At 44.2% G+C, this 71,745-nt stretch overlaps 1 protein-coding gene across 2 annotated transcripts; it reads right to left on the bottom strand.

Annotated features, from left to right (window-relative positions):
• Nucleotides 1–39,588: 39,588 nt before the first annotated feature.
• ETS2 (ETS proto-oncogene 2, transcription factor) lies at nt 39,589–54,184 on the bottom strand. Of its 2 annotated transcripts, none has more exons than XM_075712887.1 (10): nt 54,162–54,184; nt 50,644–50,715; nt 47,492–47,612; nt 45,505–45,624; nt 44,862–45,062; nt 43,932–44,015; nt 42,892–43,134; nt 42,480–42,743; nt 41,660–41,778; nt 39,589–40,697 (listed from the first exon to the last, which is right to left on the bottom strand). In XM_075712887.1, exons 2-10 carry the CDS (start codon nt 50,713–50,715, stop codon nt 40,482–40,484), a joined length of 1,440 nt encoding a protein of 479 aa, XP_075569002.1. In that variant the 5' UTR covers nt 54,162–54,184; the 3' UTR covers nt 39,589–40,481. The 2 variants fall into 2 exon arrangements, with proteins under 2 accessions (XP_075569002.1, XP_075569009.1); XM_075712894.1 differs by lacking the exon at nt 54,162–54,184 and adding an exon at nt 53,594–53,603.
• Nucleotides 54,185–71,745: the final 17,561 nt, after the last annotated feature.

Raw genomic sequence — 71,745 nt, 5'->3', positions numbered from 1 at the left:
ATAATGAGTTAATCCATATACTGCCAGTATCTATTTTGCTACAAAATCAAACACTGCCCTGCATTCAGGATATTTTTCCTGTGAGAGAAACAACAACAGAAGTGATATATTCAAGTCTCATGAAATGGACTGTAACACTTGGCAATGTGTGCAGGTCTTGGAGTATGAGTTTTACTAAGACTAAGCTGTGCTGAATATCATCCTTTGAATTCCCCATCTCACACACACTCAAAAAAAAATAAACAGCAGAGTGTTTATTGAGCAACTGTCTTTGCCCCTAGACTCAAAGGAGGCATTGTGCTGTCCACCTGCAGATCTTCTTAACTTTTCTCCTGCTTTCTCCTCTTTTGTAATGATGAAAGCGTTCCCACTTGAAAGGACAGAAAAGGCATTTGTTGTTTTTACACTTAATTGCAGACCTTCATATGTGGAATTTCCAGGCAATACAGTTACAATACAGAAGGCCTTCAATTTTAAAAATAAATAGGAGCCCCCTTTCTTTAACACAACAGAGTAACTTCAGAAAAGCTGAAGGAGGAAATCAGTCAGTGCCTCTACCCTACGGTGTCTAGTTCCTATGCAAATACAGGATACTGGTGGTAACACTGGGGTGTAACACTTCTTGCCCACACTACGTGGTTGTGTGCACCTCCTGCCATTGTAACATGTCGCTCACACACAGAACTTATTATCCGTATGCTCATCAAGTCTGAGATGCAGCAATGATGTATGGTACCCATATGGTTCTTGCTGCTTCGGTAAAGTAACTGGGGAATTACTCAGCTGTACTTTAGTGGCTGTGATGTTTTAATACAACTCTTTCATTTAAACTCTCCCTCTTTTGTTGCTCTGTTTGTAGTAGAAACAGTGACTACTTTGAAAGGCTTAGAATTAGTCTGTTAAAGGAATTTCTTGCAGAAATACAGGGCCCAAATGAGCTCATTGCTTTCCCCACATGATCTTGGGTTGCCACCGGCACTGAGGGATGCTGAGGGCTTGCCGCTGGCCCGTGGGTGGTATGTGTGCTTAGCCAGGCAATCGCTGGGGTAATGCAAAATTCAGTGAGTCATATAAGCTACTTCTTAAGAAGGTTTGAAGTTTTTCAAGTGTCTGTGGCTCATTAAAATCCAAACTGAATGGGAAGGACCCAGACTTGACAGCTCAATGAGTCGTATGAACTCTTACAACATTTATTTTGATACCATAAAAACTATGTCAAAAAAGTGATGCCGAATCTCAGTCTAGAGCTATTTGGGGATATTTTTCCTAATTTCATCTTGGTAACCACTAAAAAAAAAAATAAATGAAACTTGTCCTCCTGCTGTAGTACCGCCTGCATGTCCTTCTCTTGGCCAGCAGTCTGGACACAAACCACATATGTTATTTTAAGTCTTATCTACAGGATTGAAAAGTCTGCTGCTCCTATAACTTTTTTTTTTTTTTTTAATAGGTGTTAATGTTTCTGGATACACTTTAAAGGATACTTTACAGATGTGTATGGATAGTACTCACCAGTAATGTATTGAAACCAGGCATGCACTGCAAATTGCACAATACATCACTGCTATTACTAAGCCCTGATAAAATGACTACTTCTGTGATAAATGTGTTCTAGCCCTTTCATATGTTACTTGAGTAAATGATAAAAGCTGCAGTTAAATTTTAATAGGGTATGTTTACAAAGGCATTTTTTAACTAATGCCAAAATATACAATCTGTAGTCTGTATTTTTATACACCCCAAGGTGGAGTCTAGGTTATTTTTATGGTAAACATATGGAAACTTGTTTTACTTACTATTTTTTTCCAAATAATTTTTTTTTTCATTAGACTGGGCCTTTTTGTTGATGTATTCAGGCTGTTGGAAGAATTGGGAATGATGGATATATCATGATAAAGCTCCTCCCCCTTTTTGGGGAGGATAAAGGGCTGGCATGCACTCACGGCTTCGCTTCAGTTAAAAACAAACAAAGCGTACAAGAAAAAAAAGAAAATTTGAGCATATGGGCTAATGATCTGAATCTGATGGGCTTTTTTGTGGAAAAGTCATTGTTACCTGCTGGAGAACTTCTGAATCTTTGTCCCAAAATAAAAATGTCTAGGAGCATTTTAATGGGGGAATATCGTCTGTGGTGTGCTGTTCCTGGAACTCTTTTTTTGGGTCCTTGTACAAAAACAGTCCACAAAACTACCTTCTCCTGCGGCTTGATCCAATGCTTATTTCAGCCAAGGGAGGTCTTTCTTTGACTTCAACAGACTGGATCAGGACTGAACTCCTGCAAAAACAAAAACCTTTGAAATTTTTGGTAGCTGTTGAAATGAGAAGAGCCATTCTCTGGAAATGGGAAGAAGTGTTTACTGAGAAGTGAATGGTGGTGTTAGATGTTTTGGCTCTCACTTAAATCTCACTCAGCTGTCTCAGACCTCAGTGAGGCAGCAGCACCTGAAGTAGACACCTACATTAAGCAGTTTCTAACCCTGCATCAGGATCTTGACAGTCCTTATATAGTGCATGCAAACCTTTTGTTCCGTGCCTGATACTTAAACCCACTATAAGCAGAGTTTGTAGTAATAGTAACAGTAATAGTAATAGCAATGGTTTGTAGCTGAGTGAATGAGTTCACAGGAGATACTGTTAAGTCAGAAGAAAGTGTTGTCTGTCCTAAATGCCATAAAATGTTACAGCTCAGTCCTGGCTAATAACTGTGGTGATGGATGAATGTTAATACGCAGGTACAGGCACTGGGATTTATTTATAGCTTGATCCCGTGCCTTGTGTGGGCCACTTTTGCACCAGGATGAGACTGGGAGACATCTGGCTGCTGGGTTTTATAGCTGTGCTCTCCGTTCCTTTCTTGTTTTGAGGGTTGGTCCCCTGAGCCAGCCCTGTACGGAGGCTTTGGAGAGGCAGCCACAAGACCCTATGTATTTTCCTGTTTTTCCTGTTTGTGACAACAGAGCCTGCTGTGGGATGCAGCAGACCTCCAGACACAGCTGCAGTCGAAAGGAGTCTAATCAGCCCCTTCCCTTTCTGTGGCCATGAGCCTCTGGGCTTGTGGGCACGTGTATTCCTTCACACATGGGCAAAGTCCCAGTACAGGTAGCACCACAACTCATGCATACAATTAAACAAGTATGTGCGTGCTCGTAGGGTTGAGGCCAAAAATCAGATCATACTGGCTTAACAAGGGGCAAATTTGACCAGCGGTTTTACCAACCCTGTGACATCACATTTGCTTGACCTATCATGAGTAATGTAATTACAACCTGGGATGAGCAAGACATGAAAAATAGGATATGAGAAGAAAGAAATTACAAGGTAGCGACAGGACAGAAAAGTTAGCTTCAGAGGCAGGTCGAGGGTGACCGAAGTCCAGAGGTCTGGGGACATGATTTCAAGCATCAAGAGTTGAGGAGAAGAGGACTGAATTACCTGGGTGGGTTTCATTTCCCTTAACACCAGCAGTTACTGAGTGAGCTGCCCATATTAAGTTCCTCCTGCCAAGACATAGGGTGAAATGGATACCTCTGGGGGCCTGGGCATCCTACCAGTCCTAGATGACTATCTAGTGATTTTAGGGAGGGTCTGGGGGGCCTAGCTGAGACTAAACCCTTCTTCTATGGTGAAATGATTTAAATAAGATAAATTCCATAGAAAATCACGTAACATAGGAGGGAGGCAGTGGCTGGGACTAAGATCTGAATCTAAAATCACTGGAGCTCCATAGGTCCCTCAAACCAAAGTTGCTTGGGACTGACCTACAGAGGTGCGGAGGGAGAAGTGAAGGGGGAATGAAAAAGGCCATATTTGAGATATAAAGCAGTTAGTTACATTATGCCTTGGCTTGCTTTGTGCAGGGAGGAAGACCGTGGTCATCTGCCTGTGTGGGAGCCGGTCTCCTTGAGAAGGAGGTTGCAACAGCAGCGAGGAGAATTGGTGGCCTGGAAGGAGGGGGGTTTTGGACAAGGAGAGGTGGAGCAGAGGAAGCACCTTGCCTGGTTAAACTGTAGCAATGAGCAGGGAGGCAGATGTGTATCTCTGGGGAAGGATAATCCAAACTCGAGGCTCAGGGTCAGTGGTGATGATGGGGTCACATCAGCCTCAGGGGGTATGGGAGAACCTGAGCGAGAGCGAGGATGGAACAAAGTCCCAGCTGTGTTCTGTGGTGAGAGATAGCTGGAGGGAGACTGCTGGGGAGGGCTTATTCCTTCCCTAAGCAGGACAAGGGTGCTTACTTGTGTCCCATAATAAAGGTCCTCTCCAGCAGCTGGTGGTCTGGTAGCTCACAGTCACTATCTACATCCCAGAAACCACCTGGTTCCTGAAGGTGCATGAGAGGAATCCACTGAGAGGATTCACAACGATTTCCAGGACGTTAAAAATTTATCAGTTTGGGACCAAGAGTCTGGCATTGTTTGTTCTGCCCACAAGTGAAACAAAACTGACCAAATGCCCTCCCTCCTCATTATTGAGGGGAGTGAGCTGACACACACATTGCATCCTCCCTTCACTCATGCCACCATCATTTCAGCTAATTTCATGCTCACTGGGACTGGGCTAGGACTCCCCAAAGCTCCCTTTTGGGGTGGATATCAGTGGGGACTACTGGAGCCATTAGCAAGAAGGCAGGTGCCAAAAGGCAAGGGAAGCCCCCAAGCCACTCTCCTCTGCCCCACCATTTGAAAATACCTGGCCAATTACATTAACTTTACATGGGAGTGGGATGGCCCTGGTCAGAGAAGAGTTCTGCAGTTGTGAGAACAGTGGGGAAAGTGTGTAAAAGAAGATGAGGATTCAGCCACAAATCATTATTATTGCATTGATTGAATATGTGGCAGTATTTCAGAATATACATTACAGAGACAAAAACCACAGGTTTGTTATACACACTTGTGAATTAACCTTTTTTATGAATGTGTAAATAATGCTCTGGCAACAAAGGACCAGTCTGAAGTTGTGGAAACCGTAACTGAACCCATGGAAATACTACAACTTCAGAGGATCGTATTCCTAGGACAGGCCGCTTCACTCGTCCTGACAAACTGTAGTATCGAGTCCTGGAAGAACTGAGCTGAGGAGAGCTACCTGTCCTGGTATCTTGCTGAATGTATAAACAAAGCAATCTTGTCCCACAGAAACTGAAAGCCACAGGCTGAGAGTCGCTGTGAGTGAGTTTGGTTTAACTCCGGGATGCCTCCCTTTGCAAAGATGATATCATGCGAGTGGGATGGTTTGGTGCAACTCCCACTGGTTAGTTCTTCATTAGCAACCATTACACATCTGATAAAACTGCCTGTAGCAGGATGTGGCCTTAAGTGTCACTGAATGAGGCAGGTTACATGGACACCCCTATGTAGTGGAACTTCTGCAGGCACATGCCCTGGAAAAATGTTGCAATCTCTGTCTACCACCACTGGTAGGTAGCACTGATGGGATGTCAAACATGATGAAGCCACAGTACCGCTCAATATGCTGAACGGGATGTTGCGATGAGCGATACAGTCTTGTTTGCTATGTAAATGTAAGCATAGTTGTTAGATCTGGGGAGGAGGGTATGGCCAAACTGAAGATGTGTGCATGGTGTTGGGAAGTTGCTTGCCCTGGAAATAAGAGTAATGTGGAATTCAAACAGCTATAGGGCATGAGCCCTTCTTGGCATTTTGTCAGCCTCCAGGGGCCCAAGTGAAGGCTCAGGACATCACTGTGCTAGTGGCAGGGCAAGCATGGATGAGGATGGGATAGTTGGTGTAAGTTTTCCCAGCTAGTGTGAAAGATATTTGTACCTGGTTGCTGGTACCTGAACTCAGATGACCTGGCCAGAAATAAAAGACTTAAAGCAAAAGAATTTTTGTTAAATATTATCTATACTTTTGTTTGTGAGTTAGCAAATGGGCCTTGTGTTATTTTGAGGACTACTTCAGTGACACTGAATGATGACGATCCATCCACCTGTGAAATATACCTGTGGCACACCAGGCTCCTAACCACTGGTTAAGTAAGTCCCCAAAGCTCAAACTGTGTTAAACATAGTGCCAGACTCCTAGCAGGTGTCAGTCTCTCAGTGGACAGATTATGCATCAAAACAGTTTAGTGAAGATACTAGATGAAGCCACTGCTCTTCAGTACAGGACTTCCAGGACTAGATGTTACTGTTTGTTGAAGCAGCAGTTCCAGGGACGTGCCCTTCTGAAATTACAGAGTGGCCATCTTCTTAGTCAAGCTCGGGACTGGACTTTGCATATTCCTGTATTCCCACAGGCTGTGGTATGTGCGTGGCATCTCCAGTTAAAAATTGTTTCCACAGGTGCCAGCCACTCATGCTTTTTGCTCTGCAGGGTCTCAGGTTAGTCTTTGATGTGTTGACTGGGACACCAGGTACAACAAAACTCTTGCGACTTCTCTTGGATCTTGCAAAAATGTGTTTCTTTTTCTTATTTTTTCCCCTGTAGTGCTCAGCTCCCAGTAATAGGAAGAAATTTCATGTGTGTATGTGTCTAGGAGGGGTGGGGAGGGCTTATATATACAGTAAAATTTCTCGTCTTCATGAGATCAGAGAAAAATGGGAAGTGCACACCCAGAAGGCCAGGAAAAGAGAAGGCAAATAAAAGGAACTTTATGTTAACATGAAAATTAAAAGGTTCTTGAAAGAAAAAATGTTTTGATTTTGGAGCTTTCCAGTACATGTTTTTCTTGTAAGCTTGCAATTGACCTTAATGGTCTTGTCTAATGTAAAATTGAGTGATACAGGCCTTTTCCAGTTGTTTTTCCTTCTGAGTGACGAGAAGCAGTTTCCAGTAAATGAACAGTAATCAACTGCTGAATCATTGCTGTTGAGCAGAGGTTTCAAAACCTGAGCCAGATAATTGTGTGAGTGCTGTTGGCACTGTGTTCCTCGTCTCTGATTGACAGAGCCAACCTTGGGCTCACCTTACCCAGGCACGTGGTTTCCTTGGCTTCAGGATTGCTCTGGCGAGTGAAGGCTGCCAGAGCCGGCCCCAGGAGGCGAGGAATGAGCGACCTGTACGTATTTGTCAGCCCATTCAATGAGGCAGTTTAGCTAATGTTCCCCTCATTTGGCAGCCTTTCCTTCCATATGCTGAAAATATTTCCTCTAAAAAGAGAACTTCAGGCTGAGTTTGGTGCCTGCTGGCTCTGCAGTCAAAAAAACAGACCTTGATTTCAGTTGTGCATTCCTAAAATGTGCAAATATGTGACTAACAGAGAAATAATAATACCTAACACAAAAACATGTGCATTCAAGTCTTTTCCTTTTGGCTCACCTGGTTTTGGACAAGAGGGAGGATTCATCCTGCCTGACCTTAGACATTTACACTGCAAGTGTCTCCAGCTCAACTACTCACCCAGGCTCATTTTATAGGCAATAGAAGGAGACAATGTCCTCCTACAGCAAGATTCACCCCATCCTGTTGCAAGGACCTAAAACAGAGATGAGAGGGCTGCAGAGGGGATTTATCTCCACACTGAGTCACACCTGGTGGGCACCTAAAGTCTGGTGAGAGGAGTCCCACCATCAGCCACTGGGAAACAAGTCTGAAGACATCTTCCCACCCACCTTGCCTGAGTGGGAGCTGTGGAAGCCACAAACTTGTATGTGGTGGCCCCCTGAAGACCAAGAGTGAGAGCAGAGGCTCCTGAGCTGTATTCAGAGGACCTGTGTGTGCCCTTCTATGCCTTTGTCACCTGTGTATGACACCACGCACACTGCTGTGAAATGACCTCGTGCTGCCAATGCATGTTTCGTGCTGGCCCGCAGTGAGCAGGGGTTGATGCTGTGTGCTTGGTGTTGATGGATTGGTCACATAACTTGTACCAGCAGTGGTAAGAAATGCCTGGGAAATGGCATCAAAAAGCATCTACTAACGCTCTCTTGTCAGGCTTAGCTGGGTTGTTGTGCTGAATTCAGGATCTACCTCTTTCTGTTAAAAGATAATTTTACTATAGCAACACCGAAATGCATTTTTACGGGGATCCCTTTTCCAGCATTGTCAGTGGGGAGAATACTGAACCTGCTGTCAGGAGACCAAATTTCCTGCTTTTTATTTGTCTTCAAGGGCCGTAGTAGGGAGTTCAGAAATGTGACTCAGGAAAGGAATTTTCCCTTAGAAAGTCTCCTTAAGTGGAAAACCAAGGTGTATTTGTTTATGAATTACAATGACTTGGTACCTTTACTCAACCTCATTTAAAAGTTAGCTTTTGTGAGTTGTTATCCACCCACAGGACCAGCATGATTGGTTTAGATTCAAATTGTAGCATGCTGTACACACCTGTGACTAAGCAGCAGCTGGTTTTCATAACTAATTTTTCTGTGTGTCTCCTCTAGAAGACCAAAGGTAAAAGGAAGAGAATCAATAAAAGTGAGACAGACACTTTGCCACTTCCAATGCTTGCGATTTCTTGAAGTTTTGCCGGAAATGTAGGAACCTAAAAATACAGAAAGAAGTCGCAATAGCCCAAGTTTAAAATAATAAGATAGAATAGGGATTTCCAGTTGTGGAAAGCAAGCAAGCAAGCAAGCGAGAAATAATAATAGTTCCAACATAACACTATGCACAGATGGACCTAAAAAGGCAGGGTATGTGGAAAAATATCATTGTGAATTAGGGTGCCTACAAAACTTATGGCCTAAGCAGAAATGCTTGAAATGAGAGAAACACTTATGATACAAAGTGTGAGAGAAGTGCAATACAGTGACTTTGGCTACAGGGCAATGGGTCGGTCAGCACGTGAGGGTTGTGCAAGACATTAAATGTCTAAGAGATGGCAGTGATATGAGAAACACACCAGTACGAAACTTGCTGCTGTGACTGATGGAGGGAGGAGCTCAACTGAGCATGTCCTCTCCTGTCAGACAAAATTTGAGATTTTGATAACTTTTCCCTGGAAAATGTTTTCATGTTGTGAACCAGGGTGTTTTTCAAACCCACCTGTTTGACATATAGGAAAAATGGGCAAACTTCATATTGCCAAATTAGAAACTCCATTTACTCTCCAGCAGCTTCGTATGGCAGAGGTGGGACACAGATTAATGAATGAAGACATTTCTTCAGACTGGTGAAAATTCAGTGAGACTTATGTGCCAGAACAACATATCTAGACTTTTTACAGATTGCAGAAAGTTTGAATTCATTTACTATGAAAAAACCCTACCAAAACCCCCCAAAACAACAAAAAACCCCAGGGGTCGGCAATATTGTGGTAGAGGTTAGAGTTAGCGAGATGACAGATGTACTGGTGCTGGTGTCTTTTGTACATGGGAGGTGATGTCATTCAGAAAAAGAGGTGAAGCTATTGGACTACAGGAAGAATAGATGTTGGAGATAAGTGAGGATTTAAAGCATGCGCTGGAGATGACCTCTGCCTTCGGTAATGACTCACAAACCGAACGTGTGTGTTTAGACAGACGTGACACCATGTACATTGAGAGGGAAAAATACATATCTGTGAGGGGTGTTGTATGCAATTTCCATGAATTGCAATAGCAGCCTTACTCATGATCATTGACAAGGATGAATAAAGTAATCTCAATGAGCGAAAAAGCCAGCAGGCAGTTCACCGCGCCCTCAGAGGCATGTGGCCGCCTTGCTTCACAGGGGAGGAGCGTCCCGGGATTGCAGTTTCCAGTTCAGTGGCACGGGATCCATACTAAGTGGGAAAGGGTTGTGGGTTTGGCAAGAAACAACATGTGCTAATGTGGCAAGAAAGGCAGCTGGGTGTCTCTGGAGGGGTGTGTGGACCTCTCCCTTGCTGCAGCAGAGGGACGGTGAGTGCTGGGAGGTCTGGCATGCAGGGGTGTGTGATCAAGTAGACTGGACGGGACCTCTGGGTTCCTCTGGTCAACCTCCCCCCGCTCCACTCAGAGCAGGGCCCTGTGGTGTAACATCAGGGTCAAATAACATGCAGACACTCCTTGTAGCAGAACTAGGGATGAACCCTGTGGTGCTGACTGTATTCGGCTGACCCTTTTGCACTGCCATTTAGGAAACCTGAAATCCAGGTGGGAACCTCCTCGGCAGTATGTGTGGGGCATGGGATATCCCCTCCCAAAATGCTCCACCCCGTCCCCAGCCAACAGTGCCGGTTGCCCATCTCCTGCCATCGCCGCTAGCAGATTTGAGAGCAGCACTCACCTCTGGCTGGTTCACCTGGGATTGTGCCTGGCATTTGCCCTGTTGCCTGCCCTCCTCCATGGTTGTTGGCCTGTGGGAGGGGGCTGGGGTCCTCCTAACCATCGTCTCAGCCTCACCTAAAGAGCAGGCTGGGAGGCACAGGGTCTCCATGTGCTGTCTGGTTGCGTGACACTATGCTGGTCTCTCTGTGTGAGGTCCTCAGTACCCACCGCCACGGTGGTGATACCAGCCACAGGGACTGGTGCCATCGTCCTTGGCTGTTTGTGTAAGGCAGCCAGCACAGACATGCAGAATTCCCATCGGTCAGCCCCAGAAAGTTGTGACAGCTTGAAATTCGGGAGAGCTGCGGTCTCGTTCATGCATTTTTGTACCCTGAGCCTTTGGGTGAGTCCAGGCCACAACACCTCTGCAGCCACTGCAGAAACAAATTTCTTTTTCTTTTCCCTGTGCTCTCTTTTGGTTTTAAACAAAATCTTGCATTCTTCTGCTTCTCTGTAATTCTAGGACCCAGGGCTTTATGGTAGGTATTTTAAGTCTGGGAACTCATGATAAGATCAAGCTGTAAAAAATAAAGGCAGTTCCAGATAATTTTCCACTTCGAGCACTTCAGAGCCCTTTCTAAGTGGTGTTTGTTAAAATATGGTCTCCCTTGTCACCGCAGAAATTCAGATATATTTCCCCACTCATCTGGCAAACACTGTTTACATCTTCCAATGTTTCGAAAGGAATGGCAATTAACAAAGCTATTTATGCTCCTAAGTAAATTAAAAAAAAGCTATGTCATAACATATTTGTTGTATCAGCATCATCTGCTTAGCCCAGATTTTTGAATAGCATTTGCTGGGAGTTTATTTTGAAAGATCTCCAAAAGATGCGGCGGTGCCGTCCAGCGGCACAGAAGACCTTTCTTCCCCAGCGCCATGGCAGCATTCTTCTGCTCTCTTCTGCGTTAAATCACCTTTATCTGATCTGCCCACACTTGCAAATGGCTCAAGTGCCTTTTCAGCCCTATCTGGATGGAGATGAACTGCTCCTGGGTGGAGTGCTGGTAGGAAGAGCAAACTTCCACCCCCCCTATAGATGGATGTAATATATAATCTTTGAAAATTAAAGGCTCTAATTACTTCGCAGGAAACTGTGCATGCTGGAACACTCCCCGCTGTGGCACAGGGGTGGAGGAGAGCCAGCGGTGCCTCGTTGGGGACATCTCCTCCCTGCATTATGGTCCAGGTGCCCGCACAAAGGCCAAGACTCAAGAAAAAGGAGGGAATTGGCGGGTTTCATAGGAAAACAGTGGAAATCACCTGGAATAGGCAACACAATATCGCTTTGTAATTATTTTCAGCATGTCCCCTTGCTAGAAGTCCGCAGGGATGTGGTGGTTGCAGCATTACCGCTGCACCATCCAGGCTGATGGGAACAGTGTGGGTCTTCTGGTTTTCTCCATTTGCTCACCTGAGCTGTGAACAAGAACAATTCAGCAGCAAATACTGATCTCTGTCATGGCAAGCCAGCTGGACAGCTGACATCCCCACACTTGTTCCCATCTCTGCAGTTTCCTTAATGCCTTACAGGACAAGGTGGTGGCAGTCCCCATGCCACCAAGAGAGTCTTGTGGAAGCTTTTCCTCTCAGGTCCCTTCTCATGTGCATGTGTTTGGGAGGCAATGGAGGTTGTTGTTGGCTTATTTTTAATAGAAACTCTCATTTGTCATCATTTAGGATGTGTTACCAAAGGCAAACAGTGCTTGCAAGCTGCCCAGGGTGGGCAAATTGTGGTGAGCTTCATGGGAGCCCTGGAAGCCTTTGGCCTTCCATTGAACCTGAGGTGCAAACCCACACCCGTGCAGGCTGAGGGTGGATACAGAAAACAAACAAACCGAGCCCCAACAAACTGCAGCAGCATCCAGATAACATTAATCCTAGCATGGCTCTTATGCAAAAAATTAAAAAAAAGAAAGAAAAAACCCAGCCCACGCAGGGTATAGCACAATCATGTCTCCAGGGCTTTGGCCAGGACTGCGGGCATGCTGGTATGCTTATTCATTGAGCAGCTATTACTCAACAGCCGTCCTCCAGCTGACTGGCTCCAGCCCACCTGCTTCCCGCACCCCAGACCAGCTCCCTAGCACCCCGGCAATCTCGTGATCCAGCTTTTTACCTTCTCCATCTAAAAAAGCACCACCGCCAGTGACCCGAAGGCACAAGTTTGCTTTGAGTTCAGTGCTCCAGGTGCACGTGCCTGAGGAAAAGAAAGGGATCTCTGCTCAGAGAAATTAGCAGAGGGGAAAAATATCACACCACAAAGCAAGGCTGAAACAGAAGCATCATCCTGTGGGTTATAACTCACCCTCGCTGCCTGAAGGGGCAGGAGCAGCCAGGCCCGGGGTGCCCACGTGCTGCTCTTGGTAAAGGGAGATCCCCCAGTGCCTCCTGGAAGCACTAACATTTCTCCCCAATTTAGGTGGTGAATTTGAAACTGGCAACAAAAATGAGTGCTGGCTGCCTGGGTCTGGTGCAAGCATTGGCCAGTCAGCGCTGCTCAGATGAAAGCTCTTTTGCAGGAAGCTGAAAACGCCAAAAATAGCAGTGTTTGGGTGAATCTTTGTATTTGCTTACAGATTTTGTGGGTGTTTTTAAAGCCTCAAGGAGATGCATATGGTCATTTTTACCTTGGAGCCAAGCCTTACACCAGTCACTATAAGAGCTACCACAAGAAGACCTGGTTTTGTGTTCTGTTCTCCAACTTTAGTTAAGTCTGTGAAAAATGTAAACAAGCACCCAAAACATGAAACTCTTTGTGCACAGATATTTTCAACACTCACACTCTTTCCCATCTTCCTCCCAAGTGTCCCTTCAACCCTTCTGGTGGGTCTTTTCTGATTTCACCCAAGCTGATTTAAGGACAGGATATTTTTTCTTCTGGAGTAGCTGAAGCACAAAGGCCATTTGGTATTTTTTCTCTTAAAGGGACACAGCATCTGTTCTTAGAGTGCCAAGAGTACTCGTTAAGACACTTGTTGGTTATGGCTTTCCAAGAAAAAAAATCACTTACGAGCTAAAATTAATCCTGGGAAATTTCAAACCAACAGGAACATCCTTGAGAAAGCCAGAGAATAAACAGGGGGTAAGAAAACAAACATTGCTTTGAACGCTGCTGCTTGTGATGTTGCTCCGACAGAAGGAAACGGACTCAAGACTTTAATGGATCAAAGGAAACAAAGGACTGGCTCAGCTTCACTCACTGTACCCAGCAAGCTGTATATACTCAGTAACAGCTAGAAATAGATTTTTTTTTTTTTACCTCCTACAAGAAAAAAAGTATGTCTCAAGCAACTATCATTTGTAAACCACAGTATGTAATAGTTTCTGAATCAGGGGACAGGTTCTTTGTTGCAGATTAGGGTTAGCAGGTGGTTTCATTGCATGGCAGGTTTGGTAAAATACTGTGGGACAGTGGACTGAAACTAATGCCACTTCAGATGTGTGTTTTAACAGGGTGAAGAGCACAGCAAGTGCATTTAAGGTGTACTTTGAAGGAAAAAAAAAAAGTTTGTGCATGTTGAAGAGATTGTATTTGCCCAAAAGGGCATCAGGCTAAGTTTTGTGGGCTGTAGTGCTGGCATGTCTTCACAGATTTTTTTCTTTAAATGCAAAGACATAAATATATTGTAATAGTATGGCAAGTATATAATACAAGAGAAACATATATATCACCTAAGAAAAAAAATGATAGTTTAAAAATGTTACAGCTCCCTGTGCAGCATAAGTTTGAACGTCTTTTGTTCTGTAATTAAAGAGCATCACCATAAATACATTGGTTTTTTCCATATGTCTTAATCTAATTCAGTGTACTGCATGGCTGGTGGTCTTAGAAGATTCAAAGCTGATCTTTAAGAGTCAAGTCCAATTGTAACATTAATTTTACAACTAACACAAACAGTCAGAACACCAACTGCTGCTAAACATGGTTGCACAAGCTCAAATTAAAGTGCACTCTAATTTACCCAGAGCTGTGCTATATATCATGTTTTATACTGGTTATCATCAACTACCCAGTTTGTCCAACACTTTAGATGTTATTACTTCAAGGAGGGGTTGCAGCTGCTGTGTGCCAAAATTGCCAGTTGTACTGGGTTGAGACAACCATTAAACTCCTGCAGACTGAAGCCAATTTCATTATGAATCATGGATTTTGTGGATTACCACATGCTTACTTAAAAGAACAAATAGCTTTGCTACTACAGGAATAACAGTCTCGGTGAGATCAAAAGCAAGAAGGAAAAAAAATGCCTCCAGTCATGAAGAACACTCAAAGCAAGTGGTGGCACAAGGATTATATATTACCCATGCATGTAGAGCAAAGCAAACTGCCATTAAATGTTCCCAGGAAGGCAACTGAAGAGTGTTGGCAAACTCTTTTAGGCAGTGGAGATTTGGAGGCCAGGATTTTTTTTTTTTTTTTAATGGGTGCTTTTTGTTAAACCCTTTAGAGCAGCTAAAAGAAGATGTCAGGCTTGCCTTGGACTTTTATGAACACATTTGAAAGTCAGGGCTAGGGCTGATGATCTGGAGCTTAAGGATTTAGTAACTCAACATTGGATAGAAGTAGAAGAAGATGGTTGGATTTTTGCTCTGGTTGACACTTCTGAAAATCTCAATACTTACTGGTACTTACTTACCCTAGCTTACAGGTACAAGTCCTGTTTAGAACTGCAAATACTGAAATCCTGCATATAGCCCACCCCTGTGTATGTAGGAGAAGAAATCGAAGAAACAGCTATTTTGACCTAGTGGCAATATACCCTGAGTGAAGACCTATCATCTGATGTGTTTGTGGAGATCTGGCTCCCTTTAAAAAAACAGTATCTGTATAGTACGATGTCCCTTATGCACTACACGCCTGGCTGCAGGAATAATTCTTCCTGTCTGCAGAGTCTTCAGGAGCAATGCAGGAGTCTCAGGAAGCCGCTATTTTGCTTTCCAGGGCCTATTTTTAAAAGAAAAAAAAAAAAAAATTCAAAGAGCATGACAATTTAGCCACAGGTTACTTGAAGGCATCCATCAACTGCAGTAGGCTTCCCACCAGCCTCACAAGCTGCCCCATGACAGAGCTGGGGGGCTCATGCCGGCTTCGGCCACAGCCCTTGTGCCGCAGGGATTCAGGAACACAGCCAGCACAGCCCCGCAGGTGCCCGTGCAGCCACCCCTCTGTCATCACCACCACTTTCCCCAGGACCTCTCTTCATGTTCATCAGGGCAACAGCACTGCAGAGATCAAAAGCTACTGCTTAGACCAAGGATGTTTTCCTTCTGTGCTGTGGCAACACTTTCCAAGTATTTAAGAATAGTACAGGACAGAATAAGAGATTGGCAACTTCTCCTTTCTTTCTTTTCTGTCTTGAAACCAGAAGGGTTTGAGATGCTTCTGAGGGTCCCCCCGTCAAGTCCAAGTTTGACTGTGGCTGCAGGGAGGTGCATGACTACATGTACTGAAGGAGAACAAACCCCAATAAGTGAGAGGTGACTTCAGGCCATAGAGTGCCAGCTTTTTCATTTCTTCAGACCATATGTGTAAGCCATCTCCATAGGCTTCACCTAGCTCCTCTGAGGGCTTTGTTTCCCACCTTCATGAGCTGCCAGGCATGTAGCTGCCCATTGCTATCCACATATGTGGGGGGAGAGAGAGTCTTTCAGGAGTTTTGGGTGGTAGGCTGATGCTGCACTGTGATCTGGGGCAGCGGGAAGCAGGATGGTGCTTTGTGCTGCACTCGTGGGCTGTGGGATAAGTGTGTAGCACAACTATTCAGGATTTTTCGTTCTAGCTTTGTTTCATGGCAGATATATTTGTTTTCATTGACCCTGGCCATTACAAATGTGTGCTCAGCAAATGAAAATGCTGGGAGCTTTAAAGCATCTCTCACTTTCAGGATGAAGCAAAGAGAAAAATCTATGCATCTTTTACATGCGGGCTGGAGCTCCCCTCTGACAAAGACATGCAGAAGGAAACATGGGATGTTGTTGTTCAGAGTTGTGGGAAAAGAAAACCAAACTGTCCCCATGGCTGCGGCACGGACAGGAAGGCCCCACGCATGGCTGAATCATCAGTGCTAACTAGTCTCAGGTATGTGGCTGTGTCTGAGATACGCATCTATCAGGAGCTGCATGAGAAAGAGCTGCCCAGGTAACTGAGGAGTAATGGTGTGTGGTGTGGAGCCAGGCCACGCTTGGCCACCCCACGTCTCTGCGGTGAGTGACCTCAGCCAGCTGCAGGGACATTAACTCCTTCCCATTCCAGTGCCTTCCTACTTGTGGATAAGGGTTTTGATGATCCCATTATATCTGCTTTGCATAGCCCGGTCTTGGCTTTTGCACATGTAGATTGCTTGGTCAGCTGAAAACACTGCGTTGCATCTCATGGAGAACACTTTCCTTTGGCAATGTGTAAAGAGCAGTGAGCACTTACACAGGCCTCCTTAGGAGTGAATGAATCACAGGAGATTAGTGAATGAAATGACACAGCCCGTATGACTTAGTGCAGTCCCGTGACGCGCAGAGCATGTTAGCTCACAGTTTCACCTCCTTCAGATCCAGAAAAGGTGTAGACAGTACTTCTCCTGTATACCTTGGCATGGGCAGCAGGATCATAGTTCAGTTTTTCTTCACAACAGATGTGACAGGGCGTTTTTTCCTCAGGCAAACCCCGCTCTATGTGGCACTGGGGTGGTGCAATGTAACACTTTGTGATCTGTTTGTATTGCACCATCAATACGCACAGTACAAAATGCACCAAACGGAAGCTTTGAGGCCTGGCTAACAAGCATTTAGCTTGTCCTCCCTTGCTGCAGCAGACCACGTGAAGAGCAGCCACCCCGACTCGGGCTGCAGCATTGCTTCAAGCCAAATAAGCCTAGACCGAGAGCTGGGGGGCAGGTGCGTGAATCTGAGCAGCTGGACAGCCAAGCAGGGCTTGCAGCTGTGCTGGCTTATGTCCCACCAGCTCAGGGCATGGCTACGATTGCTTGTGTCTGGCCTTTGTATACACAGCACCGGTGAGCTTTGTGTTGCTAGGCTGGATGCAAACCCCTCTGGGCCTTGCTCCCAAAATGGCTATTGCACATCTGCCCACTTCTACAGTCACTTTCTGTTGCCTCTGGCCACCCCCTGAGCCTGCCCCAGCCCTCCCATGTGCCCTGGGGCACCTCTGTCCTCCACCCCGAATAGAGATTTACATCACTCCCTGTCAGGGCGAGCTGCACTGGCAGCTTCCTTTTTTTTTTTGCTTTATAAGGGCTCGGCCAGGACACCCCTGCTTGCGCGCGAGAGGCAAGTAGTTTGTGGCTGGAAGGACAAAGTTCCCTCTGTAGGTGATACGGCTCATCTGGCAGCCCTGAACTCTCGTACAGAGCACACCACCTACGCTGCTGGGCGGCCGGCCAGGAGCTGCGCCCACAAGGAGCCCACCCTGCCAGGATGAAAGAAATCAGCTTTCTGCTGGCATGAGGCTTCTCTGAGTTGTGGTTTGTTTTTTTTTTTTTTTTTTCTTTTTTCCCCCTCTCTTTCTCTTTCTCTTGAAAGCAATTCAATACTGCCGCCAGATCTCATTCTTACTCTTTTTCTCTCTGCCAGAAGTCTGTCCACATCCTTCCCAATTGCATTTAAAACCTTCTCCAACCTGTAAATAAACATCAAGAAACGCCAAAGCTCTAATGATAGCTGTTAATTCTTGATTATAAAGTATCCACCGTACAACACGCAGGTGCTGACAGCAGCTAAATGCCGGCCCGGGTGGCCTTTGCACTGCTTTTCTGCTCTCAACACCCCACTGGCCTTAGCAGTATGAACCTGTTGCTACGCTGCTGCCTGACCTGGAAGTCCCAGGACATGCAGCAGAAGGGGAGCGTGCAGCTCAGGGACCCCCCACCCCCTGCCCAGCCCCTCTTTTTGCCCAGCTCCTGCCTCCGAGGGGACGAGGGGACGGGGCAGGGCTGCGGGCAGGGTGGCCATCCCCAGCCTCTCTCTACACCTGCTCCCAGCCCGGGGCTTGGACCTCCCAGGTGTGTCCAGCCCGACAGTGAGGAAGGGAGTTCAAAGAGGCAGCGAGCAGGCTGTACGCGACTGGCTGGAGATAAGACCCCAGACAGTGATAGCATTATGATTCAGGCAATGAATGAGGGCTGCTCCCTATCAGACCACTGAAACCTTTGCTCCTTCAGACAGAGAAAAGGAAAGCCGACACGCTTTGTGCTCCCGACCGCCCTCGGCTGCTCTGAGGACAAGGCTGCTCCCTGTCCTGAATTTACTCACAGGTCAGGACCTCAGGTGCTAAGCCTCACTTCTGAGACAACTCATAAAATGGATTTATGAAAGCCAGGGAGTATTGTAAAAGTTGGCACACCCTTGCCTATACTTTATGTGTCTGCAAGTAGGTGCTGCTTCAGTAATTGCTGCCTCGTAAAGGGATCTGACTCTAGCCACCACCCCCCGCATGTCCCCTGCCACCCGTGGCAGGGGTGCTGCTGGTGTGGGCTCTTGGTCTCTCGTGGCAGCGGTGCTGCTGGTGTGGGCTCTTGGTCTCTCGCCCCGTGCGGTGGGAGAGAGCTAGTCCTGGCTGAGGGGAGCACAAATAGGCTCAGCTGGGTTTTAACATGAGGCTGGGTTTCAGCAGGTTGCAGAGTCCTGCAGCAAGGCAAACAGCTCTACGATGGACGGATAGTATCTAACTGTACTCCTCAAACCAAAACAGACTTAGTCACCTTCTCTTGGTTGTTTTGGAAAATGCGCTGTGAGGGGGCAGCTCAGCTGGAGTGACCTCGCAGTGCGAAGCCTCCTCGCAAACCCTGGCTGGTGCCAGCCATTGCCGAGGAGGGCTCAGCCGCTGCCAGCATGAGGTCAGCCTCCGAAACTGGAGGCGAAGGCCAGGTTTATTAGGCTGCCCGGGTGCCTTCATTCTTGCTGGCATCTTTTCAGTGCATGATCTGTGGGTGTTACCAAGGGAGGCACTCAGAGGGCAGAAATCCCAGTCTGGGGACTGGACTGGCAAAGAGGGATACCAGCGGGCAACTGAAGTCTTCTCCAGCTTTGTACCCCTCCATCCCATTTGCTGGCACCGGCAGGATGGGAAGAGACTAACTGCAGACTGCAGCAGCTGGGGCCGATGCTGACACCGAGCATGCCAGATCGGCCCCTGGGGCATGGGTGCAGCAGAGGAGGGGAATGCACCTCTGGTGCCCAGGGGGTCGGTCTTTGGCCATGCTGGCTCCCAGCAGTGGGTCACTGCAGGAGGTTAGCGCTGGACATCTTCCTTGCAGGGCTCCTGCCTCCCCTCCCTCACTGCAAATTAAAAAATGCTTCTGGACATTATAAACAGCTTGTAACAAGTTTTGTCAGGTTTTAACGGTCTTCCGGAGCTTAGCTGAGCAGATAGGCTGGCAGAGATGCAGCACCTCTCCTTACACACACACACACACACAGAGCCTCTGCAGGGCTCTTTTGGTTATGTTTCTAGTCTCTGGGGAATGCTGACTAGGAGGGATGCTATTCTTAGAGGGCAAGAAACAGTCTCTGCACGCTCCAGAAAGGCTTTAGCTTGCAAAGGCTTGTTCCTCCATCGCCACTTTCAAGTAAGTTAAGGGATGATTTAACTGTCAAAGATAATTACTGGATTGGGCTTGCTTTTCCCGGAAAGATTATATTCATTCAAAATCAGCTTTTTCTGAAAACCCTTTGCAGACAATAAAAGGTTATTGGCAGCTATTAAGTCCTAAACATTGATTATTTGCAGCAGCACAGGGACACAGGAGCAACAGGGGTTCAAATTCCATGGCAGGGGCGTGGGCTGCACCTCTTATGCCTCCCCTGGGCTTGCACAGTGGTTTCGGCCAGGGGCACCCTCACCTGGCCCAGACTCCGCTCAAAGCGGGGCTGACTTCAGCCCTGCACCAGGCTGCCCTCTGCTCCCCCATGGCATGGCAGCTGCTAGACCCCAGGTGCCCTCCTTTGCGACCACTTTCCAAAGGAGCCTGGTTGGATCCATTGTTTCCTCCTTGTCCTTTTTTGAAGGATAGGAACAAAATCATCAAATTGTGGCAGAACTGGGGTCCAGTTCTTTTTTTTTTTTTTTTTTTTTGAACAATTTTGAAGATCTTGAGGCTTTGATTGTAATTAGGATGAGACCAAGATTTCCAAGACTGAAATCCTACACAGTACGGGATAATCTTTTCTTAGCTGTAAGCCTACATATTGTTGTAGAGGTGTACACGTTTTATTTCCTTCACCAACTTTTTAGGTCCTAATAGGCTAGACTAGACTAGAATAGTTCAGTGGAAGGGACCTACAGTGATCATCTAGCCAACTCCCTGACCACTTCAGGGCTGACCAAAAATTAAAGCATGTAAAGCAATGCCCTTAATAAGGGCATTGTCCAAATGCCTCTTAAACACTGACAGGCTTATGGCAATCATCGACCCTGTTCCTGTGTTGGACCACCCTCTCGATAAAGAAATGCTTCCTAATGTCCAGTCTGAACCTCCACTGGTGCAGCTTTGAATAGGAGACGTTCACAGGTAGGTTTACATCTCTTCCACCAAGACCTCAGCAGATTTCTTCTCCCAAATTACTTGGGGCTGATCTCTTTCATATACATTTTTGTGTGTGCTTCTAGTCCTGATATGTGGGGTTCTTAGGGTACATCCTGATTTTCAGGGGATCCTCTCAGGGGTATGAATGCTAGCTTTGTCCAAACATAGTGGTGTATGGGACTGGTATCCCTTGGAGACTTTGTGCCATCACTTCAGAAATGTAGCAGTCCTCTGTTCAAAGTCCTCCCAGCTGTTAACCTAGAGAATTCACTGAAGTTAATAAATAAAGTTGTTTCTAGCAATTCTTGTGTAAGGCTACATTTGCATCACATGCTTTTCCTACTGACGTCTTCAATTTATGATAGAGGAGCATGGTCTAAGAATCTTCATTTGGCATCCTGATTTAATTTAAAATGGCCATATAACAGCTTATTTTAAATAAAAATATTTGTATATATAATATAGTCATACCTAAATGCAAAAGGTGTGCATATATGTATGTACATACATACTATATATCTTTTTTTTGTTATCAAGACTATTAGGCATACTTTTTTTTTTGTTAAAGATTCAGTCCTTGTGTTTAGTCACTCCTACACCCTTCTGCAATGGCTAAATGAAAACAGTCTGATTTCAATTAAAAAAAAAGTGTGGGGGGGAAGAAGTTATCCCATTTACTGTAGGACCTTGTAGGCTGGTTGGATTTCAGTGCCAAATTACATTTTTTAGCTAACATGGAAACATTTTCTTTTTGGCAGTAGGTTGACTGAGACTTTGGCTTTGCTTGGGGAATTAACTGTGCAAACTCAGTTGCCATAAACATTAATCTCAACTATTCTTCTCCCTACAAGACAACAGGGTACTCCGTGTTTGACACTAGCACCAAATGGATGGAAGAATTGAACATGCTTCTAAACCTGTTTTAACAAAGGAGCAACGTAGACTGAATCTATACTGGTAAATTAAATGTGACCAGGAATATTGCCAAGCACTGACACCAGAAGGCACAGACCAGCCTATGTCTGTGCTGGTAAACTGGTTCACTGTCCGAAACAAGGTGGTTCTGTGCAAGCCACCTTTTGGGAATCGTCTCTGAAATGCTCCACCTACCAAATCATTCCCCGAAGTTATTTAGGGATAGTGCTAGCAGCAACACCAAATTTAGGTCAGGAAGTATTCTATAGCTTACCAGCATAAATGATCGCATTACAGGGCCTGATAATGCTTAAGGGCATTGACTTTGTCATTATGTTGTATCTTCTGACCAGTACATGGCTTAAATCTTCAGCTGATGGGCAGCGTATGGAGAATTTCAATCCATTTTCTAAGGCCATTTACCCAGACTTCTTGCAGTGCATTGCACAATTATTTGCAGAGAATTGGTGCTGCCTGGACTGCTGCCAACATGGGAATACCATCAAATCCCAAAATCTATTCATAGTTAGATGGTGCATTTCACTCATCCATCTGAAAAGCTGAAACACGGAGAGTTCACAAAGTTTGTGTGAAAGACAAGTTGTTGCTAATGTGTATCTTCATGAGCTGTGTTGAGTGTGATGTTGCTTGCCATGTGCTTGTTGCAATACGAATACTTGGCATTACTGGAGTCCCCTTACAAAACAACACATTTCCCCTGGCCTCTGCAAAAAGTTGCTGTTCTGGGTTAGCCACTTCCCTACAGTTAGTATATTCCCAGAAGCTTATCTCCATGATGTATTTGTTGAGTGTAAAAAAGACTCTAAAAATTAAAAAAAATATGCTTCTGATTCACTCCATCATACTGCTGCATATTCATAAACCCAGAGGTCAAAAAAAAGGACCCATTTGGCTCTATGTATGTCTAATATAGAAGAATTTAGTGCAGACAGCAGCATGTACCCTATTCATCCCTGTGGGGAATAAGCGACTGAAGATAACATGGGCACAGGAACAAATGCATACAAACTTGCCTTTATTGTATTTAGGCAGGAGACAATGTACTTCTGCTGCATCAAAACAGTGAGGTCTAAAGACAGTTTTCAGCAGGAGTACTGGGACAACTTCTTTCCAACCCTGAATAGTTTCTAAGTAGAGGTTATTATTATTTCTAAATTATATTATTTGAAATGGTAGCAAGAGATCACATACTAAGCAGTCCACGGACCTCCAGTCATATGTTCCTACTGGCAGCCCAGAGATGAAAGGCTTGGAAATCTGTCCCTGAACTGTTTTCTGGATTGCTTGGCACCAAAAGAATTCAACTGGGAAAGTCACGAGTTGTACTAAACAGTTTTATGGCAAGCTGCTGGAAGGACTCGGTAGACGAAAACCCTGCTTCAGTCAGCAAACCGTACGGCTTAATGGGCATTATTTGAAAAGCACAACAGAAGTTAACCAAAAGCAAAATAGGATGCCCTGATTGGGAATTCAACTCTGTCCCATAATAGTTTGGTATCATATCTACAGCTAACTTCTGCAGCAAAACTGCACCCACATTTTACCTTTAACTCCTATGTCAACACAATTCACTAAGCACTAAATGTAGGAACATTACTCCTCACTTCTGCATGGGTCTGTGAAAGTACAATGAAATGAAGTTTGCAAAAGAAAGAAGTCTGCCTCTTGTTCTTTAGAATTCATTGTTTTTATGGATTTTTTTGGAGCTGTGTAAGATTCTTTTACTTCTAAATTAACCACTTGGTAAAAAAAACCCCTAACATTTGCTTTCCAAAATCACACATTTCTAACTGTAAGGCCACATCACGCTATATGGAAGCAACTCCTAGTAACATCAATTCATGCAGATTGCATGCAGCAAATATAAAAAAAGCATTAGCTCTTATTGTTGCTCTCCCCCTTGCCTGCACTCCCCACAGCTTGACATTTGTTAATGATTTTTCTTGACTGAGTAGTTCTTCTCTTAGGCAGTCTTGGAAAAGTTTCAGCTTTGTCCTCCACTGTGCCCACGCAATGCCTCTTGGAGGTGCTTGGAGGAGCTCTTCCAAGGGCAGAGGAGCCGATTCAGCTGGGCTGGACTCTGTAGCCTTTAGCTAGCTAAAGCAAGATTTGTTTGTTCCAGGAACCCTTTCAGGAAGCAGCCGCACACAAGTAATTGTTTTTGAAACGTTTGGGAGACTTTTAGTTTCATTTCAACGACAAAAGTGTTTGTGGTATTTTTATGACCCTAGTTTCTGATCACTGGTTGACACCTCAGATGTCCTTGGCTTCCACCTAAGCTGGCTAACTGAGTGGTGACCCACAGCCTAGTTAACCTGAGATTTCAAAAAAATGTCCCTTGTGTGGGGTGGGGTTTTTTTTTCATTCTCAGTTATGACATGAGAAAGGAGTTCTCGCTGGGTTATGCCAAAGAAAGCCACCATAATCCTCCACAAGCTGAACAGTGTGCCTTGTGGGTGTAAAAGAAGATTAGTACTCGCTACGAGGGACATGGAGAAAGGAAAGAGGCTTATTTCCTAAAGATGTTTTGTATGGTTTTTCCCTCTTGACACACTTGAAGTTAGTTCAAACCCTTTGTGAGAGGTAACTTTCCTTGAGACATCACATTTATGGCCCGGCTCCTAGGCAGTTGGTTTGCCTGTTATTTCATAGCGAGATATTCCCGTTTCACAATGTTCTAACTCATAGGGCTTTAAATGACCTGCTGGCTTCAGGAGTATTTCAGTCAAGTTCCTCACTCTGGACAATTCAGATCTGCAGCCAAGAGAAAAGCACAAAAATGCTCCCCTCAGATAGCAGCAGCAAGTTTCAGTGGCGAAGCTCTGAAACGAGATTCAGTGCGCAGGCAAATCTGTCTTTGCTTTGCTTTGTAGGAAGCGTTTGTGACTTAGTAATCTGTTTGATTTGTGATCCTTAACTGAAATGAAACAGACCGTGCAATACACAAGCTGCTTTTCTTATTTCCTTGTCCTCTGAATTTTGCATTGAGGGAACACGACTTTGCCACTAGAAGAGCTTGTGACATGTGTCATGTGCTGCCCCGACAGATACATCTGTAATAAATGTGTGTCTAATCTTCGTAACAACAGCTGATTACAATTTATTCCCTTATCATGAGGGATTTGTCAGCCTTTTGAATCCCTGGCCAACAGGGGTCTGTGAATGATGAATCACAGTGGCTGTCCATGCCCAATTCTAAGACAGAGATGTTGACACGCATGCTTGTTTTCTGAGAAAAGTAGATTTTTATGGGACACAGAATCCTATTACCTTGCTGTGTCCTTCAGTCTTGTGACAGAAATGATCCAGCACCCTTCTGACATATGGTTCGGATTCAAAGTCCAGCATGGCTACTCCTGCTGTGTGTTTTGCTGCCCCAGGCTTGGAAAACTGGTGCAAGATTGAAACCAAAGAGCACTTCTGCATGTGTGTTGTGGCTTCTGCTGGCTGCTCAGCCCTGTCTGGATGGACCCAAGCAGAAGGTATGTGCAACTGTGCTCACTGGGGAGTGCTACATTTGCTGGTATTTCTCTTCTTCTCCCCGCTATCAGAAAAAAGAGGGTTTGATCTGTGATTAGATATCTTAATTGTCTTCATATTGCCTGTCCAGGTGAGGCTGGTCTTGAATTGGACAAAGATGTAGATATCCAAGTGTCTAGACTAGGCAAGCTGCCTGCTCCTTACAGCACCTGCAGCCTGAATCCCCTAAGCATCTAGCAAGTGAGTAACTCACAGGGGTGATACGGAGATGGGGACCTGCAGAAGGGGTTTTCTGCACATCGTCATGCTCTGGTACAGCTTCAAGCCCCTGGTCAGGTGGCAGGAGACAACAATGCAGTCTGGCATCTCTGCTGCTCACACAGCAGCTGCATCCAGCCTTAGGGTCACAGGGGTACCTGCTTGCTAGGCTGCAGCCTGCTGCATTAATGCCAGTTGTTTATTTTCATCAGTGCTGAGTGCTGCCATTGCCTTCCACAGGTATGGGAGGCCTGATTTTGTTTTATAACCTGTGGCTTTCATCATCCCACTTACAATTTTGTCCACATTAAATTATTGGCCATAACAAGTATTAGCCACACAGCTTGCTTCTAGGCTGATCATGCAGCAGGCTCCCGGTCTCTGGCTGTTCCTTTCCACTGCAGCTGGGGCGTGGAGGGTAAGCTAATGCACCCATGGTCTCACACTGGTATAGTGTCAGGAGCACTCCCATGTCCAGTGGTTCAACTGTAGTTATAATTGTGTGATACACACCCAGAACACAGAAAGACAATGCTGCAGGCATAGTTATGCAGCATCAAAATTGCACCTATTAAGGGTGAGACTGTCATGAAACTCAACAGGAAGCTGAAGAGTACAACCGCTTCCAGAAACAAAACCTGCCCCTTTTCTTGAAACGTTATTATTTTCAAAGCATGGAAAGAATGAGGATTAAACAGCAATGCCTCTTTAATGACACGTCAAATGATCTTGAGCAACACTGAGAGGCTGCCTGCATGTTCGGGCATTACTTCGAATGTTTGGTAAGAACAGTTTACAGAAGGTCTTTCCAGGCATCTGCACAAACAAAGCTCCATTAAATTGCATACCAAACTGAAGCCTCCATTTGGCGAGCAAAACAAGGAGAATTTAGAGGGATCAGAGAAGCTATGATGGGTGAGGGGAAAGGACAGCAAAAGAAAGGATGAGGACGTATTTCTTCCTCACATTCTATTGCATTAATCCCTAAGCGCAAGTTCCTGTTGAAGGGTTGTAGGTTGTGTCACTGTCACCCCGTAAAAGCCTAAAGCTTAGAGGCAGTCACAGTGTCTCTGGTGATCAAGAGATTTCCTGCTGAAAGTGATGATGGGGCCAACCTGAGCACAGAGTCTGATCTCAGACACATCACGTCATCTCTTGGATTTCCTTGAACTGAATTTTCCTTGAACTGATTCTCATCTGAACCTGAGCACATCAGCTGAAAAAACCCTTTCCTGTCTTGATGATGGCATTTCTAGAGATGAAGAATCCGGTACACAACATGAAATATTGTTTCCATTGGTTAATTCCCTTCACTACGAAAAATGTGTTTATTTTCTATATCCCACTCATATCTGGCTTTAATTTTGAGACACTGAGTTTTGTTATATCTTCATCAGCTACACTATCATCAAATTTGCATTGTCAAAGGATATATTTTTTAGCTCACGGCTCCACTTTTTTTTTTGTTAAGAAAGCTAGACTGAGTTCTTGAACTTCTTCAAAGGAAACACCTGTTTCAGTTTAAAAGTTTTGGGAATTTTTTTCCTATCCGTAATCACAGTTCTTCTGTAAAGTTTTTCCTAGAAAACTGGACAGAACTGATACACTTTTCCACCATTACTATGTTTGCTGTACCAGAATCTGTACCTACATGGTCCTGCCAAGGCTGGCTGTGCATGTCAGTGTAACAGTATCCCACTGGCCCCAGCTGAGGGCTTAGCCATGATCTGTACCTATGGTGGTCCATACAGTACAAAAGGGTAGCTAGGACCCACCATCATCTCTTCACTGCAGCTGGTCATGGGTAACGTTCATGTCAGGACCCACAAGCTCAGAAGTATTCTCCAAGCTACCTCCCCTTTAGACATAGCCACTGCACTTAGGCAACCTAGGACACCATTGTGCTTCATGCTATACAAATGCAAACTGTGGCCAGGGATAAACCAAGGAGACAAGAGATGGTAGCATTGCTAGCATGGCAGGTGGTGGTGTTGCTGCAGCAGCTGGGACACGACAGGAGCTGGCCCTTTCCCCAGCTGTTTGGCAGCCGGCACAGTGGAGGAAAGCCTTATGGCAGGACATGAAGCGAGGTAGAGAAGAAAATGCGTGAACATTTATGGGGAGTTCATCTGTGCACACAAGAAGTGAGGTGTGGAAGAAAGTGTTTCTTCAAGTTTTAGCATTACGTGGTAATGGGAGCATGTACGGAGCGGCAGCCACAGGCAGGGGTTGCGCTCTCAAAGCAGAGTGGGAAAAACGCTGGGCCGGAGACAGGCTGCAGAGGACTAAGAGATCTGACTTGACTCTTTGACAATAAGACATCTGACTTGAAGATACCAGTGGTCCTGAGGGGTAAGAAGGCTGGTGCTTTTGAAACCTTAAGTACAAAGGTCATGTCACTTTTCCATTTTTGATTTTTAGTGTTCTCCTAGCTACACATCCAAAGTTGATATTAGCTCTCTGGACAAATGTCATACCATGAAATTATACACAGTTGTGTCTGCTAGAAAGAAACACCATCACTAGCAAAGTTTCTGCTTCCCTAGCCTGTATTTTTTTCCCCCAGGCTTTATGGTTTTACACATAGTTGTCTCAAAATGCACAGAGTTTATGGTGTCCAACTTAACAGCTGGCTCTGTATCAGTAACCTGTCCTCTCTGTTATCCTCTCTGATGATTATCAGCTCTCAGAAGTATCCCACAAGGCTGACTTTTCTGCACCAGACTTGTTTCCCTCCTCAGAAGGAAACACAGAAAGTACTACAAGGTGGCAGCCACAAGCACTGTAAGCAGTCTGTTCCCTAATGCTGGCTTTGAGGACCTGGTGGCAGAAATGTTGGTGTTGGGCCATACCTGCTGCCACTTGCCAGATACCTGTGTGGCACAACTTCAGTGGATCTGTTGCAATCTGGGGTCCTCTCTAAGCCCCACATGGCCTGTGGGACTTGCTGCTGAGGCTGTTGTTTAGGATAGTTGATCAAAGTTACTGGGTGGAGCAGGCATGAAACCCAAATTAGAGATGCTAAGGAGGCTACCCTCTTCATTAGTGGGCTCCCAGCAGGGTATGAAGGGCAAAGAAAAAGACCTGTTTCTTTTAGCATTCATCTTGCAAACAAGTTTTGGTTGAGAAAAGAGAGAGAGGCTTCAGAGGAGAACCTGGAGAGAGACACCTCTATGTTTCTACATTAGCAGGAGCTGATTTCATGGGTTATGTCCATACTGCTGTGCAGCCAGTGTTGTAGGGTGAACTCGGGGCCAGATTAGCTGACCATCCACAGGACCTTCCCTAGGGACGAATATGGGACAGCATGTGGCTATTGCCCAGGGGAAAGCTCTGGTGTCCCTGAGCTTCGAGCACTCCCTGAAGTGGCCTCTCCTGCCGTATCCAGAGGCCTGGCAGGCTCCGTGGCCCCCAGCTGCCCCATCAGCACCCATGGCAGTGACAGGCAGGATGCCCAGGAAAGCTGCCCTAAGGCAGCGTTACCTGTTGCAAAGGTGGTTTAAAGGGAACCTGCACTCAGGCCACAGGGAGGCTGCCTGCAGTGGAGGATACAGAAATAAGGGGGTTTGGAGCCTGGGGTGGCGTAGCCCGCAGAGCACTTCTGGGGCTGCCACTGCACCTTCATCTTGTGCCGGAGGTCAGCACGTTCCCAGCCTCTGGATGCTGGGGGCTGCTGTACCACAGCTCTAGCAGGTGTCCTGTTTGCTCCCTCTGTACAGACACGTGCCATCAGCTCTGGAGGTCTCGGTGTAGCCCCAGGTGAGATGGTCGCAATGCCTGTGATACATCTGCGGTCTTGGCTTCCAACATCTTCCTGAACAGGGAGGAGTTACTTGCACAAGTGTTTCCGATTAGTAGTTGTGTTTGGTTACAGTGTGTTTCATTTCAGGAATGGGACATATTTTCCAAGCGGATAAACCTTCAAAACCTGGAAAACACTTAAAATGTTTGCAGTTGTGAATCTACCCTTGTCTTTGCAGACAAATCCAGATAGTTTTCTTGTTGGAAATGTTTTGTGTATTGTGATTGAAGTCATGGATAATAACTGGATTTCTTTATGATTCCACCTGAAGTTTCAAATAGGATAACAACAATAATAAAATAATCACCAACCTGATTCACAAAGCTAAAAAGCAGATTTAGCATTCTCCAGATCTAAGAAGAAAAAAACAATTAATATCCTCCTGCTAGTTATCTGTTGAGATTTTCTTGTGAATTGCTACACAGTTGCTTGTTTTCCTTTAAATAAGCAAACAACCGAAGAACAGACTACTTCCCTAAATTAGGTTTATCAGTGTTTGTTTGTCTTTCTCCATAGAAATTCAGGCCTTGTCCAGACTTGGAGCCTGTAACAATGACTGATACTGTATCATGAGAGATGAGAAAGATGAACACAGCTGAGGAAAGTATATGCTCTCAGGACTTTCATGGGTTGAGCTATGCTGGCTTGGTTTTGTTTGCCTTTTCCGCCAATAAGAAAGACAATCTGCATTAGAACTGAAGACATGATGATGCAAGTAGGTTTTTTCCATAAATATGTCATATTCAAATGTAAGGCTTAAACAGCTTTGTACATCACATGCACAAATACCCCATCTCCAGCAAGGGAAAGATCTAAACCACCTTATCCTTGTTTTCATGCACTCCTAATTAATTCAAATGAGAGGATGATAAGGATCCAACATTCTCTGTTTAAAATGCTAGAATTAAAACTATGGCTTTGTTTTGATGTTTTTTCCCTCACCCCCAAATACACAATTTACTTTGGATCAGATAAAACATTTAATTCATAAAGTATGTGATGCTCTGCTTTCAGTTCTCATTTTAGGCAAAATCAGGGAGGGACAGAAACATTGAAATGAAAAAGCAGACCTTTTGGTACACCATTTTGAAATGTAAGACTTAGTTTTTGTCCCCTAAATATTTTTTTTTCCCTAGCTGAAACAGTGATAAGTCTGGCACAAACATGAATTGTCTCAGCTGGCTTGTTCATGCTTTTTTTGGCAGATGAAAATATTTAACTGAGAAAGGTCTCCAGCTCACAAAGCATATTCTCTGAGCGTGCTAGCCGGGAGTGGCTGCATTTAAAAACACCTAAGTTTCAGAGCCTGATACTATGGGTAAGAACCAAGAGAAAGTAACCTTCAAACAATTCAAAATCCTAAAATGTTAAAAATGTTAAAATGTTAAAAAGTAACTTCTACTTCCGATGCTGTTGAATCTCTAGCAATGTTTTTGTTACGCTGACACACATGGTTACTCAAGAGCTCAGCACTTGTTCCTGACATGCAGGCCTGCCAGAGCCAAAATAGTAGGGACATTTACAATACAATGATGTAACCTTCTCCTGCATTTTGTAAATGTGGTTGTATGTTGCAAGCTTCCTTGGTTTTTAATAGTAAAACAGCAATGTTTAGCACACAGGGTCTATGCTGCAACATTAAAACCCTTTCCTAGCAGCTCAGCTGGTATTTCGTAACTTGGTGGAGAACTCTGTGTTCACATAGTTATCACCCATGACTTAATCTGTGCACAGCTTTCTGTTCCTCTATTGTTTTTGCAAACAGAGCTGACCAGCACTGCTGCTCTTCTTCTGCAATGGATGGAGGCTTCATGGCCAATTCTGAAAGCAAAGGGAGCCACTGCTTCCCCAGGACCACAAGGACTGTCCCATCCATAGCCAAAACCTCATGTGTCCCACAGAGACAGAAGAGGGCAAAGTAGCCACAAGGACACCTTACATGCATCTTCATGCTACCTCTGTGCTCCTATTCCAGGGCCAAGAGGAAAGCTGGAGCTATTTTACCTTTGGGCTTGTCTACATGGGAAAATTAGTCAGAAGAGCAACAGTGCAATAGTCCCCTGTGCCTTCCCCTGGCTGGGTTTATCCCAGTTTGGGAACAGAATTACTCCAGAATGCAAACCCCACTTGACATTCAAGCCCTGTTTTATGAAAGCATGGTTCTTCCCTGCAGACAGGCCCCTGCACACTGCTCTGCACAGTCGTTGGAGGGCTCTGGGAGCACGGAGCAGCTGAAGGCAGCACTTCTCCCCTTTCCTCCCTTCGTGCCCCCTGATCCAGCTCGCAAGGATGGGCAGGAGTGAGCTGGGGCGGGCGGGCAGAGAGCTTGGAGCTGGGCAGGGAGAGGAGGGGATGACCGACAGGGAACGATAAAATGCTCTGAGTATTTCCTGGATCGTGCCACTGGAGCTGCTCTGATTTATAGCCGGGCCAAAGAGGCCTGCTAAGAAGCAGTTCTTGTATTTCTGTTACCACCCACACACAGGAACAAGGAACAATAATGATCTTCACCTGCTTTCCACTCACATTCCCAGACCCTTCCATGTTGTCTGGAAGTGGAGAAAAAAGCATTGTGGGAAAAGAGAAGTCAAGTGGTGGTGGCCAGGGCAGGTAGAGTCTTTGCCGGGCTGTAGCGACAAGGCAGAAGCCATGTTCCCCCTTTTCCCTGCCTTGTTTTAGTGTTTGCAGGTCTGTGGCTGGCTGGCTGGGTGTGAAGAGTCTGGGCTAGCCTGGTGACTTAAAACTGAAGCAAAACAAGGGTCTCTGAGCAATTTGAGAATGGGCGGTCTGCACAGACCTCTTATGCTGACTTTATTGCTAGACCTCTCCCGCCTTGCAGACAGAGCTGCTGCCCAGGAACCCCACAGCTGAAGTAGCACCTCAGTACCTGGCAGTGCCCCCCCCCCAACATGCTGGGTCTCAGGCCTCAGATTAGGGCAGGACCCTCTATAAGATGTCAGCATTTCCAACCTGCTGAGGAGGTGCCGAGACATGAATTTTACGGGCTCCCTGTCTCAGCATGGCAAACTTCCCTTACGCAGTTGGGTGAAGGCAATGTCAGAAAATGGGCGGCCACTGTCAGCATCTGTTCTTGTTGCCGTGCTGTGACCCTGGGATGTCTGAGCAAAAGATGAGTTGGGCCTTTATCAACAAAAGCCCGAGACATATGATAACTGAGGCTGGCTGGGACCTCTGGTGCAACCCCCTGCTCAAAGCAGGGCCAGCTTAGGGGTTCCATTAGATCGATAAGGAGGCAAACCTGCTGATGGTAATGAAGCATTGCTATTGAGAGTTACACACTGTAGGTACTTCGTGATACCACAGGGTGAAAGAGGAGGTAAAACCAAAATTGGACAAACCCTAGAGGGTTTGGGTTGTGTGGGTGTTGTAAATGGCGCCTGCCCATCCCCTGCAGCTCCGTTAGTGAGAAGTCAACCCCTCCAGTGAAGAAACTGTAGAACTGCAGCTGCAGTGGCCAGTTCCTTGTCTGAGCTATGTTTAAACTCTATTTCTGGAGAACACCTTATGAGAAGAGTTGGGAGAGGTTCCACCCAACACCGCCTCTGCTGCCGCAGCGGAGACTTACAAGAGCAGCAGAATCTCACTAAAATCTCATTTCAGCTGGATCCTCTGCAAATCCATCTCAAGTGGAGGGAAATGCAAGGACAGTAATTGGCATGGAGCAGCAGCTCGGCTGTGCTAATGACTGAGAATACTGTGAGAGATATTAAGGGACTGCTGTTAAGGTACTAATAATAATTTTCAGAATCATTTCCATTCCTATTCTTCCCCTGACGGTCTGAAAGTGCTGTGGGTCCTTTTAAAGCCATTCTGCCTGCTAATAGTTTATTGCTTTATTTGATAGGTTGCTTAGGGATAGCTAGGCAGCTCGTGTGTTTTATTTCCCCCTCCCTTCAAGTAGTGAGAGCATTTTAATATTTCTTGGAGAAAAATGGGTGTAATAAAATATGAACATCTCGGGCCCAATCACGCTGCAGTGGAAAGCTCTGCCCTGTGAGGCTGTTTTGCGCTGGCTTTTCTGGTTGCTGTGCTCTGCAGGGAGCTGGCAGCACCACTGCTGCTCCAGCTTCTGGTAAACATCTTCTTGCTTCAACTAGTGGAAAGGTTCGTTCATTTAGGAAGGGAAGATGGAGCAGATGGTCTCCATGGATGGTTTTTTTTTTGGATGAGTCATTGCACACGGCTGACCTGCATAAAGTCACATGACGATGGCCAAAATCACCCAAGCACTAGGGTTACCACTAACAAGTGTCATTTTGGACTGTGGTCTTCAAGGTTTGGTAATCATACCAGAGATAGCAACACCACCACTGAGCATTACCCGTACTGACCCACTGGAGAAGTGTGGTGGTTGTGACTCAGCAGCAGGCACCATGAAACCAAACAGCATTTGACTGAATATGGGTAAGGTCTGCACAAGGCTCTTCCAAGGGAAATGGCAAAACCCCCATTTCTGAGCTGCTTAAGGCTGGAGCAGGCAGAGAAATGAGGAGCACTGTGCAGGGACTGGCCTCGCTGGCAGCTCTCCCTTCCCTTGCAAAGCACGAGTCATGGGATGGGGACTCAATCACGGCGCTGGGCTCTAGCTGGGGATTTTAGAGATTGCTTAAAAATGTGTGATGAACAGTGTTCATGCGTATGAAAGAGAGAAGGAGGGATCTGTGAATTCTGGAAGGCACTGCCTGTGGAAAAGATACATCCTGAGGCTTCGGATCCTGGCAAAGTCATTTTAGGAGAAAGTGGAATTTTCCCTGCATAAACAACAATGCCTGTATTTGTTTGAAAGAAAGAAAAAAAAGTTGGGAAGCCAGCAGACGTAGAGTCCTGATGAGGAAGAAAAGGAGCGTTGTGCCCAGGACATTGGGGAAACTGTTCAAAACCAGTTCATCCTTACACAGAAGCTGTCCCCGCTGGCTCACCAGCAGCAGCGCTTGCTCGAGCTAGGGCTGGCTGTGGGGTGGGCAGCGCGCGAGACGGGGGGGTTTGGGACCTGGTCCTGACTTCAGCAAGAGATGTGGGTTCTTGGCATCTCCCAGGGGCTGGCACTCGAGATGGGGAAAAACGAACAAACAGGTCTGTTCAAAGGCATGTAGGAGGAATTATATTTCTTTTGGAAGAACTCCTCTTCCTCCGCAGGGCAAAAAGCACCCTGTAAGAGAACGAAAACTCCCTGCGAATGGGAGGAAGCTAAATGGAAGAACTACATCTGCTAGACTGCTCTTTGCCTTCTGTTGGGGGGGGGAAGTAAAAAAAAAAAAAAAAAAAAGAAGATTGATTCAAGATTCAGCAGGCCAAAGAGAGGCAGCACAAGTAGGAACAGGTCTCTTTAGCCTAATAATCAGGCATCCAGCTGAAGGAGAGGGGGAATTCTGGTCTCTGCACCTGAGACTGAGTTTTAACCTGCAACCGTTTAATGGAAAACACTTTCTTCCCTTTCTGCACTTCACTCAGAGGGCCAAGGTGGGAGATGGGCTCTGGAAAACCTCCTGTGGCAGAGCACGCATCCCACCCCAGACTTTGCTGCGCAGGCGAGTGAGTTGTACATGAAGCGGGGCAGGAGCTGTTGCTTCACCACCGTCCCCCTTGGCTATGCTTCGGGAGGGTGAGACCAGCCACGGTTTTCTGGAAAGGAAGGGTATGGCCACCGGCTTTCCAGAGGGATTGCAGGTTTTAGTCCCTGTGTGTGTTGCCTTTGGCCCCATGTGCGCGTACCTGGGATGGGGCTAGGAGAGCAGGGTTAGCTGGCCCCGATACACAGTGGTGGTGGCCTGGGAGGGATTCACCACCTCCCTCCATTTCCAAACCACGCACTTTTGGCTCAGCTTGCCCACCTCCCTCTGGATTCTGGATTTCCCTCTGCAGCCCAAGCACTGAAGGTTAAGTAATGCATAGACAAACCTGTTTTCTATTGCAGTTCTACTCACAGTGAAAGAAAATAATGGACAAATAGTTTTTGCATATGCAGGCTTCAGAGGAATTGTATCAGGACTTTTGCCTTTGCTCTCTCATTTTAGGTCATGATGTAGAAAATCATGGCAAACCTTCTATATGGGAGTGTGGGCCATTTTGCTAGCTATCTAGAGAGAATCTGGGAAAAATATCTTCCAAAGAACATACCCTTTTGCATGGGCAGAGATTTCATTATACTTGTTATTCATGATATTTTGTTAAGCTCATCATTTACCTCATTGTAAATGCCAAGAGAGGTAGAGGCAGAAGGAAGAAAAATGGCAAGATCTGATGCTTCTTCCCCAAACCACAGAATTATCTCAGAACTCTCCTATTCATAAATGAGACTTATCACTTGAAAGTCTCAATTTGCACAGAGCAAATTATGCTGTCACTGGGCAACCTATTTTATTTATTTTTAATAACTTCCCATATTATGTGGTTCCAGACTACACATAACATGGCCCACATTGCAAATGAGATACTAGATATCTTTGTCAAAGATCATGCTCCCTGGGCTGAATTTTTCATTCTTCTTGCTCACAGGGATGCCTTTTATTCCCTCTTTAGCATTTTGAACATTCACGTGTCCAGCATATGAAGCACTGCTGCAGTCACATGGCTATGTGAACACAGATGGTTCAACCAGGGCTCCGCTTCACACAAAGAGAAACATGAGACACAAGATAAACTGTGATTGCCGAGATCTGATAATTCTTTACTCTGTCAAAATTTGGACCATCCTTGGAGAGGGCATCAAAAAGGCTTTCCACTAGTGCTGTGAACATGTAAATTGCTTTTTAGTTCTTGCTTTCTTTTCAGTTCCAGGAGGCTTTTTTTAGCAAAAATACAAGAATTTCCAGTGTCTGGTTGACATTTATAGAGTACCGTAGTTTCAGCTTTACTGAATGCTCTTGAGGGCCAGATGCTGTGTTTCCATATCATACAAGCTGCTGATCTTGTTCATTGACAGATGTGGTTCTGCATCACAAGAGTGCTGGCCCACAACCTACTCGTGGAGAGGGAGAGCCCAGAAAAGATTCGGCAGAACACCACCTTGGTGCTGCTAGTTGCATGCACAAAGGTGAGTGAATGAGTTTTGTACTAGAATAGCAGCAGCCCTGTCAGAGAGGCTCAGTCTTGAAGTGTTTTACCTGGGGCTACCCAGAAACCTGTGGAAGAGCTGGGAACTGAAAACAGAAGGAGGACTGAATCCTGCAGCAGCCCTCTTGGTCCTTAGCATAGTAACAGCCACCGTGGCTCTGACCAGGGCCAGAAATCTCAAGCTGATGACAGGACAGTGAAACCTCCAGGTTTGCAGATGATACTAAGCAGTGTGAGTAGTCAAATGCCACAGTGCTGGTGAGGAACTCCAGGAGGACCTCACAACACGGTGCAAGTTGACAAAAAGGTGGCAGATGAGCATCAGTATAGGTTAATTTAAAGCAATACACCCAAGGAAAAATAACCCAAACAGGGGCTATGTGATGCTAAACTCGGAAATGGTAGTTACCAGGAAATGGAGCTCAGAGTCGTCACTGACAGCTCTCTGAAATCATCAGTTCAATGTGCAGTGACTTCCAAAAAGCCAAAAAAGTGTAAGGTACCATGAGGAAGGGTACTGAGAAGAGAGCTTTCTTTTGCTGCTGAGCAAAACCTTGGTGTACCCTTACGCCAGGCCCTGAGTGAGGTGCTGATCTCCAATGCTGGAGGACAAGGCTGTAGAGCGTGGCCAAGGGGCCTCCTTATAGGTCGGACAAGGCAAGAAGTCCTTAAGTCAGTAGCGAAAGAAAAGGGCAAGGTGTCCCCCTCCAACAGGCCGAACACCATGGGGGGTGCTGGGGGATCACATGAGAAATGGACCAGCAGAGAGTGGCCAGGTTTACTCAATCCTCTTCCCACTGGTGGAGACAGAGTACTGGGATAAGTGATCCATCATCTTCCCCATTTCTCACGCTCCTAACCTGTACCTGATGGTGGCTGACAGCTAAGACCTAAGGCGAGAGTAAGAATAGGGTGCAGCAGACAGATGTTTCCCAGAATAGCCTCTTGGACATGGAGCATTTGTGGCTCACAGATTTCCCAACCCAGAGGTGTTGTTTTACTTAGGATGGTATTCTACCTTTTTTTAAAATATAAAAAAAAAAAAAAGAGCAAGGAAGGCTTTGAAGTCGAACTTTGTTATTAGAGGTGACATGCCAACCATGGGTAGGTGCCAACTGCAAGACTTTATTTTGACTGCTGTCTCATGAGGAAAGCTGGCTGCTGGAAGGGCAGGGAGGCATGTCCTGAAGAAGGTGAAGAATTTAGCCAGACTACTTTCAACAGCCTCTTTGATGCTGGGTGGCTGAGAAAACAGGGTGGTGTTTTGTGTGTGTGCTGCAACAAAATACCCTTTAATAATTGTCTTCTGGGTCACATTGGGTTACAGCTTGGACTGCTGTGTTGACCCGAATCAGTGCAGGTTACCAGATTTTGCTTCTGGAAGACGTGCTAGCATGGATTGTGGGTATCAGGATGCTTTGTCGCTTCTGCTATCATGAAATTTCTTCTGCTGAGGGAGGAAAACAAACAACTTCCCGTTACTCTCTAGGTTGAACCCAGCACTGATCACGCACACAAGAGGCAACTAAGCTGTCGGTCTAAATGAAGAAAGAGTTCTGAGTTCAGTTCTCAGTTCAGATTGAAAATGAAACTTGTATGGTTTGAGAGGACGATTAGGGCTCTGCAGCCAAGACATGAGAAAGACACCCAGGGAAAAAACACATGAATAGTGACAGACCATACGTTATTTCTTGCAAAATAACGTATCTCCCCTTGTTAGGGTCACAGCTCAAAGGCACGCCATTTAAGTTGGTAAAATGTAGCACTACCTTTTTAAGAGTGTTACCCAAAGCCCAGGAAGACTTGTTGATTTGAGGGTTCATTCTTTTTCTTTCTGTCAGGTTCTGGCTCAGCTCAGGGGATTGCAGCTCTCTCTATGCCCTTACCTCCTCATTAGTGTGAGACCAGTCTGTGGGCCAGCACCCACTGAGATGCATGCAGGCCTGCAGCAGTGGCTGACGTGAAGGGAGGAAGGATGGGGGAGGCTTCTTTTCCTTCACAGGGACAATGAAAAGTAAAGCTGAAGGACAGTGTCTGCAAATGTTCAGAGAAGGGCAGGGCTATGCTGCAAGACGCACGCCTACCCTTTCAGCTCCATCCATTTAGAAAGGCACATTCTCAGAAAAAAAACCCATCCTTTTTCTCTGAATTTTTAACATGCTGCTAAACCAGGGTGACTACAATGCAAGCAAGATCAAGACATGGCCACAGTTTGGTAGAAAGAAAGATCAAGAAGCCTAGGGGAAGCACCATTTTTTTTTAATAACTACATTTTCTACTTTTTAAATACATGCTTAAGAGCAAGTGTTTCCGTATTTCCTGCTTTTCTGCAGGATGGAGGGATGGAGAAGAGTATGAGCTAAAGACAGTTAGAACAGTAGGCTTCCTTTGTACAGGATAGGATCAGGAACAGTTTAAGCTTAAGTAGTCTTAACATGCCTCTGTTCTTCCATATATTTACCCCTCAGTTTACACACTGATTCACACCACCGTACAGAAACTGCTAGGTTTTCTCTCAGAGGCACAGTACAAAGGCATTAACTTGAATTTATATCTAAACACAGAGTGCTTGCATACAATTAGCTTGGTTCAAGACCATCAGCCTATGCACTCTTGCAGAATTTTCTCCAGCAAGGTCCCTACCCCCATAATCTGGCTGATTTGTGTTTTTTGGTTTGTTTTTATCCTGTAGAGGTGGTGGTAGGATGGACAAGAGTTGAACCAACAAATAAACAAAAAAGGAACTCCTCTGAAACTTTCCAAATTAGAAAGCACATGCACTATTTTCTTGTTCAAGAGGTTTTAATAAAGACTCATTTTTAAACCTCTCACACTGTACAACACATTTAAATGTACATCAAGCTCAGATAAAAAATAAAGCTTTCTTACAAAGTACATTTTTCCAGTGAATTTTTTTTTTGCAGTAAAAATAGCTGCTACATAAATCCCTCCTGATCTTTGAAAAGGAGTCACAGTTATTTCCAAAAATAGAATTCATATTTTAATCATACAGGATAAATTGCAGGAAGAAGAGACAAGTCAACTGAAAAAATAAGGCTTGTATATAAATTTTTTTTTTAAAAGGACATGCATAGAGGTTGAAAAACATATGCCATTTATAAAGGAAAAAAAGGTAATTTTATCCATATTAATATTTTCATTTTCAGTTACAGAAGAAACCACAAACAGGCCCTTTACGTCCCAGAATATAACATTAGTTTCTTGTAAAAATGCCAAAATGCACAAAGAATTGCCAGCTTCAGTCTTGGCAAAATACTGAGCCAGCCCTCCCTCCCCGCCCCCCCCATTTCATATCATAGGCATACCATATGCATGCATACTGAGCACTTATGTTGTCTCAGGCCAATTAAATATTTGCAGAAGGTTGTATATCCTAGACAAACATAAAAAAAACCACCATTTGATAAGTTTACATTCGCCCTATTTGAAACCACACACACAATTAGTTTAATTTACACTATACAGTATCTATTAAATAGGAACCTTACAGAGTTTCAAAAAGAATCACAGAATATATACAAACAGAATATTGAAATGGTATGATTCTCCTTCCCTTCCTTAAAGGGTCTTTTTTTTTTTTGTTAACAGTTGCTACATCTGGTTTGGACCCAGAGTGTTTATGTACCTATGCAGCACATTTCTGGAGGAGTTACAATAATACTAAACGTGCTTTAGAGCAAAACTAATATCGATTCTCCTTACTGCTCATTTAAAATAAATTAGTTAGTTTGGTTTTTTAAATAAATTGCATGATATAAGATGTAAGCAAGGACGATGGTATTTTAAAATATCTGAGCAATAGTTCTGCTGCATCACTGGTTTCTCATCCAACCTTTGGTTTTAAAGCCAACCCATTATTATATGGCAGCGTAAGTAGCCAAAACACTTTATACGGCAGTACAGGTATTCGAAATGCTTAACCTGAGAGCATTTCCATGTCTTCATGACAGAGCTAGGGTCTGTGCTGACTTCTGTGCTGCTCAAGTGCCTGACACGGCAACACCCAAAGCCACTGATGAAATAAGGCCACTTCCTTCCAGCTCTCCTTGGTTACAAAATCGGTTAAGGTCCTTATTTCCCAACAGTTGCACCCATCTGAACAGCCAGAAGAACTGACTGCAGACGGTTCCCAGACACAGTCCCAACATGTGATCTTCACCCCTGCAGCATCACATCCTCGGGCTCAGTCCTCCGTGTCAGGCTGCACCCCCAGCATCGCATGCAGCTCCTCCGGCGTGTACCCCAGCAGGTTCTGCAGGTCGCACACAAAGCGATACACGTAGCGTTTCCCTGAAGTCTTGTGGATGATGTTCTTGTCGTAATAGTAGCGTAGGCCTCGGCTCAGCTTCTCATAGTTCATTTTCGGCTTGTTTTTCCTCCTTCCCCACCTTCGTGCCACCTGTCAGTCCAAAAAGAAAGCAAAATGCAAAAGGTTTATTCAAGTCATGTTCTTCTAGTCAGTGGCTGATAAATACACAGTTATTAAAACCCTTTCTCAGAGTATTTTATTTGCTTTGGATGTCCCAAACTCAGATAAGGGAAGAGTTAGTGACAGACCCCACAACTGAACGTGCTCTGAGACAATTGGTGGCAGCAGCTTCAGGAGAAAGTGGCTGATAGCAAATACCAGCGAAAAGGATACCTATTTGTACTGGATGGGCTAAAACATGTTTAAGGGGATCAAGTTTATGGGAAACAGTCTCCTCTGTCAAGAAGAGACCATTTAACCATTAATTTGCTATTGAGCAGCATGGGACAGCTCTTTAACTGGAAGTTGAATGATATGAAGTTCCTTGGAGTTAGTGATTTTCCCTCCCCCTCTCTTTTTTTTTTAAATAAAAGTTTCAGTGGACTTGATATCACGTCTTTTAATACAACAACTTTCCTACTGATAACAGTGTCAGAAAATGAAAATGCATTCTATTTATTTTTAATGACTAAAGCTGTAAGTTCTCAAAATATTTCAAAAGCAGCACTACCATATTTGCTGTGCATCTAAAAGGACAGCAATACACAGAGTGCATTTTCCCCACGCCTTTGTGAAATCCCAGGCATTATTAATTCAACTACATCCAGTAAGCTAATCTACAGTATTACACTGTCAAAAGAACTAACTTTGTATACTACCTTTAAGTTTTGAGCTATGCCACATGTTCTCCTAAGTACAAGCAAATGCCAATAACCCTAAGTGGGAGGAGAGGGGGGAACATCCCACAGTAATCCTGACTGTGCAATAAAGCATTTGCAGATAAAGAGATTTCAGCAAGTGTCTGATCGTGTAAATGCTTTATATTCAAGACTAGGCCCACAGACGGTGGATCAGACCCTAAAGCTTTTTGTTCATCACAATTAGCCACATACCTCATCTGGGTCAGCAAGTTTAAATTCCCATCCATCTCCAGTCCAACTAATGAATGACTGACAGGACTTGTCAGTCAGTAACTCCAGAAGGAACTGCCATAGCTGTATAGGTCCACTGCCTGTTGAGAGAGAGGGGGTGGGGAGAAGCCACAATTAATACTTTTGCAAGCTCTTACCACAGCCGATGTATGTGACCATACTTGTGTCACAGGACAGATCTTGTAATTACTCTGATTTACTTTTTTTTTTTTTTAATATCAGAAAGAAACCTAAGATTTTTCCTCCATAACACAAATCTGCTCCTAAACATGTTAAAATTAAAACAAGTCAACTTTTCAATGGAAACACAGGATTTGACACAAGCTATGTCTTTCCCTTTCATATGGATCTCTTAGCCCTCACTCCCACCTCCCATCAGCTATATTTTAAGCTCCAGGGCTTGTCCTGCAGTCCTTGGCTTGGCCAGCGTTCTAGAGGAAAAAACAATTTCAGCAAGGACTACAGGAACAAGGCCTTAACAGGCATGCCAACACCTGAGGAAACTCCCAGGTGTGGGAGATTTTGTCCAAGTTTCCCTCTATTTCAAACACATCAAAAAGTGCATTTGATTTTTACATGTTCTGATGTACCTGCCTGTTCTTGCTTTAGATGGATAGTCCTATGAGACTTTAATAACATTTAAAATTGAAACTCTTCATGAGTAGTGGTCTCTAATTTGTAAGGCATACCTTACAACTATACAATTTTATCACCATGGTACATGTTTATAGAGAATATTGATGTTACATAAGAGGAGTGACCATTTTGCTTCACTACTTACCAGTAAAGCCAGCTAGAATTGCTGCTGGTATAACTGGTTTCCCTTGCTCTACAGGATCACTTCGTTCTTGAATATAGTCTTTGAAAGACATTGTAGGTTTGCTCAGACACAAGGACTGGCTACAGTCATCTTCAAAACTCTCATAAGATGGCACACGCTGTAAATCCACTAATGATGACTGGCTGTTCCAGGACTGTAGCATTGAATCTGAGCTTTCATAACTTTCTGCACCACTGTCGCTAGATTCATGTTCTCTAAGCTTACCTTTATAAAACAAACAAACAAAAAAAAAAAAAAAAGAGAAAAGTGTTAGGTTTTTTTTTTCTCCCCCTCAATCTAGCTTGTATATAGGAGGAAAAGACATATAGAATATGGCCATCAACCCATGGTTATCATGCAGATAATGACTCACCAGAATTATCTATCAGCAAGTTCAGATTGCTTCTTGGGAAATCTTGATTTACTGCACAGTAGTTCACACCAACAGCATCTGCTTGAGTTTTAGGGAACAATGGAAACTCTTGTTCTGGATTGAGGAGATTCGGTCCTGTGGAAGTCTGACAGATGTCAGTCAGGAGACTGGGTTTGGGATAACCGAGGGCTTTAGGGTAGCCAGGCATTTGCATACCATAGGAGTTCTGATCTACATTAACAGCTGAAGAAAGAAATAAAAGAATTAATTAGGTGATTTTCCCTGCAGACCCTTAAACAGACTAATACACCTCCAGCACCTCACTACAGTTGTGCCATAATTTTCCCATGGGGGGGGGAAATCTAAGAGAGTGATAGATGCTGCAGACCTACAGGAAAGGCTACTGAAGTCGGTGAGAAGATCCCCATCTACTGGGCTCCAAATCAGATTCTGTAAATCTCCCTCTATAATTTGCCCACCACAAATATGTCTATTGTTTGTTCTTCAAGGAAACTACAGGGCTACAGAAAAAGCTGGAGCAGCTTAAGTGGTTTTGAGTAAGGCCCTCATTGTTAAGTGGTGTAATAAGGTTGAGATGGAGATTGACTGTGGTAGAATGAAATACAACACCAATCAAACAATCTGAGGGAGCTAGCACTGCATCCCACACACTTTCAAAGCTCTATTACGCATCCAGAGTCTTCAAAAAGGCCTAAACATAACTCTTGCTGCTCCCCAGTGATGCTAGTTTTTGACTCAGTTTGCTAGAGGTGGGAGTGGTCATTCTGCTCCACAGATGTAGGTTTTGGTATACCAAGAGGAAATTTGATTTGTTCAAAGCCTTTGCTCTTCAAAAGATTTCTGACATGAATTAATGGCAATTAAAGAATACTAGGAAAGAAGGCTGTAGAAATTGAAGTCAAGTGTTCTCCTCAAGCACAGTAACTATTCTGCTGGCTTTTTTTGTTTTTAAACTGGGATTGTGACATACATAGAATAAACCGAGAGATGTAAAATGTCAAATTTGTTAAAATACTTACTTAAGGAATTATTATTGACCCAGTGAGGAACTGAGGTGAGATGAGAGTTCTCCACATATTGATCCTGCGTTTTCTCTTGGCTGTCTAGGGAGAGAAGAAAAAAAAAAAAAAAAAAAGAAAATTTGGTTTTATAGGTTTAAAGATCTAACCTTTATGCCACAAAAAGCTTCTGACTCTCTTGAGTATTTTGAGGTCATCATTCACATAAATTTTTCGCTAACACACTGCATTGCGTTCTCTCTCTTGGAACAAAAAAAAAAACCAAAACACAAACCCCACACCAAAAAACCTAACCAACTTCTATCAGGCTTGAAAACCATTATACCAATTGAATTTTAACACAAAACTTAGAAACAACAATAATTGCAGTGTGTTTTAAGGTCCAAGTCTTTACTATATGCAGCTACTAAATGTTACACTCCAAACCCAATGGAACTCACAGGGCACCACATGTAAGGTTCTAGCAATACCATCAGGGTCCACCTCAGACACCTCTAGGCGCCTTTGACTTCTTTACATTCATTCACTGAATTACCTCAAAACAATACATTAAAGGAACAAACCCCCAAACCTGTAATAAGAAGTGAACAAATTTTGTCCAACTCTTGGTTAATTTTTTTTTAATGGGGTATTATAGTAGCCTTAACCTAATCTCATTTATTTCAATTATTATTCCAAATAACACCTGACCGCAATAGGTATTCAGCCTGAACACAGAATGATTTCTGCAGATATCTGCATCTGTGCTTTGCATACCAAGGATGTACTAATAGTTCTGACAATGCTTTTATTAACAAAGTTTTAAAGTTCATTTTGGAGTTTTTGTATATAATAAAAGCCCTTTATAGTGAAACAAGTGTTGAAAGGGTCCCATTTCTATTTCTATTAGAAGAGCCTTAAAACAAAAGCTCTTTCTGGCTCTGTAACTACCTTTGATCATTTGTTCCAGGTGTTCCCACAGAATATCACCAACATAGTCAGGTGCCAGTTCCAGGAAACGCTCCTTGCCTAGGTTGCACAAGTCTTGGCCACTCATAAGAAACTGATGGAAGTTCACATTTGCCAAGCTAAACTCATTGGTAGCCCACGAAAGCCACTGGCAAACTTGCTGTTCAGTCCACAGCCAGGGATCTACAAGACAGAAGGTATCCAGCATTTAGAGATAACTCCTGATCTTTGTCAAATAATCTTCATTAGAAGGCAGTGAATGAAAAAAATTATTTACCCAAGTTACTTAATTCTGAATGAATTCAGAATGAGTGTATTCTTGAATTTAAAAAAAAAAAACCAAAACAAAATACCCCCAGTCCTTTATTTTCCTTCTGCATTCACTTGTAACCAGAGATGTCCTCGACTTACTTGATTCTCTCTTATGCTGCCAAAGCATGAGCTCTCCATGCACCCATTTTTAATATCAGCAAGTCTGCTCTTTCCAAGTCAAGTTGTGCCAGATTCACATAGGATCCATTCTTGTATTTCCTACTGACATCATTCTTTCTCTTTTGAAAGAGCCGCTATTCAGCCTCCTCCTTAGCATTAAAAAAAAAAGAACTTATAAATAGAAAACACTTACTATTTGGGATACCCAGCCGACACTGTTCCTTTGTGAAACCACTGAAAGTATCTTTCAAGGCCTGACTCATCACAGCCTTACTGCACGGGGTTAACAGAGGCAATTCACAGTTGTTTGACTCTACAAAAAAGAGAAGGGGTGGAGGGGAAAAAGGAGATACATTAACTTTTAGGCCAGTGAAAGGAGTGACAGTTTTTTGCTGTGCTATTTGAAGAGTAAGAAAAGGATGCTAGAAACTAGGCATTTTAAATTCAGAAACAAACAGCATAGATCCATTTTCTAATATAGCAATACATCAATATCCAAATCTCTGTGCTACTGGTTTGATAAAATTGCATCACTCTAAATTAAAACTTTGTGGCTTTCCATGATATAGATCCTCATTTACTCTTAGTAGTTACATAAAGAACCTTTGTTGCAGGGAAACTTTACTATTTCTTTTTTTTTTGGGAAAAAAAAAAAAAAGTAATATGAGACTGCTTATTCCTATTTGTCACCTATAGTTTGACCTCAGGCTTCCTTATAACTCCAGACAGTCTTCACTTAGTTTGAGAGCTAAGTAACTCATAGTGGGGTTGTGAAGAACCAGCTTGCACAATTTAACACTGCCTTCCAATGGACTGTGTTTCAGACCTTCCCATGCATCTCTCAATCACCCAAGTACATGGTGCGATAGATTATTCTAGCGCCTGAATCAAACAAGTGTGACTGGTAACAAGCTGATATTCAGTGTCTAAATAATGCAACAAAATCCAAAGTCAGCATCATCCTATGCCAGTATAAATTACTAATCTGCTTAACCGATTCTTAAATTTGCAGGTAGATTCCATTTTAAGGACAAATTTGGCTTCTACTCAGCCCTTCTTATTGGGCAATTTTCACCAGAAGATGCCTCATTTTTCTCTGAAAGAACTTCTAAATTGAAGAAAGCCAACCACACTGCCTAGATGTTTCAGATTAGGAAAACTTTTACTGATACTTTGTTTGTGACTGGTGTCATTAAGCTAGGGGTAATCTGAAGACAACCAACTCGCTACTGCATCCCTGAACATTTGGGAGCCTCTCATAACTCACAGGTTGCATTTGAAGGAGCTCTGCTGTGTTAGAGGCACGTAACGGTGGCAGGGTATATAAAGGCGATGAACTTGGCAGACTCCAAGTCAGTTCATGAAGCTGCGTGGCTCTTCTTGTTCTCCTAGACTATCTACAGGCTCCACTTGACCCAGCAAGTGGAGCTCATTACCAGCCTGTGCTTAACTTCTGGTTTTACCACACCCATCCTCAGTATCTGCTAGGACTTGCTTTGCTGACCAGAGCAGGTGACTGATTAGAATCACATTAGAACAAAGGACTGGTGGTTTTCAGAGGTTTGAGGGATTTTCCCCTTCCCTAAGGGGAGATAAAGGCAGCATCAGGTAAAATATCTACATTTTGGACAAAACTCCCTGTTTTGTCAGGGATTTTAGGCAAGGATTTGTAGAGAAGTCTTGGTAGCTACTATCCTACACAAAAGAAAAGAAAAAAAAAAATCTGTAAACATCCCTACCCCTGTTTTTTAAGGTATGGAGTAAAATGTACTGGGATTTAACACCAGAGGGTCAAGAAAGGAGCTTGCAGAACACCTGCATTTAATTATTGTTGAGATGTTGCAAATTCAAATACACATAAAACTTTTTTTTTTTTTTTTTTTCATTTTTAAACTCTCAGCTCTGCTTTAATACCTACTAAGGCTTCTTCTATGGACAGTCAGTCTATTAGGCTACTGAATCCCAGTTCCCATTCTTTTCAGTACAGAGACCAGCAACTATCCACAGAGCAACTCACATTGACAAAATCCAGCCTGCACACAGAAGTCTGTGTGCTAAAACACTTCTTTTTAGAGAAATCCAGGTTGCACTTGTAAGAGTATAGCCATGAAATGTTAGTTAGACCCCACAAATTTCTTTCTGATCTGCTGACTGGACTAAGGAACAAAGTGAAGAGTTACCGTAAGAAGTAGAATCAAATCCTGTTGGCACTTCTTGAAGCGTCTGATCTTCATTTAGTGAGAAAAAATATCCAGCAAAGAGAGAGTTTGAGCTATCAAAGGTGTCAAATGCTGGCTGACGCTGCAAAGCAACAGAATAAATGAGAAACAACGTAAGCATTTTGCTAGAGTACTGTCAACTTCATTGCTAGGAAGTGGCTGGGTCAGGCTTCCTAGATTTGGAGATCATGCACAACCACTATCTTGAATCAGCCAACTCATGCCTTTGAAATATAAACACAACGATAGTATAGCTTCTCATACATGATACAAAACAACTAACTTTCAGACCATAGTGCTAGGTGGGTGGCATGTTCTGCAGCTTACAGTAAAGCCAAGTAAGGATATTCTTAGTTTTCCTGTAATTGAGGCTTTTAACAATAGAGAATGCATGAGTGTGTGTATATATATATTTATTTCCAGGTATATTTTAAAGAAATCCTTATTTCCTGACTCCCTTAAATTGACTGTCCACTTGATGAGTACTTGATGGCAAAGGCAGGATCAGTAAGTTATGGAAAAACAACTGCCAGTGCAAGACCTACAGTAGATTTATGCAGCTTTTTTGTTTTTTTCTAAAGGAAAAATTTAATCTGAACCACATCACTTAAAGCTATACAGCCAGCTTTACAGGACTTGAGGAAAGATGTTACTCCTTTACTGTGACTTTCATACTTCTGAGTTACTGGATTTGCCAGCTACCACATTTTGCAGTCTTTCAAGTGCTCAGATGCTCAGCGAAACACTGCTAGTTTCATTATACAGAAAGAGGTAAACAGGACTGTTAAAAATGTTCCAGATAAAAGTGGATTCTACTGACACGTCGGCAACATTCAATACATATTGTTATATTTTGAAAACCTAACTTCTTTCAAACTTGACTTGTGTCAACTGTGTATGCTAGAAATACTAGTACTGTTACTAGATCCCCCAGCCACATTAGTCTTCGGGGGGGGCAGAGGGAATGTTAACAGCGGAGGAAATAACTTTAAAAACAACTTGTGCAACTTGCCCGTTAGTCACAAGGAAACCGTATCTGTAATACCTAGAGGCACGGATGGATAGAAGTTGCCACTGAGATTTTTAAAAGCACCTGAGGACAGAGCATTGTTCTGGAAAGCTACAGCTTGCTCATGGCAGCTACTGCAGTTGGAAGCAAAGGCAACTTGCAAATGCTTATTTGTTTTAGGCATCCACTGGTCTGCCAGCTTATGCCAAGGTAGAGGATTTAGCTGAGGACAAGGCAAAGGTTTTTCAGGGCACTATTCATATGCAATGCAAAAGCAACCTGAACTATGTTTCTGGAATAGCAAATGAGTATTAGTATTTCCTCACATTCCCTAACTTTCCATTTTATGTCACCACAGAGTTTCAAGTGGCTTGGAGTCTTTTTGCACCAGGTGCCTTTTATGCGCCATGTGTCATCCCCCTCCCCAAATTACATTAACCCTAGTGAGGAAAAAAAGGAACCGTAATTTTTTAGTTGTATTTTATAACAAGCTGCAATGCATGCTAGTACATACATTATGAAAGCACACACTCCACAGAAGAAAAAGCTGGTAAAGTAAACAATATAATGCCTCAGTTTACTGGGTTCAGAAATCTCCACCGAGCACTGGCCAGAGGAGACAAATTGCATACAGTTGGTTCAGGTACCCCCCCAACTAGAGTCAAAGCTGACCCGTGAAAAGGCTCACATCCGAATGAAACAAGTTTATAACAATTGCCAAATCTGCTAGTAAAAGATTCTTTACACATTACTAGATTAACTCATCACTAGTACTCAAAAGAAAGGGCAAGTTCTTTCAACACAACCTGGAAACTCCTGCGTTTTATGTAAATAGCTGACCCTTTTCCTGAGTCACTGGAAAAAATGCTGTGGCATGTGAATGAGTAAAATCCATACCACGCCAGTTTCATACTTCAAAAAGGAGAAAATTAATGTTTAAGCAGGTTCTTGATTTAATAGTAGTAAAAGGGGAAAAACACAACATAGGATAAGTTCTGCCTGCCCTATCAGTTATGCAACCATTTTATTTAGCTTTTCAACATATGTAATTATTACAGAACAAAATAAAATGTGAACAGCTACAAAACAGTAGAATACAGGTCTCTATTTTGACTTAATTATATGACAACTGAATACTGAATAACTGCTTAGAACAACCACTGTGTTACAGAGCACACAGCTATTAAGTTGGGGGATCTTTTGTGGATTTTGTTGTGGGCAGGAGAGAAAGCTAAGAGGGGACATAAAATGTCAGAGAAGTTAGCATACCAGAGTTGCACTAACTGATTCTTCAAAACATGGACATTCCTCAAAGTTAATGAGAGCAGAAAGTGTCTTCCTAACCTTTATCTGGTTTACATTAATCAATGCTGTAGAAAAAAATTGATGCTGGGATTAAAAAGTAACTTGCATGAATGGGGAGGAGGGAAGCCCTTAAAGACTGAGTCTTTATGGTCTACTTCTCATTTGTCCTCGGTTTGTAAGTTCCTTTCAAAACAACGTAACAGACATAGTCTATCTAGAGATAAAAATATATTAAATGTAACTACCTTTGGTTTCTTACAATGTATTGGACTTCCATTTCACATAGTTGCATGTAGTAAGTTAATAGCCTACTTTTTTTTTTTTTTTTTAATAATGCTCTTGAATGAATCAGACCTAACCAGTCATATCAGAACAGCCCTCTGCCAGTCTCATCAAGTTAAAGATAGAAAGACAACCCCTACTGCCAATCCTGTAGCCTTTCTTTAAGCAAAAGTTCCACCAACTCCAACAAATTTGAGCTCAGTTCTTGTCTACCTCTTATTTTCAAGTTCTTAGGATTTGGAGGATGGAGGGAGGGAGCCTCCTTGGGGGAGACGGTTGGGGGTGCAAGATTTACATCTTCCTATTTCAGTTCTGCTTTTCACATCTCTACTGAACTCAGCAGGAATACTCTAGAAGAAGATTAGAGGTTACAAGTAAGTAGTTAAAACCTGAATATCTGTGTTCACCTTGGCATGATTATACAATTCCTGTGTTAGCATTAATAAGAACACAATAAATGCATTAGCTGGGAGATACTCCGTTTGGGTTTAGAAGGTGACAGCTCAAGAGTACTCACCTTGAGCATTCCTCTGTACATGTTAGACACAGGAGCTACTTGATCCATGTTCCTGATCCCAAAATCACTCATCTGAAAAATGAGAGGGGTCACATGAAAAGTTGCTACTGAGGAAGCAAGCATGTTAACAGATGTATCTCACTGCTTCAGTACAGTTTACAGAACAGCTCTCGGAATGACATCCAGGGAAAGCTTTCCTTCTCATTGCTCACACCCTGACCACACACGGCACAATTCCCCTATTGCTTAAGCAGCTTTTTAACTGGAAGACCTTTCACAGGCATCACTGGTGTTAAAGTTTCACGAAACAAGTGAATGAGAGGATGATTAGCTTCCGATACCCAATGTGAGGGCTCTTCGTACCTTATTCTGTTAGTCTGAAAAGCCTACAGAAGTCCTTTGTCAATCAAGTATCTATCACTTTGAGATATTTTCCAACTTTCACCCATTATCTTAAACATTCAGTTTTGTGTTATTTTTGCTTACTACATTCCTGCTCACATGCCATGATTCACTTTGGACTTTGGCTTTCAAAGGAAGGAAGAGAAGCAACAGAGCGCTCACCGTGATACACCTTCACCTACCAACATTCACCCCTTTCACCCTTTTATGAATATTCATTGAAGCCAATACCTGGCATTAGCAACCTGCCTCCTTTACTAGGCAAACCATGTTATCTTGGACATTTTGTAAACATGGGATTAGCATATTTATAAAGCTTTAGAGGGCCTAAGTTTTAACTGAAAAGGTTTCATGCAGTAGAAGACCCTTTTTATAGAGTTGATGATGGGACCATCATCAATACGTTCATACTATTGAAGTCAAAGCTATATCATATTGACCGTATTCCCAGGAACAGAGTTATGCGAGGCCTGTATAACTTGTTCTCCTATATATCACTTAAGGAAAAGAGTGATAAGATTCATATCCTTTTACTGACCTATGGGAGAGATCAAACATAAGGAATAAAGCCAGTTTCATGGCCATTGTTCAGGTTTATCATGATGCTGTATTTCGGGTGTCGGTGAACGATACCTTATCAGACTGCACTGCAGCAAGTTGTCTCCTAAGAGTTTTCCTTCTCCTTTTTCACAGCATTGGGCTAAATTCTCTTGCTCCACAGAAACTGTCTGAAAACGTGCTTTTGCATTTAAATAGTCACATAGGACACTATTAATATTTCCACAAAACTGTGTTCACTTATTACAAGGAAGTTCTCTCGTTAGCCATGTTAACACAAGGAGAAATCAAAATACAATCTTAAACTCAGAAAAAGATAGCAAATTAGGAGCTTAACAAAATAAGCCCAGCCTGTTAAAATGACAACATATTCAAAAGCCATCCATATAAGTGAAGAGGAAAATAAAAACATCCAACAGCCAAAGGCAAGGAACCCTTTCATCCTCTTATATAGTTGATCACTAAAATTAAAAAAAAAACAAAAAAAACAAACCACCAAAAAACCCAAGGGTCCTTAACCTGAAAGGCCCATTTCAACTTGACTGTTACCAGACGTATGGCGCTTATCATTGAAATAAAATAAATCAACTGACTATGAAGGGAATATTCAACTTACACTTCATTAATGTTACCCAAAAGTGCAATCTACTGAATGATGTTTTTTACCTCAAATAGCATGTGCAAATATTTGATCTAAATTACACATCTCATTGAGCAGCAAAGAATTTTACGCAGCACGAGTCTCACTCAGCAAGCATCCTAATCTTTTCATTTGCCACAGTTTAAACAACTGTTTATCCTTGCATTCGGCTGGGCTATTAAAAAAGTATATGGCAATTTCTAACACCCTTTGTTTTGCCTTTGAAATCTGCTCTGTTGTCTAGGGCTAACTAGCTGTAAGCCTTACCAATCGGAAAGTACTTGTGAAAACATTACACATATTTTCAGTAAGTTTAGGTCTGATCCCCAGTTAAGACTACAAATAAGATTTCTGACACTTTCAGGTGCAATTCTGGCCTCTACATGAATCCTGTTAGGAACTTCCCCATTGACTTAAAAGGGCTGGGATTCTCTCTTTCCTGGGGTGTTTTTTGTTTGTTTGTTTCTTTAGAAATGTTTAGGGTCCTAGGACAAAAGGCTTATACGAAGTCTTCATTACATTGCATTGCTCATTAACCCAAGTCACTGTTTCTCCACACTAGGCTGCTCGTTTGTTCTGTGGCCTTGCCTGTGCACTACGCAGCTTATGGAAAGCCAGACAACCAGCTCCGGTCTAATAATACACGAAGATCTTCAGCACGTTTTGTAACACTCCAGTTTTCTTCCTCCAACCAAATCTCTCATGTTGCTACAAATTTCTACAGCCTTTGCTCATCATACATCAGCCTTCTCCCCACCTGCAGCTCAAGTTTCCAGCCCCGAGATCTGAAACCCTCACAGAGGTGTCGCAAGACAAGCGGAGCTGAAAAGGCAGTATGGCTTTTCACGGCACAAAGGGTTAAAGCTGGCTTTCTGCTGGACTTAGAAAACTGCTGTTTAAGTTCAGAAAAGACGCTATGGCACGGTGTGACTGCGCCTCGCTTCCAACTCCTCCACTAATGCTGATGACTGCTACTTGCCAGCTATAATTGGTTTAACTGGCAGGACACCTTCTTCAACACCCCCGCATAGCTGAGTGGGTGAACCAGAACAGGGTCAACAGGATCAGGCACTTATTAACTAATACTCCTGAATTCTGATCACCTTCTTTTCAGCAACAGCCAGGTGCTTGCCCACAGCTGGATTCAGCTGGGAATCATCCACACGGAGAACTAAACCATGCCAGTGACCGCCACACATCTCCACTGGTTTTTTTGTTAGGTTTGGTTTGGGTTTGTTTGGTTTTTTTGGGGTTGGTTTTTTTTTTTTTTTTTGGGGGGGGGGGCAGGGAGTATCTCGTTGTTGTTTTGCTTTTAAATAGCAAGTTTTTCAGGCTAAAAAAATTGCATACCAATAGGTTAAGAGACAACCGCCTGCCGTCGGAGCACCGATTCCCCGTGCAAGTACGGGGCTCCCCAAGCACCGATGAGAGAGATAGCCGAGAGCTGGTATGACTTTTGACACATATGACACACTCGCCCACATAAAAGTTAGATGGGGAGATCATACAGCCCAACATTTTTTAAGTCCCTTTAAAGTACTAACGACATCCAGAGTGCGCGCTGCCCATTAACTCTTTCCTCCCGGGCGCGCAGCCGCCTCCACAAGGCATCCCCGTCCGCCGCCGCTTCCAACGCGCCCCTCCCGCCCCCGGCCTGAGCCCCGCCGGTCCCCCCCCGGGCGGCCACCGGGCCCCGCCGCCCCCTTCGCCGCCGGGGTCTGCCCGCACCCCGGCCCCCGCTCCCGCCATCGCCCCCGGGGGAGGTGGCTCCGGGGGCCCGGCGGCGGGCCGGGGGCGATGCCCGGCTTCCCCGGGCAGCCGCCGCGATCCGCCCACCTCCCCCGGCGGCGGAGCGGCGCGGAGCCGCTCGGTACCCGCCGGCGAGCCGCCCCCCTCCCCGCCGCCACCCCCGCCTCACCTGGCCCCCGAGCCCGGCGCTCGCCTGCTCCTCTGCCTCCCTCGGCGGCGGCACCGGCACCGCACACACAGTCCAAAAAGAGAGGCGCCGCTGCCTCTCCGGGAGCCAAAATATCCTCGATGGGGCAGAGCCGGCCAACAACAACAGCGGCGGCGGCAGCGAGCTGATCCCAGCGGAGAGTCCCGGAGGAGGAGGAAGGGGGGCGGGAGGGAAGGCGGGTGCCCGGCGGCGGGTGCGTGGGCGCTGCCGGCCGAGCCGCTGCTGCCGCCGAGCTGTACCGAGCCGAGCCGAGCCGAGCCGAGCCGAGCCGAGCCGAGCCGAGCCGTGCCGTGCCGTGCCGTGCTGTGCCGCGCCGCCCGCCCTCGCAGGCGCTCTTCAGCGGGCGGGGGGAGGCGGCGGCGGCGGGTCCCGCCTCCCCGCAAGCCCGGCCCCCTCCCGCCGCCGCGGCCCCGGTTGTTGTTGTCGCCGTCGCCGTCGCTACGGCTGCGGCGGGAGTGGCCGGGTCTCCTCCGGGCCGCGGGGGCTGCCCCACGGTCGGGCCGCTCCCCCGGCCCCGGCGCCCCCTCCCTGCCCGGTGCTGCTGGGCGCGGGCAGAGGGGAAGGCGCGTTTAGCGCATTGAGAGGGACTGCTGGGGTTTTGGTTTGTTGGGTTTGGGTTGGGTTGGGTTTGGTTTTGTCTTTTTCCCCTGGCGATACAGGAGATAATTGATGCTGGACGTTTTCCATGGGTATTTAATTAATACCTGTCCTCGAGATTGGTAAGATTAGAAGAATTAACCCATAAAATCCAAGCACCCGTATAAACAGTCCGTTTTCATAAGACAACTATGACACTCGCTACGGCGGAAATTCAGCGATTACGTCATGTCGCATCTTCTACAATTATTTTGGGGAGTTCTTAATATAAACTAGATGCAATGTGAAAGCTGTACCGACAGTTTTCATCTTGTGAATTGCAGAGCCGAGCGCCGCAGTCAGTAAAACCGAGTTGGCGTTTCTCAGACCTTGAAAAAATTTGGTAGCCCTTGGAAAGTTGCAAGGAGCTTTATGCCACCAAAATACAAAGGAACTTGCTGTTAAATTTTTTCCGTCAAAGACAGTTCCCTATGAGGGCCTGGAGAGGCTCCGTGGACAGGCAGACAGGAGGCATGGGTTGCTTTTCTTACTCTGCTCCGCTCTCGTTGGAGCCACCTAACTTTCCCGACTCTCTTGCCACTCTACCTACGGCTGACTTCTTTTACATGGTGTTGAACGCTTTTGGGTGCACCCAGCTGAGGGGATCCGTGTGTGCCTCCCAGCTCCCCGGCCTGGCTGCCCGTTGGAGTGGTGTCCTGACGGTGTCTTGGTTTGAGACCTGGCTCTGTGCTGGCTGTCACGCTGCATGCTCCAGTCGGGAAGAAGCCACGGTGTGTCCGTCCGGCAGCCGTCCCGCTGTGGGTGCCCAGGGGACCGGCACGGCAGCTTGCGTCCCGCAGCGCCCGCCTCACAGGTTGCAGGTGCGGTCCTTGGTAGCAGTAAATCGCCCAGCTGTAAGGAGAAAACAAGCTGGAGCCACAGTTTGTTGGTGCTCCCACCCTTGACTTCTCGAGATTTTCAGTGAACACCAGGGACCTAAACTGTACTTAAAAAGCTGTTCTTTAAGCTTGCTGTTACACCTTGCTTTATTTAAACTAACTCCCCTTTCAAATTAACACTTGTGTCATATGGTTGTAACTTCTCTTGTAATAGGAGCCCAGTAACAGCTACTTCTCAGTTCCTCACCAGATTTCAACTGACCCTCTACCATGCGCCTAAGCTGTGATTATTTTTGCCATTAAAAAGCCATAGTTTCTTTGGCTGTTGGTGGTGCAGTCATCAAAGCTCCCTCCTTCTATATTTTCCAGCTCTTTCTGGCCACAGCAAAAGCTGGACCATACAACTTGTTACCCTGGAGTAAGGTTCTCTAGTATTTCTTTCAAATTCTTCAGCAAACTTTCTCCTTAGAAAAGTGGGATATATTTCAGTCCTTAGGGTCATATGTTACCAGGCAAATTGTGACAGTCTACTTTGAGAGAGTGTCTTGATTATGCCAGTGGCATTTCTTACTTCAGGAGAGTCCTGATCTAATAAGGCAACATCTGTTATAATCCTAAGGGAAACCATTAAAAACTGTATGTCAGCTGCATAGCAATTTTAATTATAACACTGACAAAAACAATTATGCCACCCTTTATATAGGGGAAACATCTGTCAAAAAGATAAGATGAAAGGCTGGGAGTTATTTATTTCTTGCCAAATTAATGTTCTGGGATCCAGAGCAATAAAATTATTAACCCGGCCATATTTTGCTCTATTAAAATTTCTTATATTTCAAGTAATTCTTGTTACATAAGAGTATTTAATTTCATTAAATAACGCTTATTGTTAGTATACAAATACACTGTTGCTCCATTGGAAGTGGTACATGCTTAGTGGGCTGGAGCACATGATCTATGAGGGGCTGAGGGAGCTGGGTTTCATTAGTTTGGAGAAGAGCAGGCTAATGGGGAATCTCGTTGCTATTTTCAGCTACTTAATGGGAGGTTATAGCAAAGAAAGAGCCAGACTCTTCCAGAGATGCACAGTTGCAGCAGAGGAAATGCCGACTGGATATTTGGAAATAAGTGTTCCCAGTGCGAGCGAAAGCTTCATCCGTGGAGAGTCTCCGATCTTGACCGGCCAAAGCCCCCAGCAACCCCAGCAGAAGGCTGGAATAAAGACCTGCAGCGCTCCTCTCCAGCCCGAGTTACTCTATAATTCTGTGATCCCTCTGCACTGTTCATTTTCAAAATACAACATCTTTAAGCTAGAGAGTCAAAGGAAAAATGATTTCTGTTTTGTTTTGCTTCTGCAGTGTACCTGTGTGTTTTGTTCTGTTTTAGGAGTTGTCCATCCCCCTCACAATTTCTTTCACTCCTGCCTGGGCTTTCATGTGTATGCGTGTGTCAGCATACTGTCAGCCATAGAGACAAAAAGGGGAGTTCTGTGTAAACTTAAGAATAATCATGGTATCAGCACCATGCTGGAAACTTTTGAGATTTTTTGTTGTTGTTGCAGACCTACTCGCGCTTTCTTTTTTTGCAGGAGTGAGGGAGAACTAGCTGTGGTACCCAAGAGTGAAGTGGCTATAAAGGGAAAAGGAAAGAAAAGGGATAAAGACTAAAGAACAAATTTCTGCAAAGTCATTGCACTGGGTTTCTGTGGTAGTCCAGGTAGATAAGACTTTTTTTCAGTCCTTCTTGCTCATAAATTTGTTTGAAAGAGGACTCACGCTGCAAGTGAGTGCTAAGAGGTTGTTTCTCTTTTAATTGCCTTTCTCTGCAATGGTGTCTCAGAAATATGCTGGAGACTTACCTTCTTGTAGTGAATTAAGGTAAAGGAACTTGCTAGGTTTTTTTAAATATTTAAGTACATGACATTTTTCACTGAAGGCAATGGATGGTTGTCTGAGGGGATAATTTGGCCCCGTATTTCTGATTTGAGCAGCTGCAATGCTGATTTGTGAGTTCATTGGCAAAGACGGGGAGGAGAAGAGCAGCAGTTGATGGTCAGGACACCCCAGGGAAGGGCTTCACTCAGTGTCTGCACACCACATTCTCAGTGGGGCCAAAAAAGAGGGGGAATAAGATCCTAAAAATGTAGACGTTTAAAGCACAGAGAGGGAATGCGAGGCAGCAGGTATGTGGAAGAGCTGCATTGCAGCCAGCACTCTGGAGCAGCTATGACTTACTCCTCCAGAATTTCTCTTGCGCCACGGGAGAGGACACACAGGAGTGAAAACCCTGTCGTGCTGTCAAAGCATGCATTGCACACTCATCTGCATGTTGGCTCGGCTCCTCTGCCTGATTACGTTTGGGGTGCACGTGTCCCTCCTCCTCCTCCTGCTGCCGCCGTGGGGAGCGGGGCGGCTGCGCTGGGCTGGAGCAGCCCTTGCCGGGGGACCCCCACGGGTGTCTGGTGGGCACTCAGGGGCACGGTACGGCCGATAGGCCTGTGCCTTCTCCCACTCCTCCTCGCATCCCTGCGGTACCGGGGATGCCTCGTTGTTCATTTGCATTCAGTAACGTAAATAAACAGAGTCATCCTGAATTTGAAAGAAAAGTCTGTGTATTTGTGCCCCTAAAAGACAATTAACAATGAAGCTCCAGTAGCGACCATCTATAGGATCACAGCGTAAAGGGTCTCAGGAAATAACATCTTTGAAAAATAAAGGCCCAGCTATCTTGGTTTGAAATAGCGACTTCAAACAAGACGCTATTATGATTGAAACAAAGGATGAAACTCATTGACTCTGCCATTCAAACACAGCTAAACCAAAATATTTATACAGGGTTGGGGAAAGTGGGGTATCAAACGACCTTTCGCTCAGACATGTATTCTTCGCTCTTAAAATAAAACACTGCCAACCGTCCCCACTGAAAAGTTCTCCCTGCCGTGTTTGGTGCACAAAGTGTGACCAAGATCATGTCTGCGAAGGCATCTCAGTGAGTCACAAAGTATAGCAAGTTATTCATGTGCATGTCATTATTCTGAGCACATGCAAGCCAACATTAATAACTACTGCGGAGGAAAAAATACTATGTCAAAGTTCTGTCAGCATGTTTGAGCAGTAACAGAAATTGCTACATTTTGCCCATAAAGTGCTACATTTCACTTTCATAAAACTGAAGGAAATTAAGTAAACTGTAAAGTATAAAAATTTGAAGTCCTTATGCTTCTGATTTTTTAATTAAGTGAAAATGTTACAAGCATGCCTCAAATAATATTGCCAGTGGACAGGAGAGATGCCTAACACATGAACTGTAGGATGATGTCTCATGACAGAAAAAAACTAAGCCTTTACCTTTTGTACTAAAGCAGAAGATTAGTCGTTAAACTAGCTAGTGCTTCAGAGATTGCTCATACCATTTTGGGTGTATTTAATTCATTTCATGCAGTCTGAGGCATAAAATAAAAAGCACATGCTAATATTTTAAGGCCAAGTGTATTCAGAAACAGCAGAGTTTAATAATTGCTTTTGGATGACTGTGTGCAAAAAAGTACACTTGAGCTTCCTTTAGCAACAGAGCTTTTCCTTTTATTTCTGCATTTCATGTACTGCTGGTTTCAATTAAGAATTATCTTGCCTGTGTACAGGCTTACGATTCTCCTGTTCAACTCACTAATCAATGTAACGTGCCCTTCATCACCACATTTGCTCTCCCATCTACGTGGGCAGCGGCATGCTTCGCTTACCAGTAAGGGCAGTACTTCATCTTGCGATGGGTACGGTTCCCCTCTTCTCCTCCCCCATCACCAAAAAATATAGGAGTTTTGCATCATTCTTCTGTGGCTGTAAAGGTTGCATGCTGGCACTTGGTAAGTTGTCACAACTATTTCCAAATTTACATTAGGCTTCGGTATATTGATAATGGTGTTTGCAGCACAGAATGGGAGAGCCCAGTGCTAGGAAGACTTGCTTCTTGCTGCTGCTCTTGTACTTCTGTAAGTGGAGACTGTCTGTGTAAGCACTGGGTATATTTTTGGAACGACGACTTAAGGGGTTTTTTTCATACTGACATATACTCCTGTGTGTGAGTGCCCAAGCCCCAGCATAATAGAATTTGTTCATCTTTCATGTTTTCCATTACCTTCTTTATTATTCTCAACCTGCTTCCTTCTCATCCCTTACCTTCCAGAGCAAATTCCCAGTTCACTTCTTTGTCTCATTGACTAATGTTTGTGTAGCGAGCAGCACAAGCCACGTGCTGGGTGGTGGCAGAACTTGTGGCACAGAAAGTGAGCACAGAATCATATCTAATCGCTTGTTTCTTTCTGGCAAGAAAATACTATGATTTCATCCATGTGTCCCTCTTACTGCATGTTTAGTGCATACACACATTCTTACATAAAGAGCAGTGGTGAGTCTCATTGTGGTCAGTGAATAAGAATACCTCTGTTTACACAATATTTTGAAATTCATTCAGAGCCTGGCAGGTGCTACATGTTGGGACCTACAGGACACGCATTTTTCAGTACCAAGAGTGAGGGAGACGTTGCTGGCCTCTTTCTTGAACTAAACAAAACTTCAGGCATAGACCACTGTAGTCAGTATCATTCATCCCACTCTATGTTGAGGATCTCAGCCTGAAGTGTCTGGAGCAAAAAATCATCTATTGAGTAGCCTTGACTAAAATAACACCTGTGCAAGACCTATATCCCATTTTATTGACCTGCTCTTCCATTGGAAGACTGTCCGGGCCTTCCTATCTCAAGGAATTTAACCCCAATCTCACAAAAGCAGGAAAAAGAAAGGCAGTGTCAGCTTTAGCCATAAGTGGATGTATACATTGTTGTGTCCACTGGTGCATACATCGGTAGACTTGGAACACTGCCTGTCTTTGATTCATAGGCATCTTCTCTGTGAAGCACTGCACCATCTTAGCCAAGTTGGCTGTCTTTTTGCTTTTACTTTCCCGGGGGCATAATGTCAAATTAGTCATTTTTACAAGAGAGGGAAACTTTATAACAGCCACAACATACGTTCTCTGGAACACTGACAAGATAAATTCGCTCTATACAAATATAAGCAGCAGTTGCTGTATTTGTCCTGGTTTCTTTTATTCCGCCCCCCCTCCCCCCCTTTTTTTTTTTACAATGGAGCAGGTGCAATGTCTATATCTGTTATCAGTGTCTAATATGGTTTAAGCAAACACTGAATTGCTCATGTTGTCTAGGTGTTGCATGTAGTCTATTAGTCATCCTGTCTAGTGCTTATCAGAATGCAAAAAAACAACATTTGAGATGAGTCATTAAGATTCATTAAAGAATATCTTTGTCATAACAGCAAATGAGGGAGAAATATGGAAGGGACGGACAGGGATATGTCTAATATTTGTGGAGAACACATGGCATATGCCGTATACCACAGATCTTGAAAACAATACTGTTTGTAAGAGTACTATTAGCAGAGCAAAAAGCGAGCTTAGTTGTGTCGATTGACCCTAGTAAGCAAATTCTGTATTTGGAGTTTGAAATAATTAGTTTTTGGGGGGAACTGAATTATAGGGTATCAGGGAAGCTGATATTCCGCACCAGTGTCAAACTGGGGCCAAACCATAAGTCTTGCTTCACTCCCTGTGCAGCTTTGTTAGTGGCAGAAAGCCCGGGGCACTGTGGTCCCCTTGCCCTGCTAGCAATATCCCCAGCAAAACAGACATTCCTGCAGGATGTGACATGGCCACTCGTGTGGCCACATGTCCCTGTCCTGTGCCACTGTGGCCGTCTGGCCCTGCATGAAGCCCAGACGCTGCAAGCACTCTGCAGGCACTTAATGAGAGACAGTACTGAAACCACCACCTCTCTGTCGACACTGGCCGGGAAACCCTCTAAGGGGGCCAGCCTGTGCTGGGCTGGCACAAAACAAGGAGGGAATAATTTTCTTAGCCCATGAGAATCTGATGGAGCTTAGGCATTGTGGTCCCCCCCCAGGAACAACAAAATCAGTCTCAAAAATACTTTGTGAATGTTATTTTGGAAAAAATCTATATTAAAACCAAAGCAAAATCTAGCCATGATTGATCAAACCCTTGCATTCTTTTTGCTCCTGGCTTTTTTTTTAAGCATGTTTTTATTTTAAATTGTCTTTTTTACAAACAGTGGGGTTTGGTGGAGCTCCGGACACATCAAACGAAAACTTCATCTTGTGGGAGAGCACTGTAGGCAGTTCCTCTCCACACAAATCTCCATGTAGCTTTTTCCCCACCAGCATGAATTCCCCTCTGTGGGCCAGATGTGCTTTTCTCCTCATACAGATGAGTGTTTCCATAGCTGAGGAGTTGGTCCTGCTGACAGCACCAAGATTTCTGGAGTCACAGCTCACTCACAGGTGTGAAGTGGATTGCTCTCTGGCCTTGGGCAGATAAGCAGCCATAGGAATTTGTTACTCTTTTGCCTTTTCCCAGAGTTGGAAATCTTTTAATTAGGGGAGAAATAAATTGTCTACATAATTTCTTTTTTTTCCTGTAGTGCAATCTCTCTGCTTTGTATCAACTGGTTTTCTTAACGTGGCTGATTTATAAAGCAAGCTGATGTTTGCCCAAAAGTCTTTAAATGAGCTTATATGTTCTACTATGACCTTTACAGTAATCGTTTATTTGCTTTTTTATCAATGTCATCCAAGTGATTGCTACGCACATCACAGCCTTAATTCTGCCCACGTATGGAAACTGAACTTTGGAAAGAATACGCTCTCGGGTCCTGCTCGGGCAAGCTTTTCTGATTTCCATCAGGTTTCTTTAAGCAGAACCTGTATTGCTTTTAATGTTCCTAAGTAAACCCAGGAGAAACTAACTGTTGTGTGGAGCTCTTATCTTAGGGGAACACACACTGCAGGAAACAAACTGAACAGATTTTAAAAGATAGGGATTTTGATCTCACCTTCTTTAAATTCCTTCTGTGCTCTCACAGAAATCTGGCATTTCTGGGAACCCACACCCAGTGTGGGCCAGGGTTTAAGGTCGGCAATCATGTTTAAATACACTTTCCCTGCACTTGGACCCTCTGTCCCTTCCCAATGTTTTTGCAGCTTGCAGCCCTGCCTCAGGCTGGTTGAGCTTTTGCTGCTTGCCGTTGGCAGCTTCCAAACACCAAATGCATTTGGGGCAGTGCTGTGAAGATGCTTCCCAAAAGGGACTTGCTGGACTCTCACCACAAGGACCAGCATTTATGTAGTAGCAGTGTCTCCTATTGTAAAAAAAAAAAAAAAAGTTGAGAATTGTGTATAAAATGTCCCGTAAACTGTAAGTAATGCATCTGCTTCCCACATCAGACATTTTGACAATAAAAGCTTCCCTCACTTTCTTTGGGTCTCTGTATCCTGTGTCATTACACTCTCCGGTGTAGGAGTGGAGAGTTTAGTTACTGAGAAAGAGGTGAAGAGCTCCTAAATGAGCGCACTTCACTACTTTTGCTGTTTTCAGGGATACTGAAAATACCTAAAGGAATGTAGTTTTTCAAGGATATTTCCTTCTCCCACCTCTGCATGTATACCTTCCTCTTCCTTGGAAAGGAACATGTCCCTAAAGAAAAAGTTTGTTTATCAAGTGTTTGTTACATGGGTTCATGCTTTCTCTGCAAGGATGTGTTTTAGCTTGGATTTAGCTTAAGGAAATTAAAGTCACGGAGTCACTCAGCCATCTTTTTCTTCTGGCTTCCTGTTTCCCCCAAACAACTTTTGAACCCTTTGGTCAACTTAAACCAAGTCTGGGAAGGATCTCATGATCTGAGGAAAATAAAGTTCTTGTGTATCTTAGAAATAAGAGGCAGCACAGTAGATAAAAGATACCAGAACTAGTGCCTCCATGGAGATAAAGGCAGAAATGTGGGCTCAACTGTATTTGTTTCCAGAGAATCACACAAGAAATAAATGCTATTAACAAGAACCTTTGATCAGAACTCACATCTTACTAGGCTTGAGATAAGAGTTTGTATCTTATTAGAGATGAGATAAGCCACCCTAAGATGCAAGTCATGGGAGCCAGGCATCATCTTTTATCCTGCTTGCAGAATGACTTGTTGCTTTGGTAAAGTGTAATATTTACTTCTACTCGGTGGTTTCTCATCACTATTTAGGATCTGTCTGAACCAGCTGTCTTGTGGGGATATTTGGTGAGATGTGAGAGGAGACCCATGCTTCTGTTTCAGTGTTGCCTGAAGAGCAGAATTGCTAGGGTCAGCCTTAAATCCACTGCCAAGCCTGGAAGTGGTGGGGCTGGGTGACTCCCAGGCTTCACAGGGAGATGCCAAATGGACCCATTCCTGTCCAAACGAGTTCAATAGTGACTGAAAGTCATGACCGTCTGAAGGCTATTCAAACTCTATTAATTAGTGAGTTGGCAGTTTCATTTGGGAACCTATTTGGCAAATGGCCACTGCTATTGATACTTAGGTTTGCCAAATCTTACCAGGAACAAGCAAGCAGGCATGGAAAATGGACACCTATCCAACCCTAGAGAGTGAATCAGATATTTCAGATATTTTATTTCAGGAAGATCACTAATGCCTCCTTTTGCTTTTTTTTTTTTTTTTTTTTTTTTTTTTTTTTTTTTTTTTAATGTGCTAAGTCTATAAGTAACCTGGGGACCTCACACTGGAAGTCCAAGTGGAAAGACTGGCAGAGTACCTTCCATGCTCTTCTCCCCACTGTGGCAGCCTTCTGGATTTCAGTGCTCCATACCTAAATCTTACCAGTTTCCCATACTTCTGGTATTTCAATATGAATAGTATATCATATATGTTCATTATGGAGAGTACTCACCATATCCAGTAGTGGTGGGATAGGACATACATTCAATTTTCTGATATTTGGGATACTAATCATGCAGTTGATGATCTTAAGCGATTTAATTATGTGTGCTTAGTGGTGTGGGATCTGCACATCTTTTGTCTTTGGGTTGCAAAAAAGAAATCTTTCCCAGTTATCTTTTTGACACCTTTGTACACAGTAAATTGAAGAACAAACTTTGTAAAGCTCTTAACCCTAACCTCCCTTATAAGCTGCAAAGGTCAAATTACCAGTTATGCTCTGTGTTTGTTTTCGTCCTCTGGGTCTCAATTTTCGTGCTTGCTTTTGCTCCCAGGGACTCTGTAAGGCTCTTAGTTAGGTCAGGTTTTGTACAAGCAAAGCAGTCCGTTCCTTTTCCAAAGACCTGCCATCTAGTTTAAAGAAGGCAGTGGAATGCAAGAATAGCTTGTACTTTGTAATGCATAAGTGGCAGGTTTCAAGCCAAGGTTTACAAAAGGAGAAGTGAATTAATTTGTACAGGATACCAACTTGCTCTCTAACTCCATTGTCTAAAACATGTTTTCTGTGCCTTCCAGAAGAAACCCAGTGGATAACCAGCTGCTTTGCATTTTTCAAGTGGAAGAAGCAGCAAAGTAATTCTGATCTAGAGTGCAGTGGGGGCTGTGGGACCAGGTGAGAAGGTACAAAAGCAGGCATGTAGGAAGGACTAAGTCTCATGAATCATGTCTCTGGTAAAGGCTGGAAGCCTGTGGCTAATATGATGTAAAGCCTTGGGGAAAAAGGTGTTGAAGTGACAAACCACAAGGATGACTTTAGTGGCAGCATTTTTGGTACAGCTTGCATGGGGAAGGGTTGAAGATGGAAGAGACAGAAAAGACTGCAACGGTTCCAAGGGAAGAGAAATGTCCATTCGAAGAATTTTGTCTCCTACTGCTTCTCTGCAGGATACTGGTTTAAAGCCTAGCAATAGTTAAACAATGCCTGTTTTCCTGTGTCTCTCCCTGGTGGATTCCTGATTAATTCAAGCTTCACAAGGTTTCTCTTTCAGTGAGGACACTGACAATGTCCCTCTCCTCTACCCAGTCGCTCATTTTCAGTAGGGGTAGGAACGTGATACATTTGAGACATCCTGTCTTCTGCCAAATGCGACTGCAGTTGGGGTCAAAACTTATTAAAAGAAAACAGACAGTCACCTCAAACATGCCATGATCGCTTGTTTCCGTATAAAACCATGATAAAAATAGCAAAATATCTGAATTAGCTCAACAGCTTTTAAATACCAGTTCAACACACCTTAATGAATTATGTACTGTATGTTTCACTTAAAATATAGGATATTTCACTTTACTCTTTTGAGCTAAAATCATGCCAGAAATGGCTTTTGGTGAACCAGTAATTACAAGAAGAGCTCTCAGAAATGTTGTTAAGGTATCATGCTGTTGGCTAATGTTTTGGTTCCCTTACTGGGGCAACACATTGCTTCAGCCCCAGTAATGACTTCTCTGAGAGATGGTGGTACTTCTGAAGAGCAGGTATTTGAATAGTCAGTTTGAATATTTGATAGCATACTCTGAGGTGTTTGGATGTACTGGTCATTTAAAAACAAAATCAATAGGCATGCATCTCTAGGGAATAGTAAACAAAGTTGGAGTCATTCCTAATTATTGGGATACAGCTCTGTCATCAGCTCCTTCTCTAGATACTATTATTTATAGAAACAATTATTATGCAGCGTTTAAATTTGGGATGCACACGGTTCTTTAATTGGGGGCTCAACTTGTATTTGGTGATCTGGATTCCTATCCTTACTCATCTGTCTGTCATTTATAAAGATTATATATCTGGAACGTGACCTGTACATAATTACAATTAATTAAGTCACCAGCAGTATGCTGAAAAACTTGCATTTAAATCAGGGGTTGAATAATTAAAGCAATTAGTTAGAACTGACTATTTGTAATACGGCTTCTTGAAAATATGGAATAATTGCTAATCTTCTAGGTAGAGATGGACAGAACATCAGCCTGGTATTTATTTTTGTAAATATGAATTAAGTGAGGTGGTGCAAGTACGAAATCCATTCTTTTTTTTTTTCAAATTTTCAGAGGTCATATGAACTGGTAAATGATGCACAACCCAACAGATTATTTCAGGGCATGGCAAATTTAGGACGTCCACATGAATCCTCAAGCTATTAAAACAATTCCCTCTCTTGGCTTTCATTATTTTTATTTATAATCCTTAAATTGTGTGGTCGGGACGGTGCCACTCAGAGAGTAACAGTCCTTCTTCCACACCCTGCTCTTCTGCTTGCTGCCGCCGGTGCTTGTCCGTACGGCTGCATACGACCTGCAGCATGGCAGGCTACCCATGGGCTTCACGCCTCCCTCAGCAAGCTCCCTGTTGATTATTTATTTCAGGAAGGCGTGAGGGAATCTAACACCCACGCTCAGCAAACTCACCTCCCCGTCACTGCGCGCTCATTCGCAGGCTGCACGAATGGAGCAAGCACGCCACGTGTGGGAGAAATCAAGAGGAGGAGATGAGCTAGCATGGAGAAATCAGACCCAGCCTCCCTTCCCTCCTCCCCAGCTTTGGCCGGGGCTGACGAAGGCGCTCGCTCTGCCCCAGCCCAGCCTGCCAGCACTTTGCTTCCAGGTAGATGGCCTAGATAGTAGGGCAGCCCTCCAGCCTGATGTGAGCACCCTGCCTCTACCTGGGGAAATGCGGGTGACTCAGAGCGGGATGTAAATGGGAAGGTGTCCAAGCAAGCCAGCCCCGGCGGAGGAGAGCCTGCCCCCAGCCTCGCAGGGCAGCGGCTGGGTGTCTTACTCAACGCTGTCATCAGGTGGTGATGGGTGATACTATCTGCATCTTTCCCAATTCGCTTGCCGAAAAAATGCGTCATGATACCAGCAAGTATCAATCGGGCACCTTCAGAGAAAGGGCTGGGGACTTCCAAGGGCTGTGGTGGCACCAGCCCCTCCTCTCGCAGTCCCAGCCAAGGGATGAAGGGGGTCTCCATGGGCTGGGGCTTCGGGGGTGAGCTGAAGGTCCTCACTGAGGGTGGGTAGCCATAGTATGATTGCCCCAGCACATGCTGCTTAATGACTTTTGGGCTTCTAGCTTTTTGTTTTTCTCTGCAGCTGAGCCAATAGGCTGTGACTTGGACTGGCAAATTTTTGTCTGTATTGACAGGCATAGAGGGTAGGATGTGCAATGGCTGCACTGTGTGGAAGGTGAGTTCGCTGTAAAACAGTCTTGATTTTACACATATTTTTGTTTTCTTTTTAAAAAAAACTGCTGTGTTTGTGGAACTGGAGACCATTATACAAAGTAGGTTGGTTCAATTATTTAATTGAAAGCGCAGTTAAATAATTTATTGCAAAAGCTCAGCTTTTGTGCTTATACCTCAAGAAAGTTAAGAGGATATTGCCAAGTTTTGTTCTCAGGAACACATATACATTTTCCAGAACTTGCATAATTGCTTTCTATTTTTTTCCTATGTGGGTTTTTTTTTTTTTTTTTCCCCTCAACTCCCATTCAAATAAAGCACTCTAAGACTGTGACTTGCATGGAAGTTTTGCATGCTTAACATTGGGCATATGCACAAAGCAGCATTAGTGGGACCTTAACAGGACACCTAACCCATCTCCCTGTCCCAGGGCTTTGCCAAAGTAGGCTTTCTGCTTTCAAAGCAAACAGAATGATTTAGTGTCCTGTATGAGGGGTACAACTCCTAACCAGTTTGAAGATATTTTTAGAAGCTGATAAAATGATGCGTCATAAAACACCAATCGGGCAGCTCAAAAGAGGAAATAAGACTGGAAGAGACTTTGGGAAAACATTACTGTATTTTTAATTATCAGTCCTTTTGATGTTGTCAGCCCATACCTTAAGCAACAGGAATATTTGTTTAACTTCCTTCCTATTTAATGTGGTCATTTTATGGCTTACAGAAACAGCTTTTGCTGGTAACACTTACCATTTATGGCCAAGGCTGTGACAGGCACGGGGCCGGCCCAGGGGGAGGGCGTTTCAGGCCACACAGCTGCCCCGGCAGCGTGCAGAAGCATCCTTCCTGGAGCAGGCAGTGGGATGCCTCCCTGCCCACTGCTCCCCTCCATCTCCTCCTCCTCCTGGCCCTGCTCCCTGCAAAGTGGCCACCCAGTTCCCCTCCTGAATGTGTGCAGGAGGGCGATGGCAGGCTTCCCCTTGCCCCAGTCCCAGCAAGGCTTTGCCCAGCTCCCTGCAGCAGAGGGGCTGCGGGAAGGCAGGGAGAGGGGAGAGTCTCTTGCCTCTGCTTTTATGGGGCCGTGCATCTCTGAAACCCATCTCCTCACGCTGTCCCGCAGCATTTCTTGCAAAGCAGCAGTGGAAAGTGGAAAGTGAGCAGTCACTTGTGCCTCTCTGCTGCTTTCCTGTTATTTTTTTAAGGAGAAGTTGGCACTCAATAGTAATCATTACCATAGCAAAGACCCACTTCATGAAGTTGGGCTGAACTTTTCTCCATCATTAGAGGAAGGACCTGGGAACAAGAATGGCACTGTTGGGCAGCTATGCCTGCACTCGCTAGTTTGGAGGACTGCAACTCTATCTGGGCTGTAAGGCATATTGTTTTTCATGGGAAGCATGCATTGACCTCACCAAGTCCACTGAAATTTCATCTTTCTGGGGCTGAAATGTGTCTGTACATGGTATTGGCAGATGAATAGCCATCTGCTGACCCAGTGAGGGAGGCTGAGCTCCTCTGGTCCTCTGCTGGCTCCCAAGTGAGCGGGAGGTTCTCTTCAGGACAGGGCAGGGGTTTGCAGGTGCACCCCAGAGCTTGCTAGCTGAGCTGGGAGAGGACCACCTTTCTCAAAATGAAAAAAAAAGGAGGAGGTAAGTCCAGGTTTGCGGAAATAAATAATTTCTGTGCAAATGGGAATAGGGTCTCAAGGGGTGAAAGGGTACTGAAATGTACAGAAATACACAGGTTTAAAATTAAAGCAAGATTTCTTCATCTTCTACATTCTATGCTCAAGATAGCTGAGTTGGCCTATTCTCACTGAATTTGGCCAGTCCACGCCAGCTGAAGGTCTGGCCCTGTGGATGAAGCCTAAAATGTATTGCTTTTTTTTTTTTTTTCTCCATTTTAATAGTCCTGATGGCCTAGGGCAGGACATGCTCAGCACTTCAGATAAAGGTATCTTACTTCAGTGTTATCTCAGATTTTTTTCACATCACTTACATTCACAACGAAAGGAAAGACCTAATATTCTTTCAGTTTAAACTCTTGCCTCTTCATGAGTTAAACCTGCTGAGAAGACAGACAAAGTATGATGCTGTCCACAGTATGCTGCCTGTTCAGTATGACTTGCAGGTCAGCACAGGGAGAGACCATGATATTCAGTAGACTCCCAGCATGCCATGGACGTGGTCCTTAGGATGTGGAATTCTCCACCACAGTGTGGATAGAAGCTCGGATAAAACAAGCCGTTCGGTTTCCTTTGCCACTGACGCCATAAAGGGTGCTCTGAGGTTCTGACTCCATGCGGTGGGAGGTGATGTGGGCCACTCAGTCAAGGAGATTCACATTCATCCCCAGAGCTCCATGTAGCCTCAGCAGAAGGGATAATACTAAAAGGATGATATTCCTGTGCATGCAGCTTGCTCAGAGAGGGAATTCAACTCCTGGAAGAAAGCTGGGGAATAGTGGCCTGGAAGAAGGCTCTGAGAAGTTGCCTAGATACAGGTTCCCTTGTCCACACATCCTCTCCTGAGAAAACAGGGCTATTCTGGGATTGCAAAAACAATGGCACAGACATGCCACATGTGTTTAGCACTGTGCAAAGATTCCCTGTATGGCAGAATTTCCAGGTAGCAAAATAGCCAGCTTTATAGACCCTTTATGTTCTTCAAGAAGTACAAAGGGGCTGCAGCAGCAGCAGAAGAGAGACTCTTTGTCTTAATCTGAAGGAATCATCCTTAAACTAGGAAGGGCCCATCACTCCAGCAGTGCAATACGGCTGCTTCAATGCCCCTTCATTATTAACAGCGCAGCTCTGGGGACAACAGGCCAGTGTAGACTGGGAGGGATACGTAATGGAGAAAATTACCTGTTTCGAGAGAGTTTCACATTTGTTGTGGCTTTCCCTTTTCCCAGTGATGCAGTGAAGGACATCTGCCATGGGAAAACTGCAACCCCTGCAGAATTCCTCTGCATGCCAATAAACTGCGGCCTGAGCATTCATATCTCTCTATTTGTAAACATTCTTAACATATCTCTTCTTTGGGATACATACAAGATGTAGTGTACTAAAATGCTGTTATATTACTGCTGGCTGATGCAGTTCATCATACTTTTTGTTGTGTTTCACTTGTTTTGATTGTCACCAAATAACTTTCAATGAGACAATTTTTTTTATTATGGTAGCTGGTGAATATTGTGTTGGGGGAAAATAAAAGTTTAAGTGGGAATTTTCTAATCAAAGTCACTGTTCTTTGTTGTTTGTAATCTGGAAGAAGACAACACACAAATGAAAAAGAACGGGTAGATGGATGAGTCAGTGTAAGTAGTATCTGATGCTTTTGAAAGAAAGACTTCTTATATAAACATTTCAGTGATCTGATGACATTTACTACACGTACTCATGATAAATGAATTTGTTAAATACTATTTAAGAGTCTGAGCAATCTTTGGAGACCCTCTTCTAATGCTACAGTATTAGTGGAACACATCTTTCAGATCTTCCATATGAGCCGAGACAGAGATTTTAGTATGTTTTTTTTTTCTTTTTCCAAAATGGAAACAATTTTAAAACTGTGTAAGCGCTCATTCATGCTTAGCTATGTGTAACTGGATTTAGAACAGCAATCCTGGCAATGTTTTTTCTTTCCCTCTAAAATGCATATTTTCCATTAAGTAGTGTAGCTGATGAATGTTGCTACTTGTGTGAAGCCTTTTTTCCAGGTTACCAGTGAATCACTTCAGGCTATGACCTTATCTGATCTTGCACGCTCAACAGGGCTGGGACTAATCAATAATTGGTGAGATTTCATCACAGAGACCGTGGGTGCTGCAGGAAGCAGTTTGGCGATTAAGTAGTTGACACTCTTTCTCTCAACCATTAATGAAACTCTGTCGCATTGAAGCCGTAATAGGACTCTGCAGCCTTTTGGATGGGACAGAAAATTGAGATCTTCACTGCTCATCATTCATAACTATCTCACGGCATTTTTTATGTGTGAGCACGAGACTAGGACTATTCATCCAGGCAGTCCTGGCCAAATTCCAAT

The sequence above is a fragment of the Pelecanus crispus genome, chromosome 1 (genome assembly GCF_030463565.1).
Source record: "Pelecanus crispus isolate bPelCri1 chromosome 1, bPelCri1.pri, whole genome shotgun sequence".
NCBI classification, from domain to species: domain Eukaryota; kingdom Metazoa; phylum Chordata; class Aves; order Pelecaniformes; family Pelecanidae; genus Pelecanus; species Pelecanus crispus.
This window is presented reverse-complemented; position numbering and strand designations above follow the sequence as displayed.

What these genes read in the sequence shown, in the direction of transcription:
- ETS2 (XM_075712887.1), bottom strand. Translation starts at nt 50,715, where the DNA reads ATGAGTGATTTTGGGATCAGGAACATGGATCAAGTAGCTCCTGTGTCT. An exon ending in TGTACAGAGGAATGCTCAAG is followed by an intron (nt 47,613 to 50,643) that starts GTGAGTACTCTT and finishes GTTGCTTTGCAG; the next exon opens with CGTCAGCCAGCATTTGACAC. An exon ending in TCGGCTGGGTATCCCAAATA is followed by an intron (nt 45,063 to 45,504) that starts GTAAGTGTTTTC and finishes TCTGTCTTGTAG; the next exon opens with ATCCCTGGCTGTGGACTGAA.